Source organism: Pistacia vera, unplaced genomic scaffold (genome assembly GCF_008641045.1).
Source record: "Pistacia vera cultivar Batoury unplaced genomic scaffold, PisVer_v2 Contig1075, whole genome shotgun sequence".
NCBI lineage: Eukaryota > Viridiplantae > Streptophyta > Magnoliopsida > Sapindales > Anacardiaceae > Pistacia > Pistacia vera.
The window spans coordinates 63,606-135,694 of NW_022195110.1; the positions used below are offsets into that span (position 1 = coordinate 63,606).

The 72,089-nt window shown below is 34.2% G+C and overlaps 4 protein-coding genes and 2 long non-coding RNA genes across 9 annotated transcripts in view; 2 read left to right on the forward strand and 4 right to left on the reverse strand.

Moving 5' to 3' along the window:
- Positions 1–2,068: 2,068 nt before the first annotated feature.
- On the reverse strand, positions 2,069–4,300 carry LOC116132838 (transcription factor MYB90-like). The gene is made up of 3 exons (XM_031418512.1): positions 4,183–4,300; positions 3,963–4,092; positions 2,069–2,725 (listed from the first exon to the last, which is right to left on the reverse strand). The coding sequence occupies exons 1-3, from the start codon at positions 4,298–4,300 to the stop codon at positions 2,203–2,205; spliced, it is 771 nt and encodes a 256-aa protein (XP_031274372.1). The 3' UTR covers positions 2,069–2,202.
- A 29,806-nt stretch (positions 4,301–34,106) lies between these two features.
- On the forward strand, positions 34,107–37,177 carry LOC116133012. The gene is made up of 5 exons (XR_004128483.1): positions 34,107–34,495; positions 34,963–35,030; positions 35,929–36,036; positions 36,676–36,832; positions 36,929–37,177. It is a non-coding gene; the product is annotated as an uncharacterized LOC116133012 (long non-coding RNA).
- A 975-nt stretch (positions 37,178–38,152) lies between these two features.
- On the reverse strand, positions 38,153–39,751 carry LOC116132866 (receptor-like protein 1). The gene has a single exon (XM_031418551.1). The coding sequence runs from the start codon at positions 39,749–39,751 to the stop codon at positions 38,153–38,155; it is 1,599 nt and encodes a 532-aa protein (XP_031274411.1).
- An 11,702-nt stretch (positions 39,752–51,453) lies between these two features.
- Positions 51,454–52,563, reverse strand: LOC116132848 (receptor-like protein 9b). 3 transcript variants are annotated; one of them, XM_031418530.1, is made up of 3 exons: positions 52,222–52,563; positions 51,757–51,792; positions 51,454–51,662 (listed from the first exon to the last, which is right to left on the reverse strand). In XM_031418530.1, exons 1-3 carry the CDS (start codon positions 52,556–52,558, stop codon positions 51,574–51,576), a joined length of 462 nt encoding a protein of 153 aa, XP_031274390.1. In that variant the 5' UTR covers positions 52,559–52,563; the 3' UTR covers positions 51,454–51,573. The 3 variants fall into 3 exon arrangements, with proteins under 3 accessions (XP_031274390.1, XP_031274399.1, XP_031274382.1); XM_031418539.1 differs by lacking the exon at positions 51,757–51,792; XM_031418522.1 differs by having other exon boundaries at positions 51,454–51,792.
- Positions 52,564–68,501: 15,938 nt separating this feature from the next.
- On the forward strand, positions 68,502–70,139 carry LOC116132887 (receptor-like protein 7). The gene is made up of 3 exons (XM_031418569.1): positions 68,502–68,965; positions 69,461–69,752; positions 70,134–70,139. Exons 1-3 carry the CDS (start codon positions 68,502–68,504, stop codon positions 70,137–70,139), a joined length of 762 nt encoding a protein of 253 aa, XP_031274429.1.
- Positions 70,140–71,356: 1,217 nt separating this feature from the next.
- LOC116133038 overlaps positions 71,357–72,089 on the reverse strand; it is a 2,001-nt gene continuing 1,268 nt past the window's right edge. The window contains exon 3 of one of the 2 annotated variants that reach the window (XR_004128487.1): positions 71,357–71,626. This is a non-coding gene — a long non-coding RNA (uncharacterized LOC116133038). Of the gene's footprint in view, positions 71,627–71,647; positions 72,034–72,089 lie in introns of those variants that run through there. The other variant, XR_004128488.1, reaches the window with a different exon arrangement.

The following is a 72,089-nucleotide window of genomic DNA, read 5'->3' on the forward strand; positions in this document are numbered from 1 at the left end:
ATAATTAATCATTTACCTAATAATTTATGTAAGATTAGATATAGAATATTAATTTATAAATTATTAATTAACAAGGTGTTAGCCTAATCAGCTAAGCATTCATATATTAAATAGTAATCACTTACCTAGTAAATTATGTTAAGATTGAATTTAGTTATATTAATTTTATGAAAAATTAATAATTACAAGCTAACTAGCTTAAGTCTCTATACAATTGAATATAATCAATTTACCTAATAAATTATGTTAGATTACATATAGAATATATTTATTATTAAGGGAAAAATCCCCGCCGACGAATTTCCCCGCGAAGCCTCGTTGATTGGGCCGGGCCGAATGGAGAGGGGAGTGATTTCATCCCCTTGGGCGGAACGATCATGAGAGTTGTCCCCGCCAGTCGAGGATGGTCATGGGAGTAGATATCAGGACGGGAATGGGTCCTCGGCTCCGACCTAGCCTCACCCAGGCCCGACTTAGGGGTAGGCAGGTGAGGCACCTGCCGGGGCCCCCCAAACATAGGGGCCAAAATTTTTATAACTGTTTTTTAATATTTTAAACAAAATGGTGTATGATTTTTTATCCAATCCAGAGCAAAAAAAAAAAAAAAAAGTTAAAAAGACCCAAATTTATTATAATTTTTTTACATATATTCCCACCCAAAGTTTGATAAAATAGCAAGTTTATACCTCTAGTTTTTTATATTCTAATTTACACCCCTAAATTAACACATTGAATTTCTTTTAACAATAAAATGTTAAAATGGTCATTTACATGTCTCAAATTACTCTACCCAATTCCATCCCAAAATTTGACATTCACATAAATCATCTCCACCCCTCTTCAGCCGCCAACCGTTTGGAGCTGATTCCGATCAATTTTCTCACCTAAATTGACCGGAATCATCACTTTATCTTTTCCCAAGTGTTTTTCCAACCTTGATAGCCCTCGATTTGGCCCTTTTTTTACGAATCTCATAACCCAACTCCACCGCACACGACAGCCATTTCGGCCTTTTCAGCATGTACCCAGTGTTGTTGGCCTTCCCCGACATCACCATCTTCCTCCCCCCATCCTTCTCACCAAAATCCCTATCATACCTCATCTGTTTACTCCGTCAATCACCAGCCACCGATACCTTTTGGGTTGCGATTTCTCAAGCCTTTTCTGGCCAATCCAGGCATTGGAAATTACTTATTTCACCACCCATCGCTTCTCCAACATTTGCTCTCCAAAACCCCCCACAAACCTGAACCCGTTAGCCTGCCGATGCCGATCGTCATTCACTTCTCCTAGTGATTTTGCATCTCAAAACGCAAGAAAATAAATTTGAAATAATTTTTTTTTTAATATATGCTTATATTATTAGAAGGCCTCCAAAGTAACTCTTGCCTAGGATCACAAATGTTCTTGAGACGATCCTGTCCGCACCCATCTCTAGACTGCTAAGTACACCCTTATAGCCTTGGATGATATGTACTGATCACATTCCCTTTGCCATGGCGCATGTTAATTCCTTGCTCCCTATATTCACACTTTTGATATTTTAATAATTAACAACTAATAATGGTTTTATATTGTTGGATTACTATCATAATTCATGAACTACCCCTGCTGTAACTTTCATATCATCGATAAGTTTTGCGACTTCACGTAATTTCCTCACATGATATCCTTAGACGTTAACTCCGTTAATTGCTGTTAATACCATGAGACATAATTAAATTTTTCACTAACTACAGACACGTGATCTTACTCTTATGACATAGCTACAGACACGTGGTCTGACTCCACACTGCAAAACAAAACTGGCACTTTCAACGTAAAGCCACTTCAAGCAATGTAGTCAAAATGCCCACTTCTGTAATTTTGTAATTGTTTAATATATTTTTTTTAATTTTCTCAGTCGCCATATAACTGGGAAATTTCAATCAAGGGCAATTTACTAATTGTACAAAAAGTAAACATTTATTTTAACGGTAACTAATGGAACTAGGTTTATATATATACACACACAACTGCTACTGATAGGAAGTGACAAAATTACATATCTTGAATTATAGAAATTAATTGCATGCCGCACAAGGCACAACAGAACGAAGTAAATTACTCCACGTCAAAAGTAGAAAATAAATTATCATACACAAGAACATTTTGGGGCAACTTGATGCGATGAGACCTAGCTAGTAATCTTTAAGGACACCATTAAATGAACTTTTGTTGTTCTGTGTTGAAAAGATTCCAAAGGTTAACGTCAAGCCATAAATCAGTGGGCAAAGTCTGGCCTACTTCATAAAAAATATTGTTCTCTTCCCCCTTTGTTGTCCCCGGTGAAGAATTTTCCTCCAAAAGGTTTGCCATAGGCATAACCTCCTCTTCTTGCCGACCCGAAGAGCTGGAAGCACCTTGATCAAATTCCTTTCCACTTAACACGTTTTCCCACCACACACTTTCACTATCCTGTGGATCCAATGTTGTAGATGGCTGGCAGAGAGAATTGTCTTCTGATTGAACAGTGTTCTCAACAATACTTTTGTCCTTCAACCATCTTATGTTTTTGGAGAAGGCCTGAGGACGAGGTCTAATAATGTTCACAGTTCCAGTCTTTCGGCCCTTTTCTTTGATATATTCGTTGCAAGAAACAGTCTTTTTTCGCAGGTGCGTGTTCCAGTAGTTCTTCACATCATTCGCTGTTCTTCCTGGAAGCCTACCTGCAATCAGTGACCATCTGCACCAAACGATAAAACATTTGTGATAAGAGATCCTTTTACGTATATGTTTAACTTTATGGAATAATATTATTAGTTGTTTTGAGAGTTTTAAAATAATGTTTTCTGGATTATTATTTTAATCCAAACTATTAATTATATATAAATAACACTATATATATCAAGTTCGTACACAAAGTGACATAACACAAAATGTATGAGTGAGTGAAAATAAAAGATCAATTCGTTAATAAAGAATGAACGAAATGTAAATTAATGAATAATACCACATCACTTTATATACTTGATTTTATATATAAACTTTGTATGTGTAATAATATTTAACATATATGAGGGTCGTGTGTGTATATATATATATATATAAGGAAGTATATCAGTTGGCTTTTTGGAACCATTAATGAGAAAGGAAAGTCTGTTAAAGTGACTTAAATAAGCTGTGAATGTGTACCATACCAACCCAAGTAATAGCTAGAAGCTGCCACGTCGCTCTATGATAGAAGTAATATGACTATCATCAACTTGACAGATTCAGGTTTTGTCTATGAGTGATTGAGGGCCGCACACCTGTCCAAGTCTTAGGTAATTTGAAGATATTTCCTAAGTTACCAGTCAATGGAAGGCAAGGAATGATTTGCACGGCACCCACCCACTTGCAGATTTGTAATCATCACCTTGAATTCCTCTAATATAAATAGACGACTCCCCCTCTCATTTTCGGGACTCTGATCCTAAACTCTTATTCTAATTGTAATTTTTATTTTTAGAGCAAAGATAACCCACGAGAAAGAGACTGACTTGATATTCTCTCTGAATATTCAGTTGTTGTACCTTTGCTCATTATTCGCTATACGTGACCTCTTGTAATCTCTCATATATAAAAAAAAAAAAAAGTGGACATAGGATTCGCTTTAAGCATCCGAACCACTTTAAAAATCTTATCTCTCATTTATTATTCAGTCTTCGTATTTGATCATAATAATTCATGTGTAATTTTTAAGAACAACTTAGCACTTTGTATGTATGAATCGTTGATGTCAAAATCAGACATCAATAAGATGTAAACAATATTCGAAAGTCGAATTTGATGGCAAAGGCAGAAAAGGGAAATACAATTAAATTTAAGTCAAGACTAGGATATTAAAAACCCAGAAAATTATGATGTTTTCTCATGATTACAGCACACAAGTTACGAATAATAACAAAGTAGGGAATTCTTAGTTATTAATGATCACTTGCCTGTTGCCTAGCAGCTTATGGAGCCTCAAAATTAGTTCAACTTCATCTGCTTCAAATTCTCCTCTCTTGATATTTGGTTTGAGATAGTTCAGCCACCTCAACCTACAGCTTTTCCGGCATCTATTTAAACCTGAAATTAAGTTTAAGAAAAATCAGATTATGTAATCAAAATATATTATGTTGCATTTTCGAGAGGCCATATTGTAAAATGCTAAAATACCTGCTCTTAGAGGAATTTGATGCCATTTTTCTTCACCATATTTCTCAATGCACTTCCTCAGAAGATTATCTTCCTCTTCTGTCCATGCACCTTTTCGAACCCCCAAGGGTATTTCCATACTTACTGGGCAAATTAAATGTTATGCCAAACTGTTATACGCACGTGAACTTAAGAGAACTTCTTGTTAAATTTCAAAGCCTCCCAACGGCTTATAAATAGGCGCTTTTCCAGTTCTTGCTACGTCGAGGCTTCTAAAGCTATTGACGTTGCGTATCTTTTGTCCACAAGCATATCATATATTTTTTATATTCATCGTTCAGAAAATAATAGCTGTCTTTTCTCAACTATAAGTCAACGACTAATCCAACAATTTCGAACCGTTGAATAACATGGTTCTATGTACATTGTACATAGCGAAAGTTTTTTCTTACTACGATCTTGAATTTGAGCAGGATTTCAGATATATCAAGGACAAAATGATCATGGCAACCATTTACTATGTGGAATTAGGGAAGAATAATTCGAGTGAATTAGGTGTCCTGATGGTAAAAGCTGATGGTAAAAGAACAGTAAAGCTTTGAGCTAAAATTAGAAGAGAGGAAGAGAGAAAGACAGAGAACGAGAAAAATCTAGAAACAAAATTTCAGGTTTTTTTATTATTTTAACTAACTGACAAAATGTACAAGTGCTTCTCATTTATACAAAATGGAGCTGAAGTCAAGTTGGGAGTAACTAACTAAGCTGTGAATAATTGATTGTATAGTCAAACGTTGGTCAACTATCAGTCTTACTAACATCGTCCCTTAAAGTGGACATCCATAAGACACTTTGACTACCTTGCTAACTGTTGACCAAAGCTAAAATGAGTGAAAGAGGGTAAAGTTATAAATTCCACTTCCACTTGTCCCTGTAACGGTGTCGTTTTGACTCTCTCTCATTTCATATAAAAGAGAGCAGTCTTCCTTTTGTATCAATTAGCAAAAGCAGAAATAAAATACTATTACTCAGATTTTCTCTACTTCTTTTTTCTTTTCTCTTTGAATCTCTCATGGTATCAGAGCTGAAGACACACGTCTACAGCTAAGAATCTTGGCTCTTTGTTTCAAAAAAGTGTTATGGAGAAACTGGTGAATCTCAGCTCAGCTCAGTTTTCAATTTTTTCGTCCACTTTGCAAGTAATCACACCGAAATTGACCAGAGACAACTACAAGGACAACTATAGGTTCTGGCGATCTCAAGTTCTCTCAGCCGTTGGAGCTCATGAACTAGAAGACCATCTAACAGGTTCAATTCCATGTCCTGATCTTATAATTGTCTCTGATAATGATAGCTCAAGTCAATCAAGTGAAACCCTAACTAAGGAAAAAATCAATCCAGCTTATGTAGCATGGAAGAAGACTGATAAATTTCTTGTTACTTGGCTTCTTGCGTCAATCTCTGAGTGTATGTTTAGTAATATCTCTAAATGTCAATTTGCCACTGAAATTTGGTATAATCTTGAACATGAGTTTGTTACTGGCTCCAAAGCAAGAGCACTTCACCTAAGGAATTCACTTCAAACTACTCAGAAATGAAGTATGAGTGTCAGTAAGTTTGTCAAGAAAATGAAGAGTTTTGCTGAGAATCTGTCGGGAAGTGGTCAGGTGATAAGTGATGAAGATCTGCTTCAATATGTGTTAGATGGCCTTGGGCCAGAGTTTAATGCTGCCGTAGTCAATCTAACATCTAGAATTGAGTCTAAAATTGACTCAGTGTCTCTGCAAGAAGCTCAATTTCTACTCCAAAAATATGAGATGAGACTAGAGTAAGTTTAATAGCATTGATTTTCCAAACAGTTCAGTGCATATGGCATCTCTTAGTAATCCTAATGCTTCACCGTTGCTGTCTATTGGTACAAAGGGATCTATAAATCCTAATGATGTTGCTAGAGGTCTCCACACAATGCACAATGTACCTGCTCTGACGAATACTCTGCCTCTAGCACCAGTTCATTCTTCATCAAATTATTCATCAGCTTACTTAGCTTATCCATCAACACCACCTGCTTATTCAGATCCAACTTATCCAGCCTATTCCTTCCCTGTTTCACACACTCATTCACTTTTTCCCTCTGCACATCAGGGTCATTTTGGAGGACCTATTGGTCCTGCCTTTCCAGTTTATAGAGCATCTGGTTATAACTCCTTTGGCAGAGGTCGAGGCAGAGGTGCTAGCAAAGGCAAACCAATGTGTCAAGTATGCAGCAAAGTTGGCCACATAGCGGCACAATGCTATCATAGGTACAACTCAACCTATAATGGGGTTCCACCTACTCAATTCAGTTTGGTGGCACTCCTGCTCAAGCTCAATTTGGTGCCTCAGCAACTCAGTATGGAGGTCCTCATCCTCAATTTACACATTATGGGGATCCTGGTTCTCACTCAAGTTTTGGACTTACTGGAGGTGTTTCATTTGGGAACAATCTGTCTCATGGACAAGGACATCATGTTGTCTTTTTCTCCTCCACTCAACAGCAACCTTCATCATAATCTAGCTTTCCTGTCCCAAGCCAACAACTAAACTCACCCACTCCTAACCAAGCCTACTTTGTATCCCATCAAAATCCATCACTAGCTCTCAACTCTCTCGTCCTTATGCCTATTTCAACAAACACACCACCTGATCCAGCCTAGTACATGGATTCAGGAGCTACCGATCATGTTACTAATGATCCCCATCACTTGGTAGCCAACAGAAACTATGATGGTACTGATCAATTACAAGTCGGCAGTGGTGAGTCTCTTAACATCTCCCATGTTGGTTTTTCTTTATTACCTAATGCTTTACACTCTAAATGCTTGTATTTAAAAAATGTTCTATGTGTACCTAGAATAACTAAAAACCTTTTTAGTATCTCAAAATTTACAAAAGACAATAATGTGGTAGTAGAATTTAACTCTGATTACTGTCTTGTTAAGGACAAGGATACCAGAACAGTGCTTCTATAGGGAGGTCTTAAAGCTGTCTTGTATTAGTTGCACATTCCTTCTAATTTGCCATCTTCTCCTGTTCATGTTCATAATTCACCTAAGTACATTGAGCAACTAGCTCCTAACAGTCTGCATCCTCAAGTCTTTAATTCTGTACTAGATAACATGAATCTTACCTCTAGTGTCATTCCTGAATGCAAATTGCCAAATACTGATGATAATTGTAACTTGGGAACCTTTGATTTCAACCCACAAGCATGTTCCTTTGATAATGTCTCTAGTTGTAATTCCAATTCAATAAATAAAACTGTTCCTGATCACAATGTTATCAATAATAATTCTGATTGCAATCATGATGATTGTCTTGTGCTACATTCTGAATTGTCCAAAGTTCATGCTAATCATTATGACTATGATTCTAATGCTTGCACTGTGCTATCTTCTGAATTGTTATCTGCTCACAATAATTATAAAACTGACCACACTAATGATTCTACTGTGTTATCCTCTAAATCGTTACATGATCACATCAATAATAATTATGGTCAGATCATGTGGCCTAATGTGTCATTTGCTTTACACACTAGTAGCACTACTACTGATATATCCCTTTGGCATAATAGATTAGGTCATCCTCATACTGAGACTCTTCATAAAATCTTGTCTCACATTCATGTCAATTTTACAAAATCTGCCTCTTCCTTGCCTTTTTGTGATGCATGAAAGTTAGGCAAGTTACATAGGAGTAGTTTTCCTCTCTCACAATCTAGAGCCACTCAACCCCTTGAACTTGTTCATAGTGATGTTTGGGGACTAGCTCCAACTGCATCTATTGAAGGTTTTAGGTATTACATCCATTTCATTGATGATCATAGTCACTTTACTTGGATATTTCCTTTACGAACAAAAGCTGAAGTTAACTCCACATTCATTAGGTTTCACCATTTAGTTGAAAGACAANCGTCTAGAATGCCTATCTCAGAGCAGCCATCCAAGAAGAGTGGCGTATATGAGGTGTCACGGTTAGATGACATTAGTTCTAAGTTAGAGGTGTTGGCCCACCGATTTGACCAGTTTGTATCTATACAAGGGCAACCCTCTACACAATCATCTCAGAAGGCGAATCAAGATGTTTTTGCCATGCACTCCACTCTTGACCATTTGGTTGAGGAACCTGCCCCTGACCCTTTTGAGGAGCAAGTGCAAGTTGCACAAGGCTTCCAGAGACGGAGCAATCCGTACTCGAACACATACAATCCTGGGTGGCGTAACCACCCTAATTTTTCATGGAAGCCACAACCACCTCAGAATGTCCCTAATAACATGCCATATAGGAACAATCTTTCCAATCAGCAAGGCAATTATAGGGAGCAACCTTCAATCTAACCACCCATCCAACCTAGGTTCTCACCTCCGGTTTCATCAGCCTACCCAGTGTCTAGTTCACTAGAATCAATGAGGGCTCAAGTGCTTCAAACCATGCAGGAACAAAAAGCCACATGAATGCTAGGTTTTCCAGATTTAGAGCAGAATACCCAACTTCTACATTCCCATTCCCATCCATTAGTAAGCTAGAGACCCAGATTGGTCAAATAGCCGAGTAGTCAATAGGAGGGAACAAGGCCAATTGCCTAGTCAAGTCATAGGTAACCCTAGTGGTTCTCTCAGCAGAGAGGGTTTTCCAAACGCTAAGGTCGTGATGACTCTTTGGAGCGGCCGAGAGCTAATTAGGCTTGAGAGGGAAGTAAAAGTCCAGGGTAAAGAAGAGGAAAGTCTAGGTAGAGACCAAGCCAAAGAGATTGAGAGTGAGCCTCTTGTTGAGTTAAGTGTTCAGAGACCGGTAAGGAAAAGTTGGGGAGAATGAACCATCCCCTGCATCGTACATACCGAGAGCACCCTTTCCTCAGTGCTTGAGCCCCAAATTGCCCCACTACTAGGAAAAACTCTAGAATGGATGAAATGATTGAGTTGTTTTAAGCAGGTGCAGATTAACATTCCACTCTTAGATGCCATTAGCAAGTACCTGCTTATCCAAATTCCTCAAAGACTTGTGCACGCAAAAGAGGAAAATGAAATCTCACACACCTAAGACTGTACATTTACCGAAAAATGTAAGTCGGTTGTCTCAAACCGCATTCCCCGAAGTTAAAGGATCCTGGAGCTCCTATTATTTCTTGTGTGATAGGTAATGTCACGATTGATGGATCTCTAGACTTAGGGGCGAGCGTGAACTTATTACCCACTTCCGGTATAAACAGTTTACTTAGGTGAGCTCAAGTCTACTGAAGTCATACTACAGTTAGCTGACCGGATCAGTCAAATGCCTAGGGCCTAATTGAGGGAGTGTTAGTTAAGGTTGAGGAACTATATTTTTCGTGGATTTTCTTGTTAGACATGGAGTATACGAGCAGTGGAAGTATGCCACCGATTATTTTAGGGAGACCTTTTCTAGCAACGGCAAATGCTTGCATTAACTGAATCTGGAGAGATGGAAGTGTCTTTTGGGAATAGGAAATTGAGACTTAATGTGTTTTAATGCTGGGTTAGGACCAATGCGTGGGACGATAACGAGTGTTTCATGTTGATGCTATTGACAGTCTAGTGGAGGCGCACGCCCACAGATGTTATGTGATATGTAATTTACACTCTTATGAATCCATTTGTTGAGGAGATATCTAGCTTGAGTATCGTGTCTGAGATTCAGGGGTTAGTGCGTATATGGCTAGGCGCCCACTCTAGAGCGTCGACCTTGGAACATCAAGTATGAAACCTTACCACCTTTGTCTAAGACGCACAACCGAGGTCCATTGAGTCTCCACCATTCTTAGAGTTGAAAGCCTTGCCTGATACTCTAAAGTATGTTTTCCTAGGACCCAACAAGACCTTACCCGTGTCATTGCGCCAACTTAGATAGTGAGTAAGAAGAGAGATTAGTGGCGGTCTTGATAGCACATAAGGAAGCAATCGGTGGTCGGTAGCCGATTTGCGAGGGATTAGCCCTTCTTTGTGCATGCATCGCATATTTTGTGAGGAGAATGCTAAACCGGTGCATGAAGCTCAAAGAGGTTAAACCCAACATGAAGGAGGTAGTGAAGAAAGAGGTGATCAAATGGCTTGATACGGGTATCATTTACCCTATATCCGACAGCCAATGGGTGAGTCCAACCCATGTTGTACCTAAGAAGAGTGGCCTCACCGTTGTTGAAAATGAAAAAGGTGAGCGAATTCTACCCGTACTCCCACTGGATGGAGAGTTTGCATTGACTATAGGAAGCTCTACCAGCCACTAGGAAAGATCTTTCCCGCTCCCATTTTTTACCAAATCCTAGAAAAACTCGCAGGGCAACTTTCTATTGTTTTCGGATGGCTTATCCGGATATAACTAGTACCAGTTGCCCCCGAGACCAGGAAAAGACCACGTTTACATGTCATTTGGCACGTTTGCCTTTCGTCGCATGCCCTTCGGGTTGTGCAATGCACCGCAACGTTTCAAGGTGCATGTTATCGATATTTTCTGACATGGTGGGTCAATTCCTGAAGTCTTCATGGATGATTTTTCTGTGTTTGGTACATCTTTGATGATTGTCTCGAAAAACTTGAGTTGGTGTTAAAACGTTGCAAAGAGACAAATCTTGTTTCTTAGTTGGAAAAGAGCCATTTCATGGTTCAAGAGGAATTGTCTTAGGTCATGTAGTTTCCAAGGAGGGGATATCAGTGGATAAGGCAAAGGTAGAGTTGATTTCTCAACTACCCCCAGCTTCGTCGGTCAATAAATTAGATCTTTCCTAGGCCAGCAGGATTTATAGGCGTTTCATCTAGAATTTTAGTAAGATCTCCAAGCCTTGTGTGATTTGCTTGCTAAAGATGTGCCATTTGTTTTTGATGACTCTTGTATGATAGCCTTTACCATTTGAAGGACGCTTGACCACAGCACCCATTATGCAAACCTCCTGATTGGAACCTACCTTTTGAAGTGATGTGTACGCGTCGGACTATGCCTTGGTGCAGTCCTGGCCAACAGGGGAATAAAAAGCCGTTGTGATCTACTATGCAACAAGACCCTCTCCATGCTCAATGTTTACGCCACCACGGAGAAAGAGTTTCTTGCAGTAGTTTTTCCCTAGATAATTCCGATCTTATCTTCTTGGCCTAGGATAGTTGTCTTTACAGAGCACGTTTGCAGTTAGGTATTTTTAGCCAAAAGACACTAAGCCTAGACTAATTCAATGGATTTGTTTGTTGCAAGAGTTTGATCTAGAAATCAAGATAAAAAGGGTAATGATAATGTGTCGCCAACCACTTGTCTAGACTCTTTACAGAGTTTGTCCTGGTCAATGTTTGAATGAATCTTTCCTGGATGAGCAATTGTTTACGATATCCCAATCCAAAGCACCTTGGTATGCCCATAGTCAATTACTTGGCCGTAGGACAATTACCATTAGGGTGGACCAAAACTCAGAAAGATCTTCTTTGCAACCATGAAGCATATTTTTGGGAAGACCCGACCTTTTCAGGGTGTGTGCAGACCAGATAGTTAGGAGATGTGTTCCCGACCATGAGTTTAGTAGTGTACTTGGCTTTTGTCATTCTTATGCTTGTTGGTGGTCATTATAGTGGCAAGAGGACCACTTTAAGGTCCTCCAGTGTGGTTTCTATTGGCCCTCTCTTTTTCGTGATGCATTCTTTTATTGTCATGCTTGTACTTCTGTAAAAAAATAGGGAATATGGTAGACGAGATATGATGCCCTGAATCCTATTTTGATTGTGGAAGTGTTTGATGTGTGGGTATTGATTCATGGGTCCATTTCCCTCATCTTTTGGCTTTGAATAATCTTGCTGCAGTTGATTATGTGTCTAAATGGTAGAAGCCATTGCCACTAGGACCAATGATCATAAGGTGGTCGTCAACTTTGAACAATCGCATATCTTTAGCCATTTCGGTCATCCGCGCGCCATCATCAGTGATGGTGGCTCACATTTCACCAATAGACACTTTGGCTCATTATTGAAAAAGTCTCAATCACCCATCGAGTTGCCACACCTTATCACCCTCAAACTAGTGGACAAGTGGAACGTGCTAATAGGAAATTAAGACTATCTTAGAGAAAATGGTACGGCCCGATCGTAAGGATTGGTCAATGCGTCTGAATGATGCACTTTGGGCCTATCGAACCGCATATCGTACCCATTGGCATGTCCCCTTATCGGTTAGTTTTTCGGAAAGCATGCCATTTACCCGTAGAACTTGAACATAGAGCATATTGGGCACAAGGAAATTCATTTGATATGACCATGGCCGGTGACCATAGGAAACTCCAACTTTCGGAGTTAGATGAGCTAAGACCGAAGCTTATGAGAACTCTCGCATCTCTAAAGAGAAAACTAAGCTTTTCATGATAAACACATTGTTAGGAAATCATTCTCTCCTAATCAAAAGGTGGCTCTTTAACTCTAAGCTTCGTCCTTTCCGGGGAAGCTTCGGTCACGATGGGATGACCCTTTTATTGTTCTTAATGTTTTCCCTCACGGAGCTGTTGAAATCCGAAACCAAAAACGACAAGTTTTTAAGGTGAATGGCCAAAGACTTAAACCTTATGTCGATGGCATTAATATGGAGAGGTGATTGAGGAGGTTCTTTATTAGAACCACATTAGCCATGTCAGTGCACTGAGTCTGGCTGAAGACTTTAAACTTAGCGCTTGTGGGAGGCAACCCACCTTTGTAAATAGTTTTTATGCTTTTATATTTTGTTGTTTTTGTCTTCGCAGGATTGTCATGTTTGGAAACTCATTAACTAGTCCAAGCTACGCCTATGCATGCTCCACTCTGTTGATGACAGCCCCACCATTGTTCCTCAGGTGGTATCTCTCCACCTTACATGCTATTATTGTTAGATTTCTTGTTTTTCAAATATGTTGGAGGATTTTAATGTCATTGATCATATGCTATTTGAGATCCTTGATGCTAGTTGGGGAGGATGTTTTGTAGTGTGGTCTATGAGACATGACATTTGAAGTTGGGGAGTGTTGATTTGATTTTATATTTTTGTGATGTTGTTGTGATGATGCTTTGTGGAGATTGTGATAGCTTTGTGAAGTGTGTTGATGAGACTTTTGTGGAAATTGTGATATTTTTGTGAAGTGTTGTTGATGATGCTTTTGTGGAGATGGTGCTTAAATTTTTGTGCATGATGATGTTTTGTTGAAAATATGTTGAATCTTATTCTTGTAAGTCCAAAAGTGGTTAAAGTGAACTAAAGTGAGTTATTTTTAAAAATTTTCATGAATTCATGCTTAATTACCATTTTAGAAGCCATTAAAGTGCTAGTTGAAAGGTTTTGTGAGGTTTTTGAAAATTTTTTGTGACACATGGTTTTAAACATTGAACTATTGTTTCTGTTTTGTGCTAGGTTTGTCCTAATTGTGGTAGACACTGTTTTTGTAAATGTCATGTGTTTTAGTGTTTATGCAAGTCTCCCACATACTTTACATGCCCATGGAGCAAATTTTCATTTATTATCTTGCGTGTGTTAAAAGTGCTTAAATGTGCGTTGATGATTTGGTTTTGATTTGTAGCCTAGTTGACTCGATGAGTACGCCCGAGGGGTGTTCTACACCTAATCCCCTAAAGCATCTAGCTTGGGAGCGGTTGGCTAAAGCTCGTTACATGGGTCCTCTAGAAAGCTTAATAAGTCATTATATAAATCATGAGCTTATAAGAAATAAAGAAATAAAGTCTTGACTTTAGCCTAGTTGGTTCGGGTGAGTAAGTTTGAGGAGTATTCTACACTTAGTACCCTATAGCCATTTGTTTGGGAGTCATTGACCTAAAGCCCGTTACACGGACCTTCTAGAAAGCTTAAGAAGTTAAAAAAAAAAAAAAAAAAAAAAAAAAAAGGTGATGAATGAAAAAGAATTATATGTCAAAATCTTGTGTGGAAAATGAGCATTATGTTGCGTGTACATAAGTTGGGGAGTTTTGCATGACATTTAACATTGTGATATGAATATGAAATGTGTGTTTGAGAAGCTTGAATGGAGATAGGCAAATATTGACAGAAACTTTAGTTCTTTATTTAGGATTGTGTTATTTACTTGTTATGTTCAATTCTTCACTTTACCTTTTGATGAATGTCTTGGTTGTTGATGAATATGGTTGTATATGGTTTTGTGAGAATGTTGAAAGAGTTCCTTTAACTTTACTCGAGGACGAGCAAAGAGTAAGTTGGGGAGTGTGTTAGAGTCATGAAAGTGACTCTATTTTGGTGATAAAAAATACCCCATTTGTGATTAAATTGAAGTATTTGAGACAATTAAAGAATTTAGAATTTATTCACAAAAATCGCTTTCTAATATTTTTCTTATGAATTTAACGTGTTTGGAATGATTTTGGAAAGTATATGAGTCGATATTAGGTTGTGGTTTATGGATAAGGGTGACTTTGTCTCATTTATCTGTTTAGGGGGTAAAATGTCATGTTTAAGGGGCTGATTTGTCACTTTTCAATTATGCAGGGACTAAACTGATTTTTACAATATGTGCTGTAAAAGAAAAATGCAGATCGCGTCCAGGGGGCTGTTCATCTTCATTTTTTCGGCGACCCTTCACCTTCCCGATGAAGCCTGGCGAGTCTCTCCTTTTCCGGCGACAATTCGGCTCCCCTTGCTCCGGTCACCATCATCCCTCCATCACCACCGTGAACTATCTTCCCACCGCGGCGTTTCATCTTCCTACCGCGACTCTTCGTCTTCCAGCCAGTTTTGGGTCGTTTTCCGGTGACGCTCCAGCTCCCAAGGGTAGATCTTCATTCCCACGGCCGGATCTACACTTCCCTTGCTTCAGCCGCAGCGAAAACCGCCGGAATCCGTGATTTAGCCGTCGTGACTCTTCATCTTCCAGGCCAGATCCTGCTCATTTTCGGCGACTTCTCACCTCCCTAGAGCCTATCTGAACTCCCCATCACTAGAGCTTCCATCGGTACCTTCGGATCCCATTTCCGCCACCGTTTTCTGGAGATCCGCCGAAAAATTAACGTTTTCCGGTGAACCGCGGCTGTTCGTATTCCGGGCTTCCATTGGTTTTTTCGCACCATATTGCTGTCGGTTACCCCTTTCCGCCATGGTCAGCTCCGTTTCCACTGTTTCGGCCTCTGTCATCACCACCATGAGTGGCTAAGCTCCCGGTTGTCTGTTCGGCATAGGCGAGATCGGGATTGACTCCAGGACTCTCCTCATCAGCTCTCGACTGATTGGATGAGCCGATTATTGGACATTTGGTATATTGTGCTTCAGATTAATTTTGTTTTCTTTCATGTTTGATTTCGATACTTTAATATGATTTAGATAATTTGTGATGAATATTGTTGTCCATTATGATTTATGTTTTCATAGAACTTGCTGAATGATAAACGTTGGTTTGAAATAATTAAATGATGAATATTGCTTTCATTACTTCGCATCGATTGTAATTGAGTTGTGTTCGGATTTAATTTAATTTCTACTATTGTTGCGTTTATTGTGAAGTTGGTTGATTGGATTTTACGTGTTGACAAATTGATTGTTAATCGGTACCACTAGTGGTATTACCTTGTAGCGTTTTTCGGCGTTTAATGATAGTCTTTAACCAATCGAATTTGAGTGATCGGGTGAGACAGGATAGATTATACCTAGATGCTGGGAGGCCATTTCATTGATTTACCTTGCCTTGTAGGTTTAGGGGATCGTAGAGGGTGGAGGAGAATTGTGTGAGTCGATCTCGTGTCGAACCAAAACCGTAACGACAACATTTTTATACTAAAGTTTTTTTAGTTTTAATTGCACTATTTCATTATTTGCATTTAGTCTATTAGTTTCATTAATCCATTGCCAATTTTATTTCCGCTACTTAAAATACATTAGGTTGTTAGTCTTGCTCCCTGTGGATTCGATCCTGCTTACCATTACTACGGTATTTAGGTTTAATTTTTAGACTGTGAAGATCGGTCTAACAGATTACCCTTTTATCCCATCACACACACATGTACATGCACACACATAAACACGTACTTATTATGCATTAAATGTGACAAAGTAAGAGAAAGTTGTGCAATTCTTGGAAGCTAATACATTGTACAGTAGCTAAAACATATCATATCCAATTGATGGAGATCTATGACAAAACCATACCATTATGTTGTGTACCATAATCAATCTATAACTTCACATGGAAAATATATGTATGTAGAAAGAAATAATACCAGACATTGACGGAGTTAGAATGCCATCACCAATAACCATGCTAGTTCGCAAAAGCACTACCAGTAGCAATAGAAGTTACTCACTCCTCAGTTGATCTTACGTTTCATCTAGTTTTCTAGCACAACTTTTGTGTTATACAGGGCTGCAATCTCACAATAACAACATCATAAGTTCACGCCTTAGTCTAACATATCATAAGAAAATAATGAGAAGGAACAAAAAAAAATGAAACCTGTTAGAATCATTCACATGGCTTCAAAAACAACCTTATCAACCTACAAGAAATCCCAATTCAATTAAATCACAAAACAATTAAACACCGCCATCAAATTTCCAATAAACATTTGAATTCTTTACACAAACATACCCACCTAGCAAGGCCAAGGCTAACATGATCAGAATCTTGAAATCAGACATCTTGAAACTCATAACATGCCTTGATTCTTCTTCCTCCACAGAAACACCTCAGATCAACTCGAGAAACAACCTTCCTCGAAGATGAACACTGAACTCCAAAACTTCTCCCTGAAACATCACACATGACTTTGACTTCCACAAACTGCCTACATCAGCCTTATTGACAAATTCCCACTTAAACTCTATCTCTCAACACCCTCCAAACTCGGACTGACCAATCCCACATATCGTCATATAGCCAATCTGCAAAAAGACAAATTTGGATCATTATGAGAATAAAACAACTTAGACGTTTAGTTCTCATGTCATTTAAGGAACAATAAAAAAAATCAAGTCATGAATTAACAAAGAATGAATCATTCAACACATATAGATAAGTTTAAGTTCAATTGTTGAGAAACTTATTCCTACTTAATTAAAAACTTTTAAAATTTAGTCCAATCCATTAGTTATACATGAAATAGAATCTTTAAGAAATGGATTAAAAGGTGTAAAATAGTAATGTAAATTAGCATTAACTGTAGAATAAATAGTATTTATATTAGCTTCTGTATCATCATTCAGTGGGAACAATGTACTGTAATCTTTTATCGATTTATTGATATAGAACTATTTATATATAGTTTCTATTTTTTTCCTTGAGGAATACCAGTTCCTTTTCTTTGGCAATAATCAGAGTTCACACGTTTTCGTAAATCGAATATTACATGTATGGTTGAGCCTTTTATTTCTAACAAAGCATTCATTATATATATCTCTGTTCATCACTTTGGTAGTGTTGAGTTTGTCTAGCGTGACTTTAAGGTTTTGTAGAATACCTTCCAGTTCAGGCAACCATCTGACGTTGCTACTTGACCTGCTAAAAATCAAAAAATGGCATGTAAAAGTAGATATGTAGAAGGAATATAGAGTAATTAGTTGATGTTATTTACCGCACGCGTCTATTTGTTTGGATTTTGGATTGACAATATTTGTCTTTTGTCTTCTTTTTTAATGGTATCTGTGTGAAATGAAAGAAATATTTGAAGGTATATGGATTTTTGAATTCTCTACCTTTTATAGCTTTAGATGTCAGTAAGTAATATTATATGATAATTAATGATTACAACAACTGTTCGTATTATGTTCAATGTAATTGGTTATTGCTAATTAATATGACTTTAATATTTTTTAGTAAGTGTTTGCATGTTATTGGTTATTTGGTTATGGTTATTTTGATTTAAATGTTTTATTGTTATTGGATGAATTTAAAATTTTCAGATTTATTAAATTTAAATGATAATACGTTTTAATAAAAACATTTTTCGTTATTAGTTTAATTGAATGTGAAGGGATAAAGATATATTAATATTAATATATTAATTGAATGTGAAGGTACAAAATATTAATATTAATTATATAATAATTAATATGCATGAATGAACGTTGAATATTAATGGATTAATAAAGCGTATTATTGAATTTCATGAATGTGAAAAATATGTTGTATCTTTATCAAATTAAAAGAGGAATGTGAAAGATTTGTATTGAATACATTAATTGAATGCATGTAAATATTTCTATTATAGCAATCTCTTAATATTCATGAAAATCAATAACACACAAGCGAATAATTAGTAATTTATCAAATTAAAAGAGGAATGTGAAAGATCTCAAATTAAAAGGAATGTGAAAGATTTGTATTGAATACATTAATTGAATACATGGAATAATCTTTATTATAGCAACCCAATAAATAGCAAACACGTGGACCAATTAACGACATCCGATATGGCGATCAGATATCAATCCTACATGGCGTTCTAAAGAAGCAGTCTGCTTCAACATTAATACGTTTTTATAAAAAGCATTTTTCGTTATTATGTTGATATTTTTGTGTAATTGAATGTGAAGGGTAAAGATATATTATTTAATAATAATTAATTGAATGTGAAGGGGTACAAAAAAATATTAATATTAATTAATAATAATAATTAATATGCATGAATGAACGTTGAATATTAATGGATTAATAAAGTGTATTATTGAATTTCATGAATGTGAAAAGATATGTTGTATCTTTATCAAATTAAAAGATAAATGTGAAAGATCTGAAATTAAAGAGGAATATGAAAGATTTGTATTGAATACATTAATTGAATGCATGTGAATAATTTCTATTATAGCAATCTCTTAATATTCATGAAAATCAATACACCAAGGCATACTAGTATTTATCAAATTAAAAGAGGAATGTGAAAGATCTCAAATTAAAAGAGGAATGTGAAAGATTTGTATTGAATATGTTAATTGACTGCATGTGAATAATCCCTATTATAGCAAGCCCAATAAACAGCAAACACGTAGACCAATTAACGATATCCTATATGGCGATCAAATATCAATCATACGTGGCATCTGAAAAAGCAGTCTGCTTCAGTAGTATATAAATATATAGATTTTGTTTTAGTAATTACTATATTAATTGACGTTAATTATGGTTCTTGTATTAAAATACTTTATTTTAGGCAACATTTAATTAATTGACCTAATAATTAAGGTAAGTATTAATTACTTTATTTATGAATAATATATATTATTTAAACATTAATTATAAGTTAATATTATAAAACTAATCGAAAATATAAACATATTATCTTAATATATAAATATATAAAAGTAATTTGGACTTTTTAAATAAAATATATGAAATAGTTTACTCTTGTAAAATTGTTTGACTATTTTCAAGTTTGAGTAACTTGGAGGTTATCGATTTAACTCATAACAACCTCAGCAATAACATCTTATCATCTTTAGGTGGTCTCTCTTCATTAAAATCTTTGTATCTAAGAGATATTGGATTGAATGGAACTGTTGATGTTGAAGGTAAGTTTGATAAAATTCCTAATGTCTTCTTATGATCAATTTTTAATTAACTCTTTTTTATTTTTTCCTAGGATTATGTTCCTTGAAAAACTTAGAGGAGTTATACATAGACTCGATTAAGATTGACAAATTTGTTAACTCTAAAGGTATTCAATTCATTCCATCACTACAGACCCATAACTAAACTTAAGTAATAATATCTAATCAATTTATTTTTAACTCTCAAATTTCTACTAATTGTGTATTTGAAAACAGTTTTCATATTAATGAAATATTAAATAAATAGTAATGCTACAATAGGTATTATTTTACAGATTAAAAAACATAATTCTTGAGTTTAATTTTTTTTTTTAAGGAAAAAAAAAGTTCATCTGAATCTTGATTTTCAAAACTGTCTAGCAAACAATTTTTTTTTTTTAAATTCAAAAAATAGGGAATTAATTTATTAAGAGAAAGACTAAGGTTAATTTCTATAAACCATTAAGCCCATAATGTTATTTGTATGTTTTTAAGTTTTTTTTTTTATTTTTTTTTCAAAAACACATAACACAATTTTTGAGGTTAATACTAATTCTTTTTATAAAAGAAAAAATTGTGTTTCGTAAATCTGTGTACTCCAGATAGTAAAAAAATATTTTTTTATTTTATTTAATTTGCAAAATATGAGAATTGAGTTTTTTTTTTTTTAAAAAAATTCCTTTGTAAAATTTGTTCCTTGCATAACGTTGAAGATTGTTAATTATAATTCAGTTGTTTAACTTACAGATTATAGAGGCTTGAAGAAGTTGAATGCCCTTTATCTAATGGATGGTATTGAAACCACTGATGCAACTATTTTTCCACAGTCAACATTGAGGTTGTTCCCATCCTTAAAGACATTTGACATTTCGTATAGTAGTTTTAATAAAAAAGTGATTGCTTGAGGTAAGAAATAAGTTAAAGTTATGATGCTAAAACATAATTGTTGATAATTTGTCAATTACTTACCTAGCATCATTTAAATCTGTTGCACTGCTTTAACAGAGTTGCACAATCTGACCATCCTGGAAGAATTGATCTTGGATTATTCTAAGCTCCACATAAGCTTTCTACAAACTGTTGCAATTTGCACTTCACTGAAACATTTGTCAATGAAATATTGTGAACTCAATGGCATCTCACAAGTTAAACGTAAATTCAAGATTAGTTTCATTTGCATTAATTCATATATGTGGATCAAGCACCTCTCGAAATTTTATATTCAAGTTAGATGTGGAAAAAATGAAATATTTACAAAAATGAGATTAATATAATTTCTATACGTACTGAAAATTAATTTTTTACCTCTCAAACATAGTCTCACAAGTCTCAAACACAACCTCCTATATGTACCTCTAATTGTCCAGTTAATCCTCTAGTCGCGGATCTTACTTGTTTTCCAACTATACCCATCAAGTCTATGCCCTCAACCATTTCAACTCAATCCCAACTTCCTCTATCTTGGGAGAACACTGACTGTAGTCTTGTAACTGATTTGTCATCATCTCAGTTTCCTACTTCCTAATCACATCCTTCTTCAACTACATCAACAACATCAATTACACCACCACCTATCCTTCACCTGCCAATATCTATCCCATGATCACCAAAGCTAAACTTGTTGATCAAAACAAAGCCAAACTTGCTGACCAAAACAAAATTGTCCTTGTAGTCTCCACACCTTCTTCTGTCCAACCTGAACCTACCTCAGCAAATGAAGCCCTTGGTTGTAATGAGTGGAGAGAGGCTATGTATGATGAATTCACTGCCCTTATGAGAAATAAAACCTAGATTCTTGTTCCCAAGACCTCTGACATGAATATTGTTAGTAATAAGTGAGTTTTTTCGAACCAATTATCATGCTGATGGTTCATTACACAAATATAAGGCCCGATTAGTGCAAAGGGTTTTCAACAAACCCCTGGTTTAGACTATTTTAAAACATTTAGTTAAGTGGTCAAACCTTCTACCGTTAGGATCATCTTTACTCTTGCTATTTCCAAAGGATGGGATATCCAACAAGTTGATGTAAACAATGCCTTTCTCAATGGCATTCTGAGTGAAAAAGTCTACATGAGTCAGCTTGTTGGGTTTGAGCATCCTCAACTTTCTTCTCATGTATGTAAACTTAATACGGCCCTGTATGGTCTCAAACAAGCACTGAGAGCCTGGTTTGACAAACTCAAGCAAGCTTTGTTGAGGAGAGGATTCCAGAATTCAATTTCAGATTCCAGCCTCTTTATTCTTAAGGAAACAAATCAGGTTCTTTACATTCTCATATATGTAGATGATATACTTATTATTGGATCCGATAATACCTCTAGTTTACAGCTTGTAGCAGATCTAAACAACGAATTTTCTTTAAAAACACTTGGGTCTGTGAGTTAGTTTCTCGGTTTAGAAGCAACTCGAAATACAAAAGGTATACACTTGAAGCAAACTAAGTATATTGGTGACTTATTGACCAAAACTAAAATGCAAGATGCCCATGCTTGTCCAACTCCCATGGCTGCTAGTACTAAGCTTTCAAGGATCCTAACCTATGTAGAAGTACCATTGGAGCTCTACAATACTTGACTTTGAGAAGACCAGATATAAGCTTCACAGTTAACAAGCTTAGTCAATTCCTTCAAGCTCCAACTGAGCTTCAATGGCAAGCCTGCAAAAGGGTATTACGATATCTTAAAGGCACTCAATTTCATGGGTTACAATTCAAACCAATAATTTTCGTCTGTGTTGAGTGCTATACCGATGCATATTGGGGAAGCAATCTTGATGATATGAGGTTTACAAATGGGTATTGTATTTACCTAAGACCCAACCTAATTCAATGGAGTTCTTGCAAGCAGAAAGTTGTTTCCTTGTCCTCAACAGAGACTGAATATAGAGCCCTTGCACAGACTGCAACTGAATTAGCTTGGTTAGATAGCCTGTTTTTTGAGCTAGGGATTACCTTAACTGCCACTCATGTGATTTGGTGTGATAATCTCAGTGCAGGAGCTTTGGCAGCTAACCCTATATTTCATGCTAGAATTAAGCATATTGAAATAGACATATTTCATCCGAGATCAGGTTCTAGCCAAGAAAGTCATAGTGCAATATGTTCCATCAAAATTGCAGATTGCTGATGTATTAACAAAGTCTTTATCAATAGCTCAATTTCAAGAGTTGAAATAGAAACTCAATGTTGTTGAGGTAAAGATTTCTGCTCAGAAAATCTGAACTGAACCATATTGCTAAAAATTCTGCAGTCTACTGTAAACAGAGCCATTTTGCTGAAGAATCTGCAAGTCTGCTCCTTTCTTCTAATCACATTCTATTTTATGAAATATGAATTTATGTGATGTGTGCTGTTTTTATCTTGACACTGAGTTTGAGAATTGTTGTGAAAAGTGATGAGTTTGTGGTGCTCTATGTTGAATGTGTGAAAGTGGTGTTTTGTGTTGAATTTGTGAAGGATTGTTCTATGTTGAATGTGTGAAAGAACTAGTGGTGTTCTGTGTTGAATGTGTGAAGGAACCTTTAAGTTTATGAAATTATGAGCAACTGTGGGAAGAAGTTGATGTTGCTGTATCTGAAAATATGCACTAAAGTTGTGGGAAGAAGTTGATGTTGTTGTATAAAATTTGAGAATGATGTCTGAGAATTTCAGAATGAAGTATGAACTGAACTTATGCAATTTTGAGTCTAAAGGCGTGATGCAGAGCTAGAAACTGAAGGAGTAAAACAGAACTACAGTCTCTTGCATAATTTGCCAATGATGAAGTGAAGAATAGTTATAGTTTGTTTGTTGATATTGTTTTAGTATACTTTTCTTTTACTTGTTTCAGTATACTTTTCTTTTACCCAATTATATTTGAAGGGAAATGTTGGTGTATTGATTGAAGTATTACCTCAACTGTATTTGAGGGGAAATGTTAGAATGTTGGTTGAAGCAAGGTTAATACCCTAGCTGTATTTGAGGGGAAATGTTGACCAAAGCTAAAAGAGTCAAAGTGGGTAAAAAATATAAATTCCACTTGTCTTGTCCTGTAACGGTGTCGTTTTGACTCTCTTTCATTTCGTATAAAAGAGAGCAGTCTTCCTCTTGTATCGTTTAGCAAAACAAGAAATGAAATTACTTTTACTCAGATTTGCTCCCTTCTTTTTATTTTCTCTTTGAATCTCTTATAGATAACTTCGGTTTAATGCAACTTTTCAAATGGTGTCCAAGATTATCATGCTTGTTATTTTCCTCTCTCTACAATTGCCTCCTTCAATTGCGGAAACTAATTGGATCAGAGTTGGTTATTACTAGTATTCATCAGAATATGAGTTTCCCATTGCGGAGATTAATTATGCTATTTTCACTCACATTATTTGTTCCCACCTCCTACCAACTCTCTTTAACACCAACTGATGAACAAAATTTCTCCACCTTCACATACATTCTTCAACAAAAGAACCCATCACTCATTACACTTCTATGTGTTGACGCTAATTATTCAACATTTTTGTTTATGTGAAGCCCAAAATGGTGTCGTTGGACATTAAGTCCGACGCTGTCGTTTTATGGAACTGACTCAAGATGAGATCCTGACCATTGAAAGCATTCAGAATCTGATAGCCATAATCATTCCTCCTCAAACAGTATAGAATAAAGCCTATACTTTGTCGAAAAAAAGGGGTTTTTACACAGATCTTCAATTAGAAAATTTCTCTCTGTTAGGTTTGTTGCGAATCTTTTATTGATTGTAATCTTGAGCAATTGGTTGTAATCGTTATTTGAGGGTTGAGTTTCCTTCAAGTCTTGAGATACTGGGTTTAGTATTCTCTTAGGAAAGGTTACAGTTTTAGTCTTGAGAGATTGTTACAGATTGGTGTCAATCTTGTTTGTATTGGTGTAAAAACTTGATCTCTAGTGCAGCGAGCCCCAAGTTTACTGGAGCTCAACGTGGATGTAGCTTATCCTATATTGGGTAAGTGAACCACGATAAAATTTAGTGTTCTTGATTTCTATTTTTAGTTTGATTGTGGTTGTGTGTGTGGAATTGTGGTTTGTTAGGTTTAGCGATTCTGCAGATTAACTCAACAGTGGTATTAGAGCTTTCAACTAGGGTTTGTTGATTTTAGGGTTTACTGTTGAAATTAGGGTTTGATAATTTTTGGGGGTTTCTTGAATTAAAGATTCAGTGTAGTCTAGGGTTGGGAAATCTACAAAATTGAGTCCCTAATTTCTTGAGGTAATCAGAATTCAAGCAAAGCCCTTATTTAGAATCTGCATATCGAAATTCACCAAATACCATTTTTTTCTGTTTCACACAATGAGTACCACATGTGTTGAGATCGCACACTATGATAGCTAAATCGATTTCAACACTTGGAAGAAGAAGATGAAGGCACTCCTGTCACATAACAAAGTGGTAGTCGCATTGGAGAGGGACCAGACAATGTTGCCGACAATGTATTACAAAAAGTAGATGGTGTTGAGACACCGATAACTCTTTGGGGCAAGCTTGAATCTTTTTATGCAATTCAATCTGCTCATAATCTTGCTTATTTGAAAGGTATACTATTTTCTTATAAGATGAATAGTGCTAGGACCATGAAGAAAACTTAGATGAGTTCTTGAAAATGACCCTTGTACTCAAGGGCAATGATCAAGAACTCAGTGAGTTTAGCTTAGCCATGATTCTTTTGAACCCTATTATTGCGAAATATCAGGTTGTCAAGAATGCTCTGCTTTACACTGGAACTGTCCCTAGTCTAGACTTAATTGCATTAGGATTGAAGGCTAGAGAACTAGAGCTTAAGGTTCAAAAGAAAAACAACAGTAGTTTGTTTGTAAAGGGAAAGAGAGATTCTAGGTAGTTTAGGACTAATTCATAGTTTAATACTGGGTTTAGAAATAAAAAGAAGGGCAAGAACACTCATAAGACTAAAGGAGAAACAAGGAAATGTTTCTTTTGTAACAAAGCTGGTCACTTGAAGAAAAATTGTTATGATTGGATTAGAAAACAAAAACAAAATAGTACAGAGAGTAATTTAACCTCCAGTAAAAATGATGTTGAAGAATCAGAAGTCTTGACTATATATAGGTCTAAAAATATAGATGAATGGGTGCTAGACTCTGAGTGCTCATTTCATATGAGCCCTAATAGAGAGTGGTTTCAGGATTTTGAAGCTGGTGAGTTAGAAACTGTGTATATGGGTAATAACAATGCCTACAAGGTCCAGGGAATTGGGAGTATAGTTTTAAGACTTAATGATGGTAAATCTGTCAAACTAACTAGGGTGAGATACATACCAGAATTAAAAAGAAATCTGATCTCCCTAGACACCTTAGATGAGTCAAGTTGTTGCTATAAAGCTGAATGTGGTTACCTAAATGTGTATAAGAATAAGAACTTAGTCCTAAAAGGTGTTAAATGCAATGGGCTCTACATCTTGTGTGGTAATTACTATTCAAACTATGTTAACTCTGCTTTGTTTATTACTAACCTTATTGTTACAGAGAAGTGGCACCTCAGAATGGGCCACATGAGCCAGAAAGGACTCGACATACTGAGCCAGCAAGGTATGTTTGGTAAGGATCCTATTGACAACTTAAACTTCTGTGAAACCTGTATATTAGGTAAACAACACAGGGTGAGTTTCCAGAAAGGGACTCACCTTGCCACAAATTGCCTAGAATATCTTCATGTTGACTTGTGGGGGGTTGAAAAAAACAAAACACATGGGGGAAGCATTTACTTTTTGTCTATAGTAGATGACTATAGCAGAAAAGTTTGGGTTGACCTGCTTTAGACTAAAGATGAGGCTTTTGATAGGTTTAGAAGTTGGAAAGTGTTGGTAGAAAACCAAACTGATAAGAGAGTCAAAGCTCTTAGAACAGACAATGGCCTAGAATTATGTAATTATGAGTTTGACCAATCTGTAGTGATCAAGGTATACTTAGACATAGGACTGTGAGAAAGACTCTATAGCAAAATGGAGTGGCTGAAAGGATGAACAAGACCTTGTTAGAGAAGGTTAGGTGTTTATTGTTCACATCAGGTTTACCAAAATCTTTCTGGGGAGAGGCCCTTAACATTGCAGCATACTTAGTTAATAGGAGTCCTTTAAGTGCTATTAATTTTATGTGCCCAGAAGAGAAATGATCCAACAGGAAGCCCAACCTAGGTCATCTTAGAGCCTTTGGGTGTGCTACTTATGCACACACTAGAGAGGGAAAACGAGAACCTAGGACTCTAAAATGTGTATTCTTAGGATACTAAGAAGGGACTAAAGGGTACAGGTTGTAGGAAAGAAATGCACCAGGGGTAAAAATTATTATAAGCAGGGATGTAATTTCTAATGAGAATCTGTTTCCTTGTAGAACTCCTAACAATCCTGTAGGTACCTCAACCAGTGAGAGCATTGGTCAAGACCAACACCATGGGACACAAATTGAGGTGGAGCAGGTCAGAGTTCAAACTGAACTGGAAAACCAAGAAGAAATACTACAACATTAGACTTGGAACATGAACCAGAGGATGATCAAACTGAAAATTCAGAACAGCCCTAACATGAGTCATTGGCACAATACCAACTAACCAGAGACATAACCAAAAGAGAAATTAGACCCCCTGCCAAGTATTAATATGTTGACTTAATCTATACTACTCCGGTTGCAGGTGCTGAAATCCAAAGAACTGAACCAGATAGCTATAGTGAAGCTATAAGGTCCAGAGATAGGGATAAATGGCAAGCTGCCATGGAAGAGGAGATGCACTCCTTGAAGGTAAATGGGACTTGGTCCTTGGTACCCTGCCCTAAAAACCAAAAACTTATTGACTGTATGTAACAACTGCTGAAAACTAGTACAATGCATGCATAATAACAATAGAAAATTGGGCCCAAAAACTTGCTTTTCATTATAAGTCATATGTCTTTTATACACAATGAATACTGTTTACAAAAAGTCATATTTAAAAGACAAAACAGGGGAAACAGTGTAGCTATTGCTCCTCGCTTGCCGACGCCCCTCCGACTGCATCAACACCTAGATCCTGCATCCACAAAGGAAAATAACGGGGTGAGCACAAAATAATGCTCAGTAAGTAAAACCCTCTATCTGTCTGTCCCCGTATGTATAACTTTTAATTCTTTCCTTATACTATTTCTGATTCTATTTCTGTTTCTACTAAACATCATGGCCTCATCTTACCGGAGGTACGGCCGGATGGCGTTCACACAGCACCATATCACTCTCCATGACTATCGGGTGGAATTCACACAGTACCAACCCGTTCTTAGTGACTACCGAGTGGGGATCACAAAGCACCTACTCGGTTTTCCTAACTATCGGGTGGAGACCACCTAGCACCTACCCGTTTCTCATGACTTTTGGGTAACGATCACCAAGCATTAACCCGTCTCTAGTCACTGTCGGGTGATGATCACAAAGCATCAACCCGCTTCTACTAAATGTTGGATGATGATCACAAAGCATCAACCCACTTATCTAACAACTAACCGGGTGGTGGTCACAAAGCATCCACCCGTTTCTACTACTCATCGGGTGACGATCACAAAGCATCGACCCATCTCTAAGGGCTATTCGGGTGGTGATCACAAAGCATCAACCCGATTCCCATAACTATCGGGTGATGATCACAAAGCATCAACCCATCTATACTACTCTTCTAATTCACTCTATTCTAGCATTTTTCATTCTCTCTACCCTTAGAGTAGTTGCATCCACCAAGCTCTCTACTCATAGGGTAATTGCATACACAAGTTTCCTACACTTTCTTAGGTCACTTTTCAATGCACAATTAGTGCCTATGGATGGTTCATCTCCACTAATGCACTTATGAAATGCCAACATGCAATGTTGCAAGAATTAAGGTTCACTACTCATACTCAAACCTCTATTAGGCATTTCATCAAACAACTCAAGTGCATCATAAAACTCTACTATAGCAATGATTCTAAATCTTTCTCTAACCATCCAAAATGGGGAGAAACCCCTTCACATAACCACAAAACTTGCCAAATAAAAACACTTCCAAAAAGGGTTCCACAATACCCTTTCAATTCCATCTCAAACTACCTTTCCAATCCACAACTCATTTCTTATATTTGAAAGGTATAAACAATCACAAGGCATAGAAATCTCTATTTAAGCCTCCATACATGGCATATCACATGTATATCACATACATACATCATTTCTATCAAAACCCTAATCAAGAAAATTCTTAAATCTCAACTTGGGTTGGGATTTACTTACCTTGTTATGGAGAGACTTCACCAACTCTTCCTTTCACTTGGTTTGCTTGACTTTTTCTCTACTCTTAACCAAAAGAACAAAAACCCTCAAACTTCAATATAAGCTAAAACTCACAAAGTTTCACAACCAAAGTAAGAATCCTTACCTTAGGAAGCCTTAGGTTGATTTTCTACCCCAAATCACTTCAAAAACCCCTTGGAACTCCTTGATCAAAAGAAAGAGAAGTTGAGAGGAAACAAGAGTGGAGGGTTGCGTTGGAGAAGAAGAATGAAGGGTTTGCTAAGTCTCAATTCCTTTTAATGAAATTTATACACAAGCATTCCCATTTTGCCCTTACTCTTCTTTAGGAATTCTATCTATGTCCTTTAATTCATTACAAACACACCCCCATATCAACATATTCTCCATGAAAAATCCTAAACACACCCCCATATCAACATATTCTCCATGAAAAATCCTTACATTTTACTCCCCACTTTTTCTGCTAATTAGGGGTAGAATGGTCAAATTGCCCTTAGGGAAGAAAATATCTAAAACTTAACAAACATTTTGGTCGGCTTGTCGCCGCGGCGAAACTGTCCAGAGAGTTTCCCGTGGTTTCAACACATCTTCGCCGCGACGAAGATTCTTCTTCGCCCCAGCGAAGCTTAGCACACTGAACTTCTTCTATTTTCAACCAATTTCAGGGCAAACATTCAACACACTCAATCAAACAATACTACCAAGAAACCAACTCAAATAAGAGCAAAAGAAGAAACAATAACTACGTACCTCAAGTGGGGCGTTACACTGTAGATGCTTATACAAAGTAAAAGAAGGTATGAATCCCTCTGACCCACCTAGATTCAAAGCTAGACTTGTACCAAAGGGCCACACTCAAAGGGAAGGGATTGATTTCAATGAAATCTTCTCCCCTGTAGTCAAATATAAGACTATTAGGATTATGCTATAAGTAGTTACATACTTAAACCTAGAACTAGAGCAGTTAGATGTAAAAACTGCATTCCTGCATGGTAACTTAGATGAAAAGATCTTCATGAAACAGCCTATGGGATTCACTGATAGTAACTGCCTTGACCATGTGTGCTTGTTGCATAAGTCATTGTATGGGCTTAAACAAGCTCCTAGACAATGGTATAAAAGGTTTGACACCTCCATTACCAGTATATGATTCAAAAGAAGTGAATATGATAGTTGTTTTTACTATGACTTGAATGCTGGTATGCTTGTGTATTTACTTCTTTATGTGGATGATATGCTATTGATTAGTAAATCAAAAAACAGGATAAATGATTTAAAGTCTAGGCTGGACTCTGAGTTTGATATGAAGGACCTAGGAAGTGCTAAAAATCCTAGGGATAGTTATTGACAGAAAAAGAGAGGACTGTGAACTAAAACTTCAGCAATCCTCCTACCTACTGAAACTGGTATCCATATTTGGAATGTCTGATTCCAAGTTAGTGTCCATGCCCTTAGCCAGCCATTTTACGCTTAGCAAGGCTCAGTGTCCTAAGTCTAAAACTGAATTAAATAGAATGGAAAAGGTACCTTATGCTAATGTGATAGGATCAGTCATGTACGCCATGATTAGCACCAGGCTTGACCTATCCTATGCTATTTCCATACTTAGTCGTTTTATGTCCAATCCAAGTATAGAACACTGGTCAACATTGAAATGGTTATTGAAATATATTAATAGTACAATATATGTTGGGTTGAAATATAAGAAAAGAGGAGCTTCACTTGATCTTGTGGGATATGTAGATTCAGATTTTGCAGGAGACAGGGATACAAGAAAGTCTACCACCTCATACTACTTCACATTGGGAGGAAACTACATAAGTTGGAAGTCACAGCTTCAACCTCTCGTTGCCCTCTTCTCCACTGAAGCTGAATACACTGCTGTGGTAGATGTATTCAAAGAAGCATTATGGCTTAAGAGGATTCTATCTGAGGTAGAGTTGATTGATGGAGAGATAACAATTTTTTCTGACAGCCAGAGTGCAATCCACCTAAGTAGGAATCCTGTCTACCATGAAAGGACGAAGCATATGGATGTAAGGTTCCATTTTGTAAGGGGTTTAGTGGCTTAAGGAATCATAGATCTGAAGAAGATATCAACAGAGGGCAATCCAGCTAACATGGGCACAAAGGTAGTAATTGTCAAAAAGTTCAAACATTGTTTGAACTTGCTGTTTATAAAATAAGCAGCAAACTATAGAGCTGAGAAGGGTTCTTGGGAGGTAGTTGCACTAAGGAGACTTGAACCGAGCAGTGTGGTTGTTTTTGAGCTTCAAGGTGAAGAATGTTAATGTGAAGCCCAAAACGGTGTTGTTGAACATTAAGTTCAATGCTGTTGTTTTAAGGAACTGACTCAAGATGAGATCCTGACCATTGAAAGCTCTCTCTATTAGGTTTGTTGTGAATCTTTTATTGACTGTAATCTTGAGCGATTGGTTGTAATAATTAGTTGAGGGTTGAGTTTCCTTCAAGTCTTGAGAATCTGGGTTTAGTATTCTCTTAGGAAAGGTTACGGTTTTAGTCTCGAAAGATTGTTACAGATTGGGTGTCAATCTTGTTTGTATTGGTGTAAAAACTTGATCTCTAGTGCAGTGAGCCCCAAGTTTACTAGAGCTCAATGTGGATGTAGTTTATCCTATATTGGGTAAGTGAACCACAATAAAATTTCGTGTTCTTGTGTTCTTGATTTCTATTTTCAGTTTGATTGTGGTTGTGTGTGTGGAATTGTGGTTTGTTATGTTTAGTGATTCTGCAGATTAACTCAACAATTTTCTTCAATGGTAAGCAATTCTTCTCACAGAAAATCCTTCATCGATTCCTCGATAAAAATGGCCAGACTTAACAGCTTTCAAGGCCTAGACTTTGCTTGGTAATATCCACACACAAGCTTTGATATGTTCAATACGGGTGTTCTATTTCAAGAGTGGAAAGTTGCTATTGATTTAGAGGGAACAAACTCCAGTTGGTCGCCATTGATCTTGACGGCAAAGTTTGGATATTCACCAACGATCTCTTCATCAGCAAGTTACCCGATAAAGGCGATACAACAACATTTGAATTGGGTCCATGTTGTGGCTAGTGACTACATTAAACCTCTCTGGAGTAACTTATGGGCGGTCAAGCAACTCTGAGTAATCAAAGCAATTTCGTTGGTATGGATTATGGTATAAGAGAATGGATAGAGGGAGGATTATCAGCTAATAAATTGGTTTTGGGTTTGTCCTTCTATGGCTATGCGTGGACGCTTGAGAACCCTATGGACAATGAAATTAATAAACCAGTTCAAGGTTTAACCTATGGGGAAATCAACAATTACATTGAGCGAAAGGGCCCTGGTGTTCATGTTAGATACAACTCAAATTATATGGTAAATAACAATTTGGATTGGTTTTGATGATGTTGAGGCTGTTAGAGCTAAAGTTTCTTATGCCAAGGAGAAGAAACTACTTGGCTACTTTGTGTGGCAAGTTTCCTATTATGTGAATTGGGTGCTTTCTAAAACTGCAGGTAATTAGCAATCAATTACTATCTCTTCTATTCATTTGAATCAAGATCTTCATCTGATCTGAAGTTAACATATTGATAGGTTTATTTTATTATTATTATTATTTTTTTCCCCTAACTGGAATGGATATAAATGATTTTTCAATTCTGGAGATAATAAAATTGGACAAAATAATAAGAGGCATTTGTTGATAATCCTTTTGTCTACAGCAGCTGCTGCAATATTTTACTGCTGTAAGAGAAATCTCAAAACTAAAAGGTAAGTTTCGCAGTATTATAGATTACTGTTTCATTTGAAACTATTTTCAAGAATATTTTTAATTATTTGCTTTTAAAAAAATTAACACCTATTTATTATTTTTATATAAAGAGCGGTACATGTAGTGGTCTTATAGAATTGTATTTTATTTTATTTTAAGCATGATATATAAAATATCATTAACATAAAAAAAAAAAAATTAAATAAAAAAACTCTTTAATATAAAAATCCAATCAGACGTATAATTAATACGAGATTATTCATTATAATTAAAACAATAATATTTCATATCCAATTTACTTAATTGAGAAATAATATTATACAACAACATATCAATAATAGTTAATGTCAACTAATGACATATTTAATGCTCCGTAATGTTATTATGTATTTCTAAATCATTCTAAAACATTATAAATACCTAACTTAAGATAATCAATTGAAAGCTATCATATATAGGAACTCCTTGAAAATTAATTTCAAACCAATTAATGCAATTGCTAAAATAATTTATTTTGTCAAATATTTGTTGCCATTTCATGTTGAAGTAATCAAGTCAATAAACAGTCTTTTGAAATCCAAACTTTCTATCTATCAATCTATTTGCATAGATTCGATAAACTTTAAAAACTATGTAAGTTTTGAAATTTATTTATATGATTCAACAGATTTGATTTTCTCATTCGAACTTAAAACAAAAAACATATATTTAAATAGAAAAAGATGACATACATATAATATGAAAATTACAATTCAACAATGGAATCGTGGGAGATAATAAATAACAAAGTAGTAGTGGGAGGTCATCCATATTTCTGCAAGATAGAACCTTGTTCTTCGCCGGTAAGGATTCACGTCCAGGATTGTAACAATTGCTAAAAGGACAATTATGTAGGTCACCAAGGAACTTGTATAGATGACATCCATGTCGACAAAATCACGATCTATCTTCTTTGGTAATTGTTGAAGCCGTTGGTGTCAATGATGGTGATTGTATAGTGTTGCAACTTTTGTTCAAAGGCAATTCACAAAGAAATGGATTTCCTTGTAACTACTTTCTTCAAAGATTGCAAATTACTAGATAAGTTATTGTATGTCACATTGAATCTAGATAACTTATATATCTCTTTTAGCTTAGAAATAAAAAAGAAAGATGAATCCCAAACATTAATGTGAAGATCCTTTCTTTGTAAGAGTAGGATATTTCTTGACAAGTTGTTTGATGTGATTAAGACCAAAACAAGATGGTAAACTCGATTCTGAAAGATTACGTAAAAGATGTTCAATATGGGGGGAGTTAAATGATATTTTATCGGGTCTATATTGTATATTTTGGAAACTATGAAGGGCTTACAATTACAATATTTCCCAAATCTACAACGTAAGTCATTCAACAGTACCCGCCTCTTCCCCAATTTTGAAATCCCTAACACCAGTTTATTTCATTTCGATTTTATTGCATCGCCTAGATTCCTTTTCTTCCAAGTCGTCGCCGAGCTCTTTTGCCGTTGTCTCCTTTCCTTTCTTTTAGGTCTTCAGCGTCCAAAGGTCGGACTTGGAATCGAAAAGCTTCAGATGCTGTTATTGTTCACAAAGGAAGCGGCTCTTCTTGTTGAAGGTTCGTTTTCTAATCATAAGAGTCTAGTGGAAGCAGTGAAAAAAGTTATGTTGTAATTTTCACAATGTCTCGGGTTCATTTCTGGAGCCACAACATTTTGTTGCTGCTGAAGCTTGTGGAGGCGATCAAAGAAGCTGGAAATGTGTTTAAGGTACGATTGTTATGTGTTGGTTATCGATACCTGTTCTTGACCTAATAGTTAGCCGTGGAACTTTGATTATAATAGAAGCAATTAACATATTCTACGCCATTGAAATTGTATTGCTTCTAAATAAGAATATAATATATTCTGATCCGAATTCAATCCCATTGTTTTTGAATAATCATGTGAAAATTTGATAAAAATTTTGATGTCAATGAATGATGTTCTTAATAATTTATAATTAATTTGCTACACTAGTTTTGTTTCTCTATTTTTTTATAATGAATAATTAACCTAGATTTTTTTATATGCACTTATGGTGCTCTTAAAAGATGTTCTGTAGAATTTATTTGTTAGATAAATAATGATGCAATGTTTTTAGAATTTGTAACCTGTTGCTGCTGTAGGATTTATTTGTTTTGTTTTGTTTATCATGCTTTTGTGCTAAAGTTTTCTATGCCTTTAACTCATTGTAGGATTGATGCTTTTATGAGAAGTGACTAGAATCATTGTGCTCGTAAACTTCTTTCCGTGTATTTAGAAGGTGAGTCTTTTGATGTGCTTACACTTGATTTTTTTTCTCTTTTCTAATTGCATCAGCTTATCTTAAGTTACTCTGGATGAGTTTTTTGAATTGGATTAGCTTATCTTAATTAATCTGGATGGGATGATTTTTTTAAGTTTTTGAATTGGATTGTTTCTCTTACTGTAGCATTTGGGTGTACAAATTCATGTTTTTTTTTTTTTTTTTTTTTCCCCTGTTACGTATGGTGAAAAAATATTTGGTATCATGTACTTCAAATATTAATTAAGATTTTTTACCCGTTCAGTTTAGGATTACATCTGACTAACATGATGCCTTCATCTTTTGCTTTGTTACATAGGACAAAATTCTAGTTTGAGTTGTTTCTTCAGTTTTAAGTATCTTGAGAGCGCTGTTAGGGGTCAGTTTGTAATTGAGCTCTTCTTCTATGCTGAGTAGTAGAAAAATAAATTAGAAACTATAGATTATGATACATAAGACAACATTATGGCGAGTGCTCTAGTTTTGCTTATTTTGAGATAACTCTTAAGGACTCAAGAGTTTAGTTTGTATGGTAGCCTTCTTCTATGGTGAGTGGTAAAAAAGAGGTGAGATACTAATTAAATTTGTAATAACAGCAGTAGCATTCCAAATGAATTAGAAAAACATTTGTGGCTAGATTGTTATTGGTAAATTTCAAAGTTAAGAGCAATAGTTTGATATATTTTAAGCATAGGAAATTTGCAAATCTAATGTTATCAGGTGCTTTCATTATTTTTTGTTTTTAGTTTAGTTTTAACTAGAAGGTCTTTATAGTAATTCTCACTTGTTATAATGCATTTAGGTGTGTACTCCATATTATTATTTTTCATTCAGCGGGAAATATATAAAGATTAATATAATTTTGTGGAATTTGAAGCTTTTGTCTCTTCCTAAATTTCCTATACATGTGATCGGCTGCATTGGTGGTTGTGATGAAACACTTAGCTAGTTAATAGAAATCTATGGACTGGTTCCCGCATTCCAGGTATGTATTTTCAAGTATGTAAATTTATCTGCATTAATTACTTGACCTTTTAATATCTGATAAATTTGATTACATAAGAGTCATACCTTTGAAAGTCCTTACTGGTGAAATCCTTGGTGAAAAAGAAAGAAAAATTGAAACAACATTACACTGAATTTGTCTTCATTTGTTTAAAGGGGAGGTTGTGAGTCTTACCTGTATTTTCTTCTTCTGTGGTTGCATATTTCTACAATTTGGTTTGGGTTTGTTAACTGCTTAACCTGGAAAAGGTTCAGTTTGTATATCATATCAATTTTGGCATGCTTAAAGTTAAAGGTAATTCTAGTTGCCAAATTTTATTTTCTGGACATCAAAGAAGAGTTTGATTTAATGCTTGATTTTGGCTTTAATTATTCCAAATTTGACATTAAAAGTATATTGCTTTTTTCCTCAGATGCCAAATATTTTTATGTCCGTAAGTGGTGTATTTTTAAATATATTTTAGTTTTGAAGGTTTACCTTATTTTTGGAAGTGCAACAATTGGGCCCTTTGATCCTTATGCTCATGTGAAGTGTAGTGTGTGCCAGGGCACCAATGATGATAGTCTATTTTACTGTACCTGAAGGTGATTGGTTTTGCCATGACTGTGATATTTTCAGGGCTAAAAATAACAATGCTGAAATAGATACTGATGGTGATGATCAAATTTATGAACCCGCAACAAAGTCCCTTTTGCCTAATGATGCATGAGCAACTTGGCTTCTTGTTCCAATTTCAATTCTGAACCAGCTTCAAGATTGGCAAGTGAAACACTTGGTTAGTTTTCTCTCTTGTTTTTGTAATCAATTGTGTTTTTCTTTAAATCCAAGTTATTACATACACATTATTAAAATCAACTTGGTTTGAAATAAGCATGGCAGAGGTTGCATGGAGCTTCATTGTAGAGAGTTGGGGTGCTTTGCTTTTCCAAGAAAGAAAGCTATTCAAATGTGAGTATCTATTTGAAGTAATGTTTTATTTGAGAATAAGCCAAGATGATTCCAGTAGTACAGACGTGGATTCAAATCCTTGCATGAATTTATACTCCATCATTGTTTGATATTCGAATATTATGTAACAAAGAGCAATAAATTGATCATTAACGTTATTAGAAATAATAAATTCCTGTTGATTGATCAAAGTTTTGAACCCATACAAGGCACACACAAAAACAAACATTCTATGCTATTTATAGTAGGTATAGATCAAGTTTGCTATTGACTTGGGGGTTTTTTTCCTTCCTCAACAAACACCTATGTTCAAGCTACCATGCCTCTCAATCAACTTTTCTATTAATTTCTGGTCTTCTTAATTTGTTTGAGCTTTGAAGAGTTGCTCTCTTATAACAGAGCTGCCCATCAATTTCTGCCCATTGTTTTTCGATTGACCAGCTTGATCACATAAGCAATTATTCCTTAAATCGGCCAATGATTTTTGCATGTGAATGTGTGTTGTTTCCGGGAAATTGACTCTAGGGAATTTTAATTTGATTAAATTATAATGTGTTTTTGCATTCTTCAATTCTAAAAGCCATAAAATGGTGTGTTTCAAGTTTTGAAATATTAGGAAATTTTAAGAATGATTATTAGAAACTATGCTTAGAGGCATTAAAGTGTTTGAAATCCAAAATTTACTGATGCAACAGTACTTCTGCTTATGACTGTTTTAAATCCTTTCAAACACTTAAATTATGAACTCAAAGAAGCAAATTATTCTCATCAATAGTTGGCGAATTTGGTCAAATTCAACCAAAAGCAAAATTACACTTGAGTGTAAAATAAAATGCACTGAAAGTTGTTTGTGAAGAATACATATAAAGATATTATATCTAAGTGGAAGCAAGAGATGCCGATAGTTTTATCAAACAGAATAGGCATTGTCTTGGGAAGATTTTTCAATTATATGACCATCTTAAGAATTGCTTAGTGAGATGTTCAAAACAAAATAATGTCCTTCATCATGTGTAACTTTAAAATTGTAAATAGTTTTGTAGTCAATTTTGTGGCTATGATATGCGGTAAATTAACCGCATGATTCTAGCTTCATTGAGAACATTGGAAAAGAAAAGTACATATAAGAAGTGTACATATAATTAAACTACATACTTTGAAGACATAATGGCTTGGGGAGATGGTCTACAACAAAATAGTAGCTTGAGGTTGTCCACGTCTTGACATGATAAAACCATGCACGTCGCCAACAAGGATTTATGTACAAAATTGTAGCAATTCCTAAGAGCACAATTATGTAGGAAACAGTAAAACTGATATAGAAGATTTCCACGTCAATGGAATTGTTATCTTCATTATTTTCAGTTGAAGGTGTTGGCATTGGTGGTGATGAACCATTTGCATCACATTTAGGAAGTGGTGGTCCACAAAGATGAGGATTCCCCTCATAACTACTTTCTCCAAAAGTTCCAAATTGATTAATCATCTTAGGAGTCTTGCCAGATAAGTTATTGTGTGCCACACTAAAGAAGGACAAAGTATATATTCCTACCAATTGGGGAGGAATTTTCCCATTCAAGTTGTTGTAGGAAAGGTCTAAGCTTTCAATATTTTGAAGGTGTGAAAATGTCATTGGAATTGATCCCGTCAAATTGTTGTGAGATAAATTCAGTGCATGAATCCCAGTAAGGTTTCCAATTTGATAAGGAATGCTTATTACAAGAAAGATCAATTCCAGACATGTAGGTAAGAATTCTTCCTTGGTAGAAGTAGGATTTGTGAATTCTACAGTTTCATCTTTTCCCATCGGCGGCCCAACTTTAGGAGTTATAATTGACGAATCTGTAATAGCATGATCACCATCTTCTCCATCAAATGCAGTGAATTTAAAGCAAAAAGGAATTTGACCAATAAAATGGTTGTTGGAAAGATCTATCAGGCGTAGCTGATTTAGCTCACACAATTGAGTTGGCACTTCACCTTCAAAACTATTATTCTTTAAGATAAGGTAGTTTAAGGAAGATAAAGTATTGATCCAGTGCGGAATATTACCGTACAAGTGATTAAAGCCAAGGTCTAATGAAACTAGAGTAGAGCCATAAAAAGGAAAATCGTCAAGTGGTCCTTGTAACATATTTGTGGACAAGTGAACTTCCTTGATAGATATAAAACTTGAACAAGATGGTATACTCCCAGAGATACTATTATTTGAAAGGTCCAAAATTTCAAGATATCTAATTTGACAAATCTCATTTGGAATTGGACCTTCCAGATGATTATTTGGCATTATAATATCTTGTAATGCTGATAGATTCCCTAGCCATCTGGGGATACTACCATTGAGATGATTGTCACTCAAATATAATCCTCCCAATAAAGAGGAAGTAGACAAGATTTCTGGGATATTTCCAATGAAGTTATTATCATCCAACTGTAACCTCATCAAGTTTGTCAAGTTAAATTTTTTGGAGAATATAGGACCTTCCAAACTGTTGTTTGATAACACAAGCAATTTTAGTGAAACGCAACCTACGACTAAGTGCTCAGGTATTTCACCAGATAACTGATTGTTTGACAGATCCAAAATTTGCAATGAGCTCATATCTCCAAAAGAAGAGGGAATGCTACCATTCAAAGAATTTTTGGAAATGTTTAGAGATGCTAGCCTTGGCAAATATACCCCAACTTCTATAGGAATTTGGCCATTGAAGGAATTGATGGAGATATCTAATGTTGTCAAATTCATGTGAGAATGTACTGGCAATAAAAAAGGCCCAGAAAGAGAATTATTTGATAGATGAAGTGTTTCCAATTTTGTATTGTTCTCTATCAACCAATTTGGGAATTCTCCACTCAATTTGATGTGTGAGAGATCAACTTTATGCAAATCGTATTGATAATAAAGAAATCTCGGAAATGTTGCACCATATCTATAAGTGTAACCAGACAAAGTGATGAAATTTAATTGGAATTTTGGGCTCAAAGAATGTGGCATTTTTTCTGTATTCATTTGGTTATTTTCACTGTTGAATTCTTTGAGTTTTGATAGGTTGTAGAGTGGTGTGAGTGAAATTGGGATTTGGAGGAGATTGTTTGAAATTTCGAGGACTCTAATAGATGTCAAATTGGCAAAGCACGGAGGCGTAAAGCATTATTGTCAATATATAATTCTTCTAGATGCACCATCTCACACAAACCTGAAATAAAATATTTCCTTGAATTATCAAAATATAAATGGTAGGTGTTGTCTAGTATCAATTCTCTCACTTTTTAATACCACTTCACCTAAAAAATGCAAGTGATTTTTGCAATAAATCATAAAATTTGTATTAAGAATCATTAAAAAAATGTATTAAGAGTCATTAAAAAAAAAAGTCAATCAGATCTATGAAATTCTTGTTTTATGAGTTTCTAGTTAACGATTAGTTAACTTTGAGCAGTAGGAGAGAAAAAGACGGGAGAGCAAATCACTAACCTTGATCATGTAATGTGCCATTGAGTCCACAATCCTGCAACGATAACTTCTTAAGAGTAGCTATTGGTCTAATGATTTGACGAAAGCTATTGTTGAACGTAGTTCCGTCCACAATTAAACTTTCTAAATTCTTGAAATTAATAGGACCTCCACATATCAACATGAATTTTTGCAGATATTCATGAGCAAAAATGTTGCAAAAATTAAAATTATGAAACTATTCATATTAAAAACCATATTAACTTTTCTACATATTTTTGTTGATCACTAAATGTTTTTGTTATTCTGAAGGATTAAATGGGGTAGACTTGAATAATAAAGTTCCACTTAGAATTTGGTATGGCAAAGATTTAGATTATCGGGCTAGGTAAATGCTTACTCTCTTAAAATATAAAATATTTTCCAAAAAGAAAAAAAACATTAAGCTCAATTGCACGTTCTGCTTAATATTTTTGTAGAATGCTAAATATTAAATGAGGTGGACTTAAATACTAAAATGAATTCAATCCAATCCATTCCAAAAGAGGAAAGTTACTACTCAATTAAAATTTAAATATTTGATCTCATTTTTAGAATATTGTAATAAAAGAAAAATTCATTTTCATTTTTTCAACATCTAACTTGAATATAAATTTTCTATATATACAAAAATTTCATTGATATCCAATTAAGCATTGAGAAGAATAAGAGGTGTTTGATCCACAAATTGAAAACAAATTTTAATATCTAGGATTAAGTTTAAACATTATCTTATATATGAATTAATGCAAATGAAACTAATATTGAATTAACCTTGATTATGTGAGATGTCATTGAGTTCACAATTGAACATTGACAAATGTTTGAGTGAAGTACAGGTTGCAACAGTTTGTAGAAAACCTATATGGAGCTTTGACCCATCCAAGTTCAATTCTTCCAAGGTGGTCAAATTGTGCAACTCTGTTAAAACAAATTCAAATGATGCTAGGTAATTAACCGACAAATTATCAATAATTTTGTCTTAACATCATAACTTTAACTTATTTCTTATCCCGAGTAGCCATTGTTCGAGTAAAACTATTCAATGAAAGGTCAAGTATCTTCAAGGATGAGAATGATCTCAATGTTTACTGTAGAAAAACACTTGCATCAATGGGTTCAAATTCAATAACACCCCTTGTACTTAGCGAAAGGACATTTAACTTCTTCAAGCCTCTATATTCTATAAGTTAAAAAACTGAATTATAATTAACAATCTTCAACGTAATACAAGGAATGGATTTTACATAGGAATTTATTGTTTATTGAAGTTTCGTTCATTTAATAAATAAGATTATATATTGTTTCTAAAACTTAGTTCTCATATTTTGCAAATTAAGGAAAATAAAAAATATATATATTTTTTTTTACTAGATACAGTATAAAGATTTATGAAACACAATTGTTTCTTTTATAAAAAGAATTAGTATTAACCTCAAGAATTGTGTTATGCGTCTTAAAAAAAAAAAAAAAAAAAATGATAACCTTAAAAACACACAAATGGGTTTAATAGTTTCTATTAATTAACTTTAGTCTTTCTTTCATAAAAAATAATTCTATTCGAATTTAAAAAATAAAAAAATTTGTTCCTTAGACAGTTTGAAAATCAAAATTCAAAAATTTTCTTTTTATCTTTAAAATCAAATGCACTTGACAATTTTAACTTGGAAATGTAGGGTAAAAAAAAAAAGATTTTCTGTGTACTATAGAAAATTACAAAACACAATTCTTGAGTTAATTTTCTTTTTTTATTTTAAAGATAATACTAATATTCCAACTATACCCTACAACATTTAATATTTCAATAATATGAAAACTGTTTTCAAATACCCAATAGAATAAAATTTTGATTTTTTATTTTTATTTTAGAAAATGATAAAATAAAAATAATTTTACACAGCTGTTATGTGCATCACTTAGTATAACAGTCTCAAATATTGTCTTTGTATTAAAAAATAAAGTCATTAAAAATTATTAGTTAAGTTTAATTATGAGCCTGTGGTGATGGAATGAATTGAATACCTTTGGAGTTGACAAATTTGTCAATCATATTCTCATCCATGTAGAGCTTCTCTAAGTTTTTCAAGGATTGTAATCCTGGGAAAAAATTAAACAAATTTAATTAAAAACTCCCTAAGAAGACATGAGGAATTTTATCAAACTTACATTGAGTATCAACAGTTCCGTTCAATCCAATATCTTGTAAATACAAAGATTTTAATGAAGAGAGACCACTCAAAGATGATAATATGCTATTGTTGAGGTTGTTAAAACTTAAATCAATTAACTCCAAGTTACTCAAACCTGCAAATAGTCAAACAATTTTACAAGATTAAATAGTTTCATATATTTAATTTAAAAATTCCAATTATATTGTGAAAATAAAAATTGAAATTATGAGAATGAGGAGCTTGCTAATTACCTTGAATATTATACTACAAACAAATCTAAAAATCTTTTTATTATATTTGATAATTAAATATATTAAAAGAGTATTTACTCCGGTAGAGTCAATGGCCACTAGTGCCAGTAGTCATTTCTGACAACCGTCAACCCATGGCTGGTGACTTGCAACCGTCATAGAGTGATTCCGGAGACAATACTAACATCAGAGCAACGCTCTTGTAACAATCTACACATATAGATTACTCTCACCGAAAAAATATTTCACAATTTCACAAGATTAAACAGTTTCATATTTAATTTAAAATGTCCAATTATATTGTAAATTCAAAAAAAAAAAAAATAGTTGAAAAATAGTTCCAATGACCATCACTAGAGTGATTCTGGAGACAACACGAACATTAGAACGACGCTCTTGTAACGATCTACACATCTAGATTACGCCCCACCAAAAAAAAAAAAAAAATGTAGCGTTTGGCCACAAGAAGAGGATAGAGAAATGGCGACCCTTAGCTTCTGCTCCTCTTACCGCCAAAAGATAATTTATTGCTAATTATTCTTACAATCAACGATAGATCGTTTTGCGAGCAACATTCTGGTATCGACAGTGTCATTAATTTTTTTTTTTTTTACTTTTTGTATTTATATATTAAGATAATTATGTCTATATTTTCTATTAAATTCATAATATTAATTTATAATTAATGTTTAAATAAAGTAATTAATACTTGCCTTAATAATTATTAGGCAATTAATGAAATGATTCCTAAAATAAAGTAGTTTAATACTAGAACCATAATTATATAATAACATAATAGCTATATATAATTAGATTAATAAATATAAGGATAAATTAGTAAATACAAATATAAAAAAATTTATTTGGATATCATTAAACAATAAAAATAAAACAAAACTCATGTCTGAAATTATTAAGACCAATTTAGTGGGACCAAACTCTATTAAGTAAAAACAACTTCAGTTTTTCTTTCTTTGGAGCATTCTCTATTTTACAATTTAAAAACCTACAAATAAATTTTTGTTAAGTAATAACTTTTTTAAAAAAAAAATAAAAAAATTGAACTCAAGAATTATATTTTGGAAATTTTAAAACAAAATTTATAGAACACAAGAAAATTTTTTGCCCTTCATTTTTTAGTTAATAATGCCAAAATCCATTTAATTTAATATTTCATTAACATGAAAAAATAATTTTTCATTTTAATTTTAAAATCAATATTATAAAAATATTTTTACTAAACTATTTTTATATATGTATCCTAATTAAATATTCTTACTTAAATAAATAAAATACTTAATTGGTCAATCTCATTATAGCTCATGTGCAACTCCTTCAAGTTTTTCAAGGAATGTAACCCTAGGAAAAGATTAAACAATTTCACAAGATTAAACTCTTTCATATACATAATTTGAAAGTTCAATTACTAGAAATTCATAAAAAATGATTGAAATTAAGAGAATGAGAAGATAATTTATTACCTTCAATTGTAACTGATGAAATATGGAATGCTGAGAATATCCATGCTGGAATCAAGCAGTGATTGATTTAATTGGTTGTAATATTTTGTAATTAAGAATTTATTGTTTTTCCTTTCCTTATTGTATTCAAAGCCACTGTATAAATTGGCCAATGTACATTACAGAAGACAATATACAAAATACAATTTTCTCTCTTTTGCTTGATATTCTTTGGCTCTCATTTCTGCCCTCTTTATCAAGCTTTCTTGTAGGCATTCTTCGGCAGTCTTCTGTCCCTTTTGCCACCTTCAATCTCAAATTCGGACATGGTATCAGAGCAAACCTTTGCTTCCACAACAATCCTCTCCAAACCATTGTTTTCCTAAACCTGCAAAACAAGCATCAGAATTAGTTTTTTTTTTTTTTTTCATCACAAATGGACCCAACCACAATACCAGACTCAGCATCCATAGCCACAAATGAAGGCCCACACAACCAAATTCCACTAGGCCCAAACACCCACACTGGTCCAAATCCTCCACCAGGCCCAAACACCCATACTGATCCAAATCCTCCACTAGAGCCCAACCAACAACCCGGATCCAGTTTTCAACCTGGCCCATTCCCATTCGGGTTTATGGGTCAAAGCCCTAACCTGATAGGTCAAAATCCCTACTCGGTTTTCCAAATTCTTCCAGCCACCACCGGCCGACCGGAACCTGAGGATGCCCTTTTCTCGCCGGTTTTCGATGGATCGGAACTGGTACTCGTCAAACAGCCGTTGACCGGATCTCAAAACTACGCCACTTGGGCCAGAGATTTTCGGTGTGCTCTGGTAACATAAAACAAAGAAGGGTTCATCGATGGAACCCTTCTCCAACCCACTGAACAGCATCTAATCCATCACTGGATTCTATGCAACACCCTTGTTCGTGCCTGGATCAGCAACTCCCTGACCCAGGAGATTGCTGCCGGCTTGCCATAGACAGAAAACGCTTATGAGATGTGGACGAACATCCGTGAGATGTAAGGCCAACTCGATTTAGCAAAGCTTTTCACTTTGCGTAAAAACCTCCTGGAAATCAAACAACACAATCTTCCAGTCACGGTTTATTTCAATCGCCTTTCAGTGATTTGGAATGAGCTCGATGCTATTGAAGAACCAATTGAAGGGCCATCTGCAATTCTTCACCAGATCAGACACTTGAAAGACCAAAACAGGTTAATACAATTTTTACTTGGTTTAAATGACAGTTTTCTGGCTTTTCGAACGTAGATATTGGCTACGTCTCCTGTGTCATCTCTTCGGCGCACCTATCAACTGGCCGTCCAAGACAAAAGCTAGAGATCGACTTCGTCTGACTCCCAATCCAGAACTGAAGCGGCTGCCTTCTCTGTCCATTCCCAACGGCGGCAGAATGAAACGAACACTGGACATGACAAAGGGAGGCTAGGGCATAATGCTGGTGAAAACAATAATTTATATGGGGGAATCAATGGCTCAGATGTGATCCCCTCATCCAACGGCTCAAGTCCAACTGGGCTTACTAATCGTTTGGGCCCGAATTTGGTTCCCAGCCCAAACACCAGAAATAGCCACATTTTTGCAGCTGGCCCAAACTCAGGCAGTAATCTGGCCCACTTCACAAATTTTAATTCTTCCCAAGGTTAATTCAAGTCCAACAAAAATCGTTATTGCGATTTTTGCAAACGGAGGAACCACACAAGAGAAACTTGTTGGAAACTCCATGGCCGCAACCAAAATCAACGGTCTGGATCTGTCGCTGCCAATCGAGTAAGTCACCTTGTCAATTCTGAGAGTACCGCTATAGTCCCTATGTTTAGCCAAGAACAATATCGTCAGATTCTGCAACTGCTCAATCAAAGTCCGCAGCCCAATACCACATCCTATGCAGGTATATCTTTTTGTTCCAATATTACAAAAGGGAATTTTTGGATAATTGATTCAGGGGCCAGTGACCACATTTTTTGCGATCCCAAGCATTTTTGAAAAACACTTCCCATACCATACACATCGGTCCGCATGCCAAATGGGACACATGCACCAGCTACCCAATTAGGAACCATTCGTCTAAATAAACATCTAATTCTGCATAATGTCTTGTTTGTTCCTGCTTTCCGGTTCAATCTCATCTCTGTTTCGAAACTTTGTCAAGATAATGTCTGTCTCTTAAATTTTTTTCCTAACAAGTGTGAATTTCAGGACCGTTTGACTGGGAAACTGATGGGCTCGGGTAAAGTTCACCAAGGCCTTTATTATTGGATAGGTGCTCCTGATGCTAAAACTTCAAAGTCTTGTAATAGTCTTTTTAATATTAATAAAACTTCTTTTATTTTGCATCAACGCCTGGGTCATAGTGCATCTATTCCACAACCCAATTGTCTCATTTGCCCTCTCGCAAAACAGTCCCGCACAAAATTTCCCAAACACATGCCTTCCACAAACCGTATTTTTTCCTTAATTCATATGGACATATGGGGTCCATATCACACAGCCAATCACGATGGCTCTAGATATTTTCTTACCATTGTAGATGATTACTCTCGGGGAACCTAGGTCTACCTCATGCACTCTAAAACCTAGACACTCACTCATATCAGACATTTCTTGTCCATGGTCAAAACCCAATTTGATGTTTTAGTTCAACGAGTCCGGACAGACAATGCTAGGGATTTCTTCAACACGCAATGTTCGGAACTTTTTTCTTCTCTTGGTATTATCCATGAAAGCTCCTGTGTATATACCCCTTAACAGAATGGCATTGTTGAACGGAAACATTGACATCTTTTAGAGGTCGCCCGTGCCCTTAAACACCAAGCCCACATCCCTATTACCCTTTGGGGTGAATGTGTGGTCACGGCCACATACCTAATCAATAGAATGCCGAGTCGGACTCTGGATGGTAAGACACCTTATGAGGTACTTTTTGGTAAACCACCTACAGTTGATCATCTCCGAGTATTTGGGTGTCTATGCTACTCTACAAATTTAAAGGGGAATGATAAATTTTCTCCTCGGGCTATTCCCTGTGTTTTTATGGGTTACCCAATGCATTAGAAAGGTTATCGCCTATATGATCTCACTGCCGAGAACTTCCTGGTTTCTAGGGATGTGGTTTTTCATGAAGATTCTTTTCCTTTTTTAGACAGGTCTCCCTCTGACGACTCCCAGCAGTCCTTCATTTTTTTTCGAAGATACTTCCACAGCAGACTTGTTTAGCCCCTATTATACCATGCATCCCATTCCAAACATGGGGCCCCCCCAGTCCACCTCTGAACCAGTTTCTGCAGAGACATAGCTTCTTGGTCCTTCTCCTACTTCATCTCCAGAGAACCAGTTTTCTGATCCACCTCCCCTGGACAATACACCTATTGTTCCTGCCCCTCCTCAGAGACGTTCCACAAGGGTCACTCGCCCACCTGTTTGGACAGATGACTATGTCTGTCCTACCCTCCAGCCTACCACAGGTACTACTTACCCTACTTCCAACTATGTTACTTATGATCGATTGTCCTCTGCCCACAGGATTTGCATTAGTCAGATTTCTGTACACCAGGAACCATCATGTTACTCTGAAGCTGTTTCCCATTCACATTGGCATCAGGCCATGGCCGATGAGCTCAGTGCCCTATCTCAGAATCACACCTGGGATCTTGTTCCTCGTCCTTCTCATAGGAAACCCATTGGTTGCAAATGGGTTAACAAGGTCAAGCACCGTGCTGATGGCTCCATTGAGCGTTACAAGGCTCGTCTCGTTGCCAAAGTTTTCACCCAGAGAGAAGGTTTTGATTACCAAGACACATTTTCTCCCGTAGCCAAGCATGTCATTGTTCGGACTTTCTTGTCCATTGTTGCCATCCGTGATTGGTCCCTTCACCAAATGGATGTCCATAATGCCTTTCTCCACGGAGATCTTCATGAAGAAATTTATATGGACCTTCCTCCCGGCCTTCGTGTTAGGAAACGACCTGGTTGCGCAGCGAAAAAATAAAAAAATTACAACCATGGATCGTTCCTTAGAACCCAAAAATCAGGGCATAGAAAATTACAGTTTATATTTTATAAGAATCTGCAGAAAAATAAATCCAAAGGTTTAGATTCATACCCACGTTTGGAGGCTCCACCAATGTTGTCTCTGAACGTGTTTGCTACCGATCCAAGTATAGGATCGAACTGTAGAGGTCCACACGAAGACAATCAATAAGAACCAAGGAGGGATTTGCTAGATCCTCCTTGGCCTTAAGAAATCAAGAAGAAGATCAGTATTTGATTTTTCAATCAAACAGTGAGATTGGCGTGAGAGAGTGTATAAGGGGCTGCTGTTTTTTTTTTTAAAATTAAAGAATGAATCACACACTATTCTTTTTATAGGCAAACCAAGTTGCCCTATTCCCACATGGAATGGGCTTGGGCTCCAACCCAAACACCCCATGTTGCCAAACACTCCCAATTTGATATTTTAATTTAATTCATCATTATCTTAATTAAAATCAATTAATATTTAATTAACATTTAACAATAATGATGATTTAATTAAATATGTGCGAACACACATTTAACCGTAATTTCACTTATTTAATTTTTTAACAAATTAAATAAAAGGCTACGACCTCAGCAAATTTAATTGCACTGTGAAATTACCAAAATACCCTTTCGCCTAAAAAGACGAAAACGCCCTTCTTTCTTCTTGGCTCTTAAATTATCTTCTATGTGTGTGACCCATAGGCTCCTCATCATACCGGTAGTGTATAGTATCGCGATTAACACCAATTAATCGTCTCACTAATACACAGACCAAGATTGGCCCCTAGCAAGGCATCATGGCCACCCGATAGATTCGGATTCAGCAAAGTAGCTACCTGTCAACGATATGGTTACCGTACAATACGATCCTTTCATCATACGTTATCTCGACGAGACGAAGGCATAGAAATAGTGTCAACCTTCGGTTACTCTCGATATTATATATTCAGTTTCTGGACCAATGACCCGTATTATAATCTGGATAGAGCAACAACTCAATCCCACTGTGGCCACAGTTTTAGTGTCATTGCCATATACTGAATTGCGCCGTGAGATAACTTCTCCCGTACCCGGGAGTGATGAATCCTTTGTCAATCCACCATAGTCTTGATACACTCCTTGATATAGCCAATCACCACCGTACTGACAGCTCTGAATAGAACTGCGTTAGGCTAGTGTCAAACTGTACCAATCGGTGCACAAGGCGCTCCGGTGATCTCAAGTCTAAGGATCACATGCACCACCATTCGTTAGAGGATTTGTTCCATAGACACTGGGGTTACCATCCATATGGAATCCTCTGGTGGGTCAGTCCAGTGAACTTGCTGCGGTATATCCGCCTACAACAAGCACCCATGTGTTGCACCAGGTTGTCACCAAACAACCTTGACAAGTGAGATCAGTCACTGCCTTTCGACAGGGTCGTTCAACACTATGATAGCCTTACCGTATTATCTGTGCCCTTACTTCAGAATAATACTGGGGCTACGGACGTTTCTAGAATGGCCACCATATGTGCTCATAGGGTTCTCACTATCAAGATTTGAAACACTTGATACCCTCGTCACGGTTCTACCATTCTAAGGACATATATCAATACATATTGCAATAATAATGATTTACGCGATATAGAATAAAATGCCTTTTATTATTGATTAATGAACATTATTACAAAGAGTCAATTCTACAATAATTGATTGGCTCTAGGGCATCTACTCTAACACTTCGTAGATAGGGGGAGAATATGGTATGTCGTCTATGCAAGTCCTTATATGGTTTGAAGCAAGCATCACGGCAATGGAACGCAAAATTCACAAAGGCTCTAACTAATATGGGATTCACTCAATCCTAGCATGACTACGCTCTCTTCACATGGCACAAAGGTACCACTATCATTGCTCTTATTATTAATGTTGATGATATCTTAATCACTGGGAACGATGAGAGTAGCATTTGCACCTTAAGAGAACATCTCAAGAAACATTTCCGTATAAAAGATCTGGGGGAACCAAAATATTTTTTGGGCATCGAGATTGCACGATCCCCAGCAGGTATTTCTCTAAGTCAACGGAAATATGTTTTAGAACTTGTATCTGACTCTGGTTTATCAGCATGCAAACCCATCATCATCCCTGTGGAACAAAACATCAAACTCACATCACAGCAATATGACCGTGAGACAGCCTCTACAGAAAATGGCCCTCTGTTACAAGATCCAACTTCCTACCAGAGACTCGTAGGAAGACTTATCTATCTCATCATGACAAGGCCTGACATAAGTTATGCGGTCCACATACTAAGTCAGTTCATGCATCAACCCAAACAATCTCATATGGACGCAGCAATCAAGGTGCTTAAATATTTAAAGGGATGTCCTTGATTAGGACTTCTCTTACCTCGAGATGGGAATTTCGACATCACAGCTTACTGCGATTCAGATTGGGGTACTTGTCCCATGACTAGAAAGTCTCTTACAGGATTTTGTATTAAAATTGGAGGATCTCTTATATCATGGAAAACAAAAAGGCAACCAAAAATATCACTTTCTTCAGCTGAAGCAGAGTATAGAGCAATGGCAAAAACAACTTGTGAGATTGTCTGGATTCTTGGATTAGTCAAAGACTTGGGAATAAAAACAGGAAAACCAGTCACTTTGTACTGCGATAACAAAGCTGCTATTGATATCACAGCAAATCCAGTTTTCCATGAAAGAACCAAACACATAGAAATTGACTGTCATTTCATCAGGGAGAAAATTCAGGAAGGGATTATTAGGACTAGGCACATACGAACATCGGAACAACCAGCGGACATATTCACAAAGCCTTTGTGTAGTCGTCAGCATTCTTATTTATTACGCAAGCTTGGGGTTTTTGATATCTACAAATCACCAACTTGAGGGGGAGTGATGAAATATGGAATGCTAAGAATATCCATGCTGGAATCAAGCAGTGATTGATTTGAATATTGATTGTAATATTTTGTAATTAAGAGTTTATTGTTTTTCCTTTACAATATTATTTCCTTTCCTTATTGTATTCAAAGCCACTGTATAAATTGGCCAATGTACATTACAGAAGACAATATACAAAATACAATTTTCTCTCTTTTGCTTGATATTCTTTGGCTCTCATTTCTGCCCTCTTTATCAAGCTTTCTTGTAGGCATTCTTCGGCAGTCTTCTGTCCCTTTTGCCACCTTCAATCTCAAATTCTGACAGTAACAGCTCCTTTAAATCTATTTTCAAATAGATACAAATACTTTAATGAGGAAAAACCAGTCAGAGATGATAAGATACTATTGTTGAAGTTGTTACGGGCTAAATTCATACCCTCCAAGTTACTCAACCTCGATAACCTCTCGAAACCTACAAATACTCAACCATTTTCAAGCAAATAAATTGCTTCATGCATATTATCATTTAATGTATCACAAAATTATTCACAAAAGATTGAAAACACAAATCAAAAAGTAAAAGTAAAATTCCAACTTTAATATTTTTTGGGGATCTTTTCCAATATTTTGATTAAATATGCATACAAGTCTAATTGATTGAATTTATGCAGATAAATCCAATCGATTGAATATCTATTAAGAATATAACTTTTAAGAGTTTGAAAATATGTTGAAATCTTCAAATTTAATTGTAAAGGAGAGATTTTTGAGGAATTTGTAATAATGTGAAATCATTTTATTAAAATCACATGGTACTAGCAGATGCAAAGAAATTTACAAGAAATTAAATATGAACATAAATGTAGAAATAAATTAAGTTAAAGGGAGAAAGAAAATGAACCTTCGTTCTCAATACAACCAACTATATTATTGCCACTTAAGTCAAGGGACTGTAGTTGCTGGAAGGAAGAAAACAAAGAAGCATTTAGATACCACCCTCCCACTTTCCCATCCCCTACATCATAAAGCTCGAGTTTCATGACTCTGCTAGTAATATTGTCGCACACAACCCTTTCCCATTCACAACAATTTGAATTTTCCACCCAATCTTGAAGATAATTCTTAGAACTAAAAACAGGTTTAAGTTGCAAGAGGGCAGTTCTCTCTTCCTCCCAACACCCTTCTCCCGAAGAAACCAACATTATTACTAACAACACCCAAAACCACTTACAATCCATCTCTTAATACAGTCTAAAGCCTTGTTGTTGGAGTTGTCGACTACTTCAACATTAATGGATAACGGAGACGCACTCGGGGGTCCCGCTGTAGGATTTCTTTTAAGTTACTAATTCCTTTTTGGGTTGGGCTTATGAATAAGAATCCTTGTAAAACTAGGTTTAATCTCTTAAACCTAGTATATAAACATACTTTTCTTTTGTTATATGTGTGAGAGCAATTCATTCATTGTAAACGAAAGAGGTGAGACATATTGCAATAATATTGACTCAACTGGACGTAGCCCACATTGGGTGAACCAGGATAAATCGCACGTATTATTTTTTCTTTATTTACTGTTTAATTTGTTTACTATTATATTTTGTTCCTGTTTTTCGTCTCTATTTCGTTCACTTGTGACGCACATAACAATGCACTATCCTCTATTTATAATATAATGAGGGCCCCTCTTCTCTTCGACTTCTATGTCTTTTTCAATATATATTTTCCTTTGTGGATATCAACAATATTTTATTCACTCAACTCAAATTATTTAATACATTTGATATATATTATAAGAAAAACAAGAGAGAGAAAAACTCAAACAACTAAAAAAATAGATGCAGGTTCATAATTAGAACAGTAAAAGATAACATATTTTTTTTTAAAAAACCTAGTTCTCTAAATCACATAACACGGGATTTTTATTCTCCCTAATCATGTTTTCCTCTTATTCATTTTTTATTTGTTTTAAAATTTCAATTTAAAATAAAAAATAATTTAAACATAAAACCAAATAATATTAAATTAAAAGAGTTGTACAAATTAAACAATATATATATAATGTAACCAAATTTAAGTGGTTCTTAATTTTAGATTAATTTTCCAATGCACTGTATGTATGACTACATTACTAATAGACTTGTCTAATAATAATACTTAAACACTAAACAAAATAATTTTTATTTTATAGATGATATTGAATGATTTAATAAATATTTGAAAATATAGGAAACTGATGTGATGATACATCTCTTTAAACACAACCATATAATATGACTTAACCTTCTTTAATGATTTGTCCAAGTTATATTCTTGACCTCTCTTAGTGATCTATCTATCTCAAAGTAACTAAAATTTATATTCTTTTGAAATTTATATTACAATTTCCAAACTTATTGATAGGATGTATATGAAAGAAAAGATAGATAATTGTTGGCTCATCAATTTCATAAATTCAATTAACACGATTTGACCTTATCTAATGATCTGCCTAAGTTGCAATACAATTTCCAATGGCACACTTGTTTGTATTAGAAGACTTTGAATACGGCTTTTTAATAAGAGGTTTCAGTAAAACGTAATTAACGGATATATGGAAAGCAATTACAAGTATTTTAGCAAATAGCATTTTTGCTAAAAATGAAGCTCGATTCATATTGTAATATAATTAAAGTAAATAAATATTTTACAAAAAAAAAAATTACATTTATAAGTAGGATATGAAAGAAAAGATGGAGAATTCATAAAATCAATTAGAAAGGCTTATAGATAATAAATCAATAAAAGTACATTGTTAATTAATTGATGAAATAGGTCTTGTCTCTTATTAAAAAAAAAAAAAAAAAAATTGATCTTTAAAGAAATGAGCTTATAAATGTCTAATTATAAGAATATGGCAATTCTTGTCAACTTTAGATCAATGAACACAAATTACTTAAAAGAAACACAAATCAAATGTAAATTAAAAAAAAAATTAAGTTTATAGATAATAGCTCAATAATTGTATAGATGGGGAACAATGTTTTACAAAAAAAAAAAAAAAAAAAAAAAAAAAAAAAAAAAAAAAAAAAAAAAAAAAGATATAAGTTTCAAAATATTTATTGTATTTATGGGTAATAAATCACTAATTACACAAATAATAAAATAATTTAATGTGGTTCACAAAAAGCCACATCCACTAGTGAAAAGAAGAGAAGCACACAACTTGACGCCCCGACGGTATTCCAAAACTTGGTACCAAATTTCTTAAGACTAAGCAAAATAATATAATAGTTAACAAAGTCTCAAAACTATAAAAATAATTACTTAAAAAAACCCTTTCTTAGAGGTTAAATTGAAATCTGAACTCTTTTTAATTGGCTCAGTAGATTCACTCTAATAATTAGTAAAAGTCACTCTAGCATTTGAATTGCTTCCAATCAACTCTAGCGCTAGATAATAATTTTTTTATTTTCTTTTTCTTAAAAAGATAAAATGAATTTCATATACATTTTTTTAAAACAATATTTTATATTTCCTTTTTATATTAAAATATAATTAGTTACACCCCATTTCTCAATATACTCTTATCTCTCTTATTCACAATGCACTACCTCCATCTTATTTATAGTAGAATATTCTACTCAAGTGTCAATCTCTAAGCCTCGACAAATACATTTAATATTACTTGGTAAAAAGAAAAAAAAAATTGAAACAAAGAGAATTAATAAAATCGTTTAGTTTCCTTACCAAGTGATAAACCACTAAAAAATCATTACTCGTTTGTAAATTGTAATTAGACTTTAGAATTAACTTTTAGTTTTTTCTTATCTAAATTAACGCATACATTATAAAATAATATATAAAACTTAATTTTTGTCAATCATTTTTACATCCATTGATAAATGTAAACAATGGAGGAGTAATGACTAATGAGTACAGGTTTATTCACATTTCAAAAACATATTGGTTGCTTTAAGAAAAAGAATAAAAATCTCTACAAGTTGAGGACGACTTTTCACGTCAAATCATTCTTGGAAAAAATCTAAGCTCTCTCGAAAATGTGGCACCCACTTCTTTTGGACCTATTCTCGATCCCATGTGATACATATATCGTAAATGAAGGGTTATGTTAGACTTTTAAATTAACTAAAGGTTATTTTATCTTATCTTATTAATATTTATTATCAACATTGTTCTAAAGTTGTACTATAGTAACTTGATTTTCCAAGTTATTTATTTTTTTATTTTTGTTGAAGTCTAAAAGTAATGAGAACGTAATTAAATCAAACTTATAACCATTCATTTCTGTGTCAACAATAGCTCACCATGTCTTCAAACTTATAACCATTCATTTCTGTCAACAATAGCTCACCATGTCTTCCATAAGGGAACATATTATCTATCTTTGATTCTTTTGGTTATTTTTTTCTTCCCTTTTTATTCCCAGAATCAAAAAGCAATTACTTGCCTCTTTATTTATATATTTAATTTGTAATTGTTTGATTTTTTGCGTATATGAATAATTAAAATACACATTTTTTACTTTGAAATAATGAAAAGTTGTTGGACTCAGTGGCTCAACCCATTTAGGAAGTTATAAGTGGAGTAAATATTTTAATTATTATTACATTTCTAGGTTAATTTTTAATTGATTTTTAGTTGAATCCTTCTGAAAGAACCAATTTGGTGGTGCAATTCGAAATAACGATAAAGATTATTTTAAATTTTGTACTTCATAAAATTTAAATTTAAAGAGTTTATCTAAATAATTTTGTGAAAAATTATACATATTGCTAGTCTCTTAGAAATCAAGACTTTAGGTGATCATAGTCTTATCTTATGTGACACACATGTCTCGTAACGAAGGTTGTAGACTTTTGAATCAATTAATGACTATTTTATCTAATCAATTCAACACAAATATTATAAATAAATATGCCTTTTTGTTGATCATTTTATTTTATTTGGAAAATAAGCTCAAACACATTTTACACGACAAGATAATAACATTTTTCTTAAAAGATGTATGAAAGTAACCCAAATTTTCAAGTCAATTACTTTAATTTGTTGAAGTCTTAAAGTGGTTAGAAAGTAACTAACCGAATTAATTTAACTTAAAGCTATTACTTTTACTCTATATTTAAATTTTAATTGTTAACTTTTCCAATCATATTAATAGTAAAATTCACTTTTTTCTTTCTTTCGAATAATATGTGGGAGGTTGTTGGATGCAACCCATGTAAGAAGTTATTATAGAAGAAAAATCAATTTAGTCTATGAAAATAAATAAAATAAAATTATAGAATAATGTGGAGTTGTTGGATTCAACCCATATAAAAAGTTCTAAGTAGAGATTATATTATTATATAGTTGGATTTTTTATCCTCTATAATTGTTTTAGGGTTCACTAGTTAGGAAAGAAGAATTTAGTAATATTGATATTTTTACAGATAAATCCAATTGTATTTAAGCATGGTCCTCACAAAATTTATATAAGGACATCTTAAATTGTGATGGAATGTTGTTATTATGTAATTGTTCATCAATTCAAGACTTTAGGTCCATATTCTCGATCTCATATAATGCACTTAACGTAAATAAAGGGTTATGTTGGATTTCAAATTAATTAATGTTTATTTTACTTATCCAACACGTATATGCAACGTGTATCAAACAGCGAAACAACACATGGATATCCAGGATGTTGCCGACAGGATTCAACAATCCAGATTCAAAGAGGCATTGGATGTTGACTTTATAATAAATGTAAAATTTTAGTCGTCTGTAATAAAATGTTTGTAAGACACATGGGAGACATGTGGACCCCAGTGTTATTAAAATTTTAGCTAAAGGTTACTTTTACTTTTTCTTTTGCTAAGTCAAGTCTTATTTAAGACTTGTTGTACAATTGCTTAAAGCTTTGTACGTTAGCTTAAACTTTTGTAATTTTTGTAAGTTTTGTTTTGTTTCTTTTTTACGGATTCAATTCTAATTGAAGTCCCGAGCTTCTCTATAAAAAGGAAGCATGTGTATATTTCGTTCAAGAGAAAATTAATAATACTTTCAGTTTGTGAAAAATTCTCTCAATCTCTTGTTTACTTTTAATTGTACACTCGAGACAAGGAAAAGATTATTCAAGACGGTTGATATCCAGGTATGAATTAATCTGTTAAACTGAATTTATGTATTTTCTCTCCAATGAATTAACTAGGTTGTTTAGTTATTAATTGTAATAATATTTGTTAGATTGGGTATAACAAATATTATGTGTTGGGTTTAAATGGTATCAGAGCTTTGGAAGATGGGGGGTATGTGTTTATACCTGTTAACCTGTTGAAAGTTTTTGGTAGCATGAATAATGGTTCGAATGATGAAGTCTGTATGAATAAGACTTGTTTTCATTTGGATCATGGACTCGAGGTAAAACCGAAAATCGGTTTGTTAAATACTGTCGTAGATAAGTTTGAGCTTTTGACCTAGAAGCTTGAAAACTTAGACAGGAGAGTGAATTATACGGAGTATCAAATATTTACTCTAAACGAAGAATTGACCCAGATCGGAAATTAGATTGAAAAGGTTAATTCTGTACTTCAAAAGGTTAAAACACTGAAACGTGTTCTAACTATTTTACTAAGCCGGTAAGATAGGAGATGTCTCTGGTTCTAAGTGACATCTAACAAGTGTGGCCTATTGAAGGATATACTGAACAAGAGTTAAACGGGTTGTGTTAGACCTCTGAAACGGCAACCCAGATATTCAAGAAGAGTATCTGACTTGGCTAGGTGTTAAGTGACTTTTGAATGTTATTCAAAAGGCTTTTAGTCAAGGGTGCACAAAGATTTTGTGTTTTATTTGTCGGATTTTGTGTTTTGGTCAACCGTCTTGAATAACCTTTTCCTCTTCTCGAGTGTACAATTAAAAGTAAACAAGAGATTGAGAGAATTTTTCACAAACTGAAAGTATTATTAATTTTCTCTTGAATGAAATATACACATGCTTCCTTTTTATAGAGAAGCTCTGGACTTCAATTAGAATTTAATCCGTAAAAAAGAAACAAAACAAAACTTACAAAAATTACAAAAGTCTAAGCTAACGTACAAAGCTTTAAACAATTGTACAACAAGTCTTAAATAAGACTTGACTTAGCAAAAGAAAAAGTAAAAGTAACCTTTAGCTAAAATTTTAATAAAACTTAACGATAACGACAATAGGGTCCACATGTCTCTCATGTATCTTACAAACATTTTATTACAGATGACCAAAATTTTACATTTATTATAAAGTCAACATCCAATGCCTCTTTAAATCTGGATCGTTGAATCCTGTCGGCAACATCCTGGATGTCCACGTGTTGTTCCCCTGTTTGATACACATCGCGTATACGTGTTGGACTTTTTGATGGTTGTCCAAATTTCCATCCTCTTAGAATTTATTGATCTTTGAAATTATCCGTTTCAATCAAATCAAGAAATTCTTTCAGAGATTCATCCTCTTGGGCTTCCTGGTCATGGGCTAAGACCAACCTTAGAAGATCATTTGTACCTTCTATCAGGGCCTATTTTGATAGATGGGCTAATTCGAACCCTTCTAACAATGTTTTCAACTGGGCCTGATTGTGTTGAAACAGAGTGTCTGGATTAATGCATACTTGTCTGGTATAACCATCACGATCCCATTCTGAATATGGACAGTAGCATTTACTCTCACGAGCTCTTCTAGTTTAGATTTTACCAGTAATATTTTGGCAATGTGTAACCTGGTCCAATCTTCCTCTTCTTTCTTCTGAATTTCTTCTAGTGCATAAGAACCCATTTTTACCTTACTATTTAACATAATTCGGTACCATGGTTCTCCTATAAGAAATTCTCATATCTGTACAGGTTGAACATCATAGCTCTTTTGCAATAAGGAAGTAATCATGCAAGTGAATGTGTCGACCTTCCAATTTAATATACAAAGCGTTTGCTTAACCGCATTTGGCATATTCGGGTCCACCATTGCTTCCTGTACGTCAATTTGCATTGTATCGATCCATCCTTTAGTCAAAAGATCTCTACAGAAACCTTTTCTAAAGATTTTCCATGGAACGAACAATTTCATAGCTCCATTAGGATAAACTGATAATCCTTGAACTAAATCCGTCAAGTTAGTTTTTCCCAATTTTATTATTAAATCATTCAAATTCTCGAGTTTGAGCTTTAACATGTCAAACAAATGACATTTTCTCATTACCTCAAGTTTTTGAATTCCTGCTGCATAGAGTACGTCAGTTCCTTTGAACTCTTCATCCTCATAGAACAGTTTATCAGCTTCCAGCCATGCTAACCTTCTTGCTAGCTTCTCTAAACACCTCTGCAGCTATACTTCCCCTTAACTTGTCACCATTGCGATCCTAATTTGGGTTTCCAGCCCATGATCAGGAAGCCCAAGTAGATGAATCTCTGAAAGAATTTCTTGATTTGATTGAAACGGATAATTTCAAAGATCAATAAATTCTAAGAGGATGGAAATTTGGACAAACATCAAAACGTCCAACACGTATACGCGACGTGTATCAAACAGCGGAACAACACGTAGACATCCAGGATTTTGCCGACAGGATTCAAAGATCCAGATTTAAAGAGGCATTGGATGTTGACTTTATAATAAATGTAAAATTTTAGTCGTCTGTAATAAAATGTTTGTAAGACACATGGGAGACATGTGGACCCCAATGTCGTTATCGTTAAGTTTTATTAAAATTTGAGCTAAAGGTTACTTTTACTTTTTCTTTTGCTAAGTCAAGTCTTATTTAAGACTTGTGGTACAATTGTTTAAAGCTTTGTACGTTAGCTTAGACTTTTGTAGCTTTTGTAAGTTTTGTTTTGTTTCCTTTTTACGGATTCAATTCTAATTGAAGTCCGGAGCTTCTCTATAAAAAGGAAGCATGTGTATATTTCGTTCAAGAGAAAATTAATAATACTTTTAGTTTGTGAAAATGGAAAATCCAGCAACTTCTTCGAGATATGTTCTTGGAGTTGAATACCTCCTTTACCTATCTCTATGCCTAAGAACTTCACATTGTTCTTAAACCATTCTATCTTTCGTTCAAATAGAATCATTCCATTATCAAGGAACCTTCTACTTACCAGTCTAAGATGATTTACTTGTTCTTTCTTGGTTTTACTAAAAACCAGAACATCATCGACATAGACTATACAAAAGTTAGATAAGTCTCCAAAAACCTTATCCATTTTCCTCTGGAATATCGATGGTGTTTGCTTAAGTCCAAAAGGCAAAACCATCCATTCAAATAGTCCTTTCAGACAGTGAAAGTCGTCAAAGGAATGCTTGACTCTGCCATTCTGATCTGCCAGAATCCTGACTTCAGATCAAATTTTAAGAAGATTTTTCCAAATCTAGCTTTATTCAAACAAGCCGATTTGTTTGATATCTTATAAGCATCGTCAATGGTTTTATAAAATAAATATTAAAATACTCCTTGTCAATCTTTTTTTTAACAATACCAAACACATCTTACACGTTAACGTGATAGCCTTTATTATATTGCATTAAAAGTATATTAAACTTAGTTTCACATTCTTGATTTCATACGATGAATGTATTAGACTCTTGAATTAATTAGAAATAAATATAAAAGAATATACATTTTGTCAAAAAGAATATACAATTTGTCAATCATTTTTTTTTTTTTTTTATATAAAAACTATGCCAAACATATTATACACGTCAAGATAATAACCTTTTATTATATTGCACAAAAATGTGCAAGCTCAAATTAATTAACTCAATCAACTCCTTAATTTAAGTTAGCTGGCCTTCCTAGAGTACTAACTATTTAATTTACTCAGCGGCTAACTTTAACTTTTAACGAGAGATTGAAATAATGAACACTGGATATTGAAAGCTTTGTTTAAGGTGGAATGTGTTTCAAGAAGTGAGAAATTCTCAAAGAGTAATCAAGTGAAGGATGGAAACAATAATGTAATTAAATTTTATTATATAGACATTACTAGCTCTAGAAATCAAGACTTGAAGTCAATATGAATAATTAAAAAGCAATTACTTGACTCTATATTTATATATTTAAATTGTAATTGTTTGATTTTCTGCCGATATGAATAATTAAATTGCACCTTTTTTGCTTTCTATGAAATAATGAAAAGTTGTTACCCGCTTAGGAAGTTGTAGACTTGGAATCAATTAGTGGCTATTTTATCGAATCAATTCAACAAAAAATGTTATAAATAAATGTGCTTTTCTATATTTCATTTTATTTTATTTAGAAAACAGGCTCAAACACATTTTACACTACAAGATAATAACATTTTTCTTAAAATATGTATGAAAGTAACCCAAATTTTCAAGTCAATTACTTTAATTTGTTGAAGTCTTAAAGAGGTGAGAAAGTAATTAACCTAATTAATTTAACCTTAAAGGCACTACTTTCACTTTATATTTAAATTTTAATTGTTAATTTTTCCAATGATATTAATAGTAAAATTCACCTTTTTCTTTCTGTGGAACAATGCATGGGAAGTTGTTGGATGCAACCCATATAAGAAATTATAAGTGGAGATAATATCTTAGGGTCCGTTTGGTTTGTTATTTTGGATAGGATTTTAGAAATAGTATTGGGTAGTTGAATAAGGTGATTATTACGAGGTAAAATTTAAAAATTAACAAAAAAACCCCTTAGGTTTGCTAATTTAACTAAACACCCCAATATATAAAAATTTGTAAAATGACAAAAACACCCCCACCCACCCACAGTGCCAGATTTCGGTCACTACCACTGGAATTTGGCGTTACGACGTAGACCAGTCGGATCTGGCCGGTCGTGTGTCGATCTGGCATTTTTCGGCCAGATCCACCACGAATCTGGCCGTCGACGACTACAAAATGCTAGAAATGACCGTCATTGACCGACAACGATGGCCATATCTTTGGGCTGAATAAAATATTTCTTGAAAAACGTTGTGATGCTTAAAGACTTAACTATATCTCATAGGGCTGAATAAAATAAAGCCATAAATTGCAAATATGAATGAAAATAAGAAAAAATGTTAATATTTTTGAAGAATATTTATTGTCAATAAATTATTTATCACCAATTTTATAAAAATATTTATCAAATTCTCAATCCCTTCTACTATCAAGACTGGGTGCAGTAACTCATTCACTCTACCGGAGTTCAGTTTTATCTTTTCTGGATATTTACAATCTTTTCATTCAGTCCAAAAGTTAAAAAAAAAAAAAAAAAAAAAAAAAATCTGATCAGAAAAATGAAAGATAATACGAAACCTTTTAACACCACAGCAGTATTTATTTTAAAGAAGACAATATATATACATATTTTAACTATTATATTTAAGTTATATTTTATTTCTTCAAGTCAATTTCTGAAGCATAACAATAATGCATAGAGGCATTGCTTTCATGAAAGCGAATCCTTTTCTTATTCATCAGAAGTTAGTACATAAAGCGAATCCTTTTCTTATTCATCAGAAGTTAGTAGTACATTTTTTCCCCTGCTTATTTTGTCTTAGTGATCTATCCATCTCAATGTAACCAAAACTTATTTTCTTTTGGAAGTTTTATTACAATTTTCACACTTATTGATAAGATGTATATGAAAGAAACGATGGAGAATTGTTGGCTCATCAATTTTATAAAATCAATTAACATGACTTGACCTCTTTTAATAATTTTCCAAATTGCAATACAATTTGCAATATCTCACTTGTTTTTATCCAGAGATTTTGAATAAGCTTCAATGAATAGTCCATTGACTTTTGCATGTGATTTTTTGTTCAATAATGTTCTTGTAGTAATATTACTTAACAAGATGTTCTATCAAATCATAGTTTAAGAACAATGAAAAGCATTTACAAGTATTTTACCAAAGAACATTAGTGTTAAATCAAGTTTAATGTTAAATAAAATAAATAATTATATGTTGAATAGGTATTTTATAAAAAAAAAAAAACATTTACAAGTACTATATGAAAGAAAAGATGCATAATTGGTGGAAATCAAATTCTAAATTAAAATCAATTATAAGGCTTGACCTCCTATAGAGATCTATGCCACTAAGAGTACAATTTGCTATTGCATAATTGTTTATTTCTATTTTTTTTCATTTATTTTTTCTTCTCATTTCTTAGCTCTCAGTGCTTTGGTTATCCAAGTCTCCATCATTTGAAAATTATGAAAAGAATTGAATTTTGGGATTAAAATTTAATAAATTGGCCGTGTTAAGGGGTTTTAGAAATTAGGGTTTATTTTGAAAAGATAGGAAACTGATGTAATGACACATATTTTTAATATAATCACACAACATGGTTTAACCTTTCTTAGTGATTTTTTCATCTCAAAATAACCAAAATTTTTGTTCTTTTGGAAGTAGTATTACAATTTCCACATTTGTTTTCAATGTTAAAGATTCCAGATAAACAACAACCTAGAAATAGACCTTTTATTAATTATTTTCCAAACAAAAAAAGAAGAAAAAAAACCATTTCTTTTGAAACACTATTTTTTAGTTTCTGGCTTGTCTTATCTTATACTTCAAATCGAATGTGGAAAAATTTTATGTTAGTCATATTGACTTGTTGACTTGGACGACTATCAACTTCTTTTATAGTGTTGTGAACGTACCTCATTTTCCAAGTCAATACAATTGGTTAAAACTTATAGCAGAATAGGGTTATTTACGATATAAATTATTTTTATTTCTAAAAAAAGAATCTCTTTAAGACTTAATAATAATATTTAAGTTCCAACACTACATAATTTATAAGAGTATGTAGGGATTTCATAAGATCTCAGCTGTATTAATTAAAATTATATTTTATTTCCTCAATTTAAGGTCTAAATTAGTGTATCACTTTTATGAAATATAATTGAAATTTATAATTTATTACATTGGAAGTTAGTACATTTTCAGTGCTCATCTTGTCTCTATTTTCATTTCAATGAACTAATTTGATGGTACATCTTTTTAATATAACCATATAACACAGCTTGACTTGACCTCCTTTTGTTGGTGGAAATCAAATTCTAAATTAAAATCAATTATAAAGCTTGACCTCCTCTAGAGATCTATCCAACTAAGAATACAATTTGCAATTGCACAATTGTTTATTTCTCCATTTATTTCTATTTTTTTTTTCATTTATTTTTTCTTCCCATTTCTTAGTTCTCAGTGGTTTGGTTATCAAGGTCTCCATCATTTGAAAATTAATGTAAAGAATTGAATTTTGGGATTAAAATTGAATAAATTGGCCGTGATAAGGGGTTCGAGAAATTAGGGTCTATTTTGAAAAGATAGGAAATTGATGTAATGACACATATTTTTAATATAACCGCATAACACAGTTCAACCTTTCTTAGTGATTTTTCCATTTGAAAATAACCAAAATTTTTATTCTTTTGGAAGTTATATTACAATTTTTACACTTGTTTTCAACGTCAAAGATTTCAGATAAGCAACAACCTAGAAACAGACCTTTTATTAATTATTTTCCAAACAAAAAAAGAAGAAAAAAACCATGTATTTTGAAATACTATTTTTTTAGTTTCTGGCTTGTCTTATCTTATACTTCAAATCGAATGTCGAAAAATTTTATGTTAGTTGTACTGACTTGTTTACTTAGATGACTATCAACTTCTTCTATAGTGTTGTGAATGTTACCTCATTTTCCAAGTCAATATAATTGGTTAAAACTTATAGCAGAATAAGGTTAATTACGATATAAATTATTTTTATTTCTAAAAAAAAAAAAGAATCTCTTTAAGACTTAATAATAATATTTAAGTTCCAACACTACATAATTTATAAGAGTATGTAGGGATTTCATAAGATCTCAGATATATTGATTAAAGTTATATTTTATTTCTTCAATTTAGGGTCTAAATTAGTGTATCACTTTTATGAAATGTAATTGAACTTTTTAATTTATTACATTGAAAGTTAGTACATTTTTCAGTGCTCATCTTGTCTCTATTTTAATTTCAATGAACTAATTTGATGGCACATCTTTTTAATATAACCATATAACACAACTTGACTTGACCTCTTTTAATGATTTATCCATCTCGAAGTAACCAAAATTTATTTTCTTTTAAAATTTATATTACAATTTACACACTTGTGGATAAAAATAAGGAAGAAAAGATGGATTGCTGGCAAATCAACTTCATAAAATTAATTAACATGGCTTGACTTCCTCAAATGATATATTGATTTACAATTTGCAATCGCACACTTGTTTTTGTTAGAAGACTTTGAATAAGCTTTATCCAAATTCAGAAGTTATATTAATGTAGCTATCTTATTCTGTTCTTAGATCACATAATACCAATATATCTCCACTTCATTTGATTCATATACAATAACTATTAAAAATAAAATTTTGTGTAGATAAATGATTTATCAATCATAGTTTACCATTAAATAGTGATTATCTCATTATAAGATAAAAAATAAAAACAAAAAACTTTTTTCAATTTTTTTTTTTTTTCTAAATATCAAAAGCAAACACCAAACACATTATAACCTTTACATTGCTTAAAAATGTGCAGTCTCAAATTAATTCAATCAACTTGAGAATCTATATAAGCTGGGCATTCCAATTATATTGACTAGTTGACTTTGAGGGATTATCAACCTTTTCTTATTGTGTCGTAAACGTAACCTAATTTTCCAAGTCAAGCTATTTGGTTAAAACTTATGCCACAATGGGTCATCTACGATAGAAATTATAAATTTCTTTATTCTATCGACAATTATTGTCCTTCTCTTGACTTTGAAGAAAACTATGAACTTCTGAGTTGGGTTTATGTCTCCTCAATTCTCCTTAACATATTATTGCAAAAATAAAGTTTTAATGATTTACCAGTATTAAAAATTTAAGGTTTTTATTGTAAAACGTAATTATACTTTGTTTACACAGAAGAATGTGTTTAATTTTTTAGTTTCCTTTGAGTTGTTTTTCCGTTGACCCATCTTGATACAGCAATTCCTTGAATTGGGCACTGATTTTTGCATGTGAATGTGAACTTTTTTCAGGAAATTAATTGATGGCATTCTAAAAACTTGAACAAAAAAATAAATAAATAAATATCAACATGTGAATTTACGTTAGTTGGTTTTCCAACTGTATTGACATAAAGTACTTGGTTAAAACTATGAAACAAGTCATTTATGATATAAACTGATTTCTACAAACAACTACTGTCCTTCTCTTAGACTTGAACACATCTGTAATCTAATGTGTCAGGATTATGTCATTAAAGATAGAAATTATTTTGTGTTATTCCTTGACTTCAGAGCGAGAGCAACGCTGTAAAATTCACAAATTTAATTTATTTTCTGCACATTAATTGTAAAATGCAATACATAATATGTTTATACATGAGAGAATGAGTTAATTTTATGAAAACTTTTATTATCAACTTCAGAAATTTAACGACTTTATATCTCTAAACAACCAGAAGTTGAATTTTCATCACAAAATTGATTGTCTCCATGAGTGTGTGCGTGCTGTTTCTTGGAAACTTTTTCAGAGGATTTTAAATTTTGAATAAAATAATAAATATAAAACTTTGTACTCAATATCTATAATTTCTTGATGCGTTCTTCATGTCTAAAAGCATTGTTTCAATAAGATTAACAGAATATAAAATAGTGAGCTGTTATTTGATCAGTTGGGTCAAAGATTGAGACTTTTTCATATATTTATCCAATAAGTAATGCTATCGTCACCGAAAATAGTGCATCGAATGACATGACAAAATCCTGACCGTCGATTAATTATAACTTAATATTAATCAACGGTTAGAATTTTGTTACGTCATTCGATGCACTACTCTCAGTGACTGCATTATTTTCCTCTCCAATTTAAAATCTCCACTATCACCACCGTTACTAAGTCCAATTAAGGCTTTTCTAGCCGGGTGAAACTTGATCCTCTTTTGAAACCCAGAAAATTATCCGGCTCTAGGATCCGAATTCTCTTGATGGTCCATTTCCTTCTTCGATTGGCAATATCTCCTGGTTGGAAAGATTGTGAGAATCCTAAGACCAATTAAAGAGATAACCAGTAAAAATTTCCAGAGAAACTAACAGAAAACTGAGAGAAAATGCAGAACTTGAAGAATAGAGAAATTTTCTGGAAACTTGACATTTTATTGATTTTGGATTAAAGTTCTAAACTGATTACAGTCTATTTTATACACTGGCAATCCGTGTCAATTCGCCAGGTAAACATAACACGCTTCATCAGCATCAGTAAATTGAACGGCTGCAGTTGGGTTTCTGCACTTTCTTCTTTTTCAGCTTTATATTTACAAAACGCAGCACTTGACTGATTCATCAAAACACAGCATAACTTGTTGATCACCAAAACGCAGCACTTCAACTAAATTCAAAACGCATAGTAGAAAGTTAAAAACCCAACAACTTTGATCTGAAACGGCAGCTTTCAACTAAAAGAATTTAACGCCACTTAATGGAAGCTGTTAATCGAACCGTTGCACAGTAAACATTTTTTAAAAACAAACAGAAACTGTTGCAGAGAACCGTGAGCAGTGAATATCTTGAAAACTGGAAGCTTGAATATGAATCTGGAAACTGGAAACTGGAAAGAATAAAGTGCTCCGTCATGAACTGGAAACTGTTGATTCCATAACATATGCTAATCAACTCACTGGAGAGATTCCGTAAAGCTTGTCCAACTGCTTAGTTTTACAGGGATTGTATCTCGCTGATAACCGTCTCTCTGGTAGGATCCCAAGATTGTTGGGGAATCTAACATCATTGTTGGATCTTATGATGACCAATAATTATCTTGAAGGTCCAATTCCTGATGAGTTTTGTCCATTGGATTATCTTGAAGTTTTGGACTTTTCAAATAATAGTATCTCGAGGGATTTACCATCTTGTTTCAGCCCTAAGAATTAAAAAAGTTCACTTGTCTAGAAATATCTTACAAGGACAATTAACAGATGCATTTAGCAAGAGTTCTTCCTTGGTGACATTGGATCTTAGCCATAACCAATGCAACGGTACCATCCCAAATTGGATTGGCAAACTTTCTCAATTAAACTACTTGATCTTAACTAATAATAGTTTTGAAGGTGATGTGCCAGTTCAATTGTGTCGGCTACGCCAATTACGCTTGATTGATCTTTCTTATAATGGTCTTTATGGTCAAATTCCTCTTGTGTTCTGAACTCACTGCACTCCATGAGAAAGATAAGGATGTTGTAGCTGCAAGCTTTGATACTTTCCAGAATACAGCTCCAAGTTCTAATACTTTTCAGAACATAGCTTCGTCTGATGGTCCTACCCCGATTGAAGAAGGGCCTTCTATGAAAAAGGAGGAAACAATAGATGTCTCATGGAAGAATATGTCCTACACTTACAAAGCAGTAACCCTCACATTGATATATGTAATTGATCTATCTTGCAACAATCTAACAGGTAAAATTCCTCAAATTGGTAATCTTACCAGAATTGTTACACTCAATTTATCTCACAACAAATTGACAGGGTCTATCCCAAAGACATTTTCAAACCTTAAGAAAATTCAAAGCTTAGATCTTTCTTATAACAACTTAAATGGAAACATCCCTCCTGAGCTCCTTGAGCTAAATTCTTTGTCTGCCTTCAACGTGGCATACAATAACTTATTTAACAAGACCCTTGGGCAAACTGCACAATTTATAACTTTTGGGAAAAGTAGTTATGAAGGAAATTATCTTCTTTGTGGATGGCCACTACACACACACACACACACACAAAAAAAAAAAAGTGAAGGAAATGAATCACCATCATCGATGCCAAGTGATTCAACTAAGAATGGAGTAAATTATAGTTTCATTGACATGGGTATCTTCTATATCAGTTTTATTGTGTCCTATATAATCACACTCTTAGGAATTGCTACAGTTTTATATGTGAATCCATCTTGGCGATAGGTGTTGTTTTACTAGTTTGAATGTACCTAAAAACGGAGAATCATAGACAGAGAGCTGAATCAGTAAATTTTAGATTTCAAACACTTAAATGACACTAAGGCATAGTTTCAAATAATCATTCTTAAAGCTCCTTAACAATTTAATATTTTGTTGATTTCTATTATTCTCTTGAACAGAAAAATTATTTATAACCATCTGTTAGGGCCAAAAAATGTCCTCAACCCAAAGATGAAGACACCTTCAACAAAGCTGAAAGCTCATGCCCAATTCCGATGGGGCCCAAATCAGAGTTCTGCAGATGAGGTCGGTTCAGTATGCTTTCCCAGTTCCTCACCATCTGGACCCAGGCCTTCTGATCCTAAAACACCTTCTGGACTTACGATCAACTTGGAGCCCACAGTCGCCTACGAACTACAATGCTACTTGAATTCTACTAAGGAAGTCAATCACTATCCTAATTCGTCTAAGGTTCGTATCCTAAGCGCACTGGGACTCCCTTTCCCATTGAGATAAGAGAGCCAAAAGCTCTACTCTTTCAGAAAACCACCGTTGCAATGACTCCCAGTCCCACCGGGATTCGAAGACCTTGCAGTTACTATTTAAACAGAGGTCAGCCCTCTCACAAGGGACGAAGACATTTCACCTTCAGACCCTGGAGTTCCCACTTGAGAACTTCGCATTACAGTCGTAGTCATAGTCCCCGACTAGACTTCAGATAACCTTTCCTTTCCTTAAGCATCACTAAACTAGCCTCATTCAGTCTTGCTGACTTGAGTGTTGGAGTGCCTATGGGCAAACACCACCCCGGTGTTTTCCGTCTGCTTCACACTTGTTTCCTTACGTGTGCAGGTGTAGCAAATCGCTAGTGATCTCAACCTCACGGGATCAATCCCTATTTCCGTACAAGTAGATTTTTGCATCTACACCACCTCAGCTAGAAAAATAGAATTACTATGTTATCTAACATCATAAGAGACTTGATAACCAAGTAGCCTCTTCTTCTTATTCCCTTGTCAAGTAATTCACCGCAGAGATTTCGCCATATATGACTTGAGCATTAGTTCCCTATATTTTCATCTGAAGACTAAAAAAATATGTACCCTGTAAACAGGGCCCTATACTTCCACCCTGTCCAAGCTTATTATCAATAGAAATCAACCTTTGTTTCTTTTAGTTTACAGCTAGTTTGGTTAAACATTATGTTGATCTTGCAACCAGCAGTTTAACAACCCATCATTATTTGGTAATTTTCTGACATAAGGGTTCCAAGTTCCGTTCATGAGAAACCAAAACAGGACAAATTTTAAACAGTGCCAATTGATTAAAAAAATGGACCCGGATCCTCTCATGATATGAGCTCATTTTCAAGCTCCCAAAGGTTTGTGATTGGTAGTTACAGAATAGGAATATACTACAAAAATAGATTTGAACCATAAATAAGTAAGAATGGAAAAGTTTCATGAGATCCTTGAAAGCTCAAGTGAGCTCAGATCAGAAAAGAATCCTAACCCAAAAATAATAGTCCAGAAATTTGGAAAAAAAAAAAAATATATACAGTCAGTCTTTCTATTCGGATGTCTTGACTTTCTGAAATCCAGAGTTGAACTTTCACAAAGAAACGCTACATATTGATCAGCTGAAAAAGTTTACAGTCATGTAGTTACCACTTGTGAAACTGTTACATCTTCTTGAACACATGACAGAGCTATTTGCAAGCACCTCAAATTAAATCAAGCTGGTACTTGGCCAGCAGCCATTACTTTTGATTCCAATTTTAACTGGATTTTCCAGAACGCATCTCTTTCTTGGTATAAAAATATAAATTTAAGAGGAATTATGATACCAGGGAAAGTGAAAGAGTCCAGACTATAGCTTCTTTAGGATTCAATTAATTAATCTCACACAAGTAAATCCTTTTGATTCATATCCTGTGGATTCAATGAGTGTTTCAAGTTGTATGGCAGTCTACACCTATATGACAAAGTCTTATTTTTTTGACTCTGGAAATATACCACATCATTCATTAGTTCATTTGATTAAAAATAATAATTAAAAAAAATTAGTATCTCCTGCATTTATTATCATACATCTGCTCTTACTTTTTATCCAGACTTCATACAGACTCTCGGCTTGTAATGCTTTCAAAAGCTTCAGCTAGAATCACTGGTGAAATTTTTGCCAAATTTCCTGGACTTTGAAACTATCTCAAGATCACCGGGCTTGTTATTGCAAAAGCCTGTAATAATCTAGCCAACTTCTGAAATAGTTTATAGTTCCATCATTAAATTAAATATCGATCCACTTTGTTCATCTTCATCAGCTTGTTTTGAGAAAGCAGGCTTCTGAAATAATTTTTGGTTGGAAATTAATTGATGAACAGAATAATACAGAACTACACCTATAAAACCTGTCTAGCTTGCAAAAAATATGTGGGATACACATTAGCAATCACGAAAGCTACATTATGCAATTCATCTGTCATTTGTGATGCACACACAACATACGTACATGCACAGTTAATTAACATGAGACACCAATTACTGGAGACAACAACATCAAAATAACTTCAATAAAAATGGGGCACACAGAGCCAAAAGAAAATACTAATAATAAAACAAAAGCATAAAAATCTAGAAACATCATAAAAGAATAGATCCCTTTATGGTCATAAATGGAAAGCCCCAAGAAATGGATATTTTCATCTCTTCTTTTTCAAATACTCTTCTTGCGTGCTAGGAAGGAGAAAGACCTACTAAGTAAGTCATTTTAAGATCAATATCATTCATGCTTACATGAAAATTCAAG

Coding starts and splice junctions, on each gene's coding strand:
- LOC116132887 (XM_031418569.1), top strand. CDS start 68,502: ATGGTCTTTATGGTCAAATTCCTCTTGTGTTCTGAACTCACTGCACTC. Junction 68,966..69,460: donor CTCCTTGAGCTAAATTCTTT/GTCTGCCTTCAA, acceptor TCTCTTGAACAG/AAAAATTATTTATAACCATC.
- LOC116132866 (XM_031418551.1), bottom strand. CDS start 39,751: ATGAATTTGACAACATTAGATATCTCCATCAATTCCTTCAATGGCCAA.
- LOC116132838 (XM_031418512.1), bottom strand. CDS start 4,300: ATGGAAATACCCTTGGGGGTTCGAAAAGGTGCATGGACAGAAGAGGAA. Junction 4,093..4,182: donor TCAAATTCCTCTAAGAGCAG/GTATTTTAGCAT, acceptor ACTTAATTTCAG/GTTTAAATAGATGCCGGAAA. Junction 2,726..3,962: donor CATAAGCTGCTAGGCAACAG/GCAAGTGATCAT, acceptor CGTTTGGTGCAG/ATGGTCACTGATTGCAGGTA.
- LOC116132848 (XM_031418522.1), bottom strand. CDS start 52,558: ATGGATTGTAAGTGGTTTTGGGTGTTGTTAGTAATAATGTTGGTTTCT. Junction 51,793..52,221: donor TGGTTGTATTGAGAACGAAG/GTTCATTTTCTT, acceptor GAGTATTTGTAG/GTTTCGAGAGGTTATCGAGG.